The sequence below is a fragment of the Rutidosis leptorrhynchoides genome, chromosome 2 (assembly GCF_046630445.1).
Source record: "Rutidosis leptorrhynchoides isolate AG116_Rl617_1_P2 chromosome 2, CSIRO_AGI_Rlap_v1, whole genome shotgun sequence".
Classification (NCBI taxonomy): Eukaryota; Viridiplantae; Streptophyta; class Magnoliopsida; order Asterales; family Asteraceae; genus Rutidosis; species Rutidosis leptorrhynchoides.
Window position 1 is genome coordinate 542,910,558 of NC_092334.1, and position 72,089 is coordinate 542,982,646.

Consider the following 72,089-nt stretch of genomic DNA (forward strand, 5'->3'; position numbering starts at 1 on the left):
AACGTAATTCAATCTTTGAATAAACAGACGAGCCTTGTAGTTGATCAAATAAGTCGTCGATTCTCGGTAGTGGGTAGCGGTTCTTGATGGTAAGTTTGTTCAACTCTCGGTAGTCGATACACAACCTGAATGTACCATCTTTCTTCTTGACAAACAAAACGGTAATGTGCTTGGTCGAATGAAACCACGCTCTAAAAGTTCTTGTAATTGGCTTTGCAGTTCTTTCATCTCGCTGGGTGCGAGTCTGTAAGGAGCACGAGCTATTTGAAAGGACCTGTTCATATACATTATAAACGATTCACAATAGTTGATTACATTGCGAGGTATTTGACCTCTATATGATACATTTTACAAACATTGCATTCGTTTTTAAAAGACAAACTTTCTTTACATTGAAAATTGACAGGCATGCATACCATTTCATAATATCCACTATCCAACTATAAATTAATTTAATAATAATCTTTGATGAACTCAATGACTCGAATGCAACGTTCTTCGAAATATGCTATGAAGGACTCCAAGTAATATCTTTAAAATGAGCAAATGCACAGCGGAAGATTTCTTTAACACCTGAGAATAAACATGCTTTAAAGTGTCAACCAAAAGGTTGGTGAGTTCATTAGTTTATCATAATCATTTATTTCCATCATTTTAATAGACCACAAGAATTTCATTTCCAGTTCTCATAAATATACGTCCCATGCATAGAGACAAAAATAATCATTCATATGGTGAACACCTGGTAATCGACATTAACTTGATACATATAAGAATATCCCCTATCATTACGGGATCCTCCTTCGGACATGATATAAATTTCGAAGTACTAAAGCATCCGGTACTTTGGATGGGGTTTGTTAGGCCCAATAGATCTATCTTTAGGATTCGCGTCAATTAGGGTGTCTGTTCCCTAATTCTTAGATTACCAGACTTTAATAAAAAGGGGCATATTCAATTTCGATAATTCAACCATAGAATGTAGTTTCAATTACTTGTGTCTATTTCGTCAAACATTTATAAAAGCGCATGTATTCTCAGTCCCAAAAATATAAAGGGTAAAAAGGCAAATGAAACTCACCATACTGTATTTCGTAGTAAAAATACATATAACGTCATTGAACAAGTGCAAGGTTGGCCTCGGATTCACGAACCTAAATTAATTATATATAATTATGTGTTGGTCAATATTTGTCTAACAAATTAGGCCAAGTCATAGTGTACCACAATCCTAATGCTCGAGACTAATATGCAAAAGTCAACAAAAGTAAATTTGACTCAAAATAATTTCCAAAAATCTATACATGATTAATATATAGTTTAAATATCGTCGTTTTATATTTTTAAATATTTTTAAAAGATTTATTAGAGTAAATAATATAATTTATTTATTAATAAATAAAATTTTATATTAAATTTATATAATATAATATACTTTTATATATATTAAGTAATAAAATTTATAGGGTTCATTTAATATCATAAAGATAATATGATAGGTATTATTAAAGTAAGTTATTACACGTAGTAAAATATGTTTGTATCACATATTTATTTGATAAAATAATATCTATAATGATAGTAAGTAAAAGTTGTATTATTTTGTAATAATAATTATTATTATAAAAATATCAATATTTATAATTACTAAGATGACATTATGATAAAACGATAATTCTAATTATGATAACTTTAATATTTACGATAATTTTTAATATTATCTTTAAAATAATAATTCTATTTAAAATAATAATAATAATGATATTTTATAGTAACAATGACATTTCTATTAAAATGATAATTTTTGTTAAAATGATAGTTTTAATACTAACGATATTTTTAATAATAATAGTAATGATAAAAATAATAAGAACGATAATTTTATCTAAATCAATATCTTATAATATTTTAATTTCATCATGATACTATTACTCATTATTTCCTAATCGTTTCGTTTAATAGCTTTTAATCGTCTTTTATATCGTGTTCATAATAATGATAATAATAGTAATCAAAATAATTTGGTGTTACAAATATTTGTTTTAATTACACTAATATTAATAATGATAGTTACTATAACATTTTTAACGATAATACTAATAATTATCTTAATGATAATATAGTAATAATAATAATAACAATGACAATATCCATTTTTAAATAATGATATATATTAATAATGATAATAATAATAATAATACTAATAATAATAATAATAATAATAATAATAATTGGATAATAATTATAATAATACTAATTATAACTTTAACGATAATAACGATAGTAATAATAAAAAAAATAACAATTTTTAATGATAAATCCCTTTTATTGATAAAGATAATAATAATGATAATAATAAGATAAAACTAGAACGACGATAAAAATGACGATAATAATAATCATTTTTAATAAAAATATCGAAAATTCAATTGATTATAACTTCTAATCCGTTCATCGAAACCATTCGATATCTAAAGGAAAAGTCCTTAATTTTTCGCTAGCTTTCCAAGGACATGCATATCTTATACCTTATCTCAACCGCAAGTGTAACTAATTCAATATTCAACCTAACCTGTCTAAGGGCAATATCAAAAGTACAAGCATGCATAATCCTAAATACTCGAGCACTAGTCAGGGATACACTATTAGTATGTAAAAGTTAAATTACGAGTACTCACGTATCAATATTGAGATTCAATATTGCAGGAAAGGTACGTAAACGCAACGGAGATGATAAACACTATATTGACCTCACGAGCATACCCATGAACCATACTCAATCACCTCCATAGCTATAACCCATAATTTCCTTAATCCTATCCCACTCGAAAAAAACAACTTCAAAATCACTCGGACAACACTCCGTCGTAATATTTTATGTATACTAATAATATCTTGAGATAATACGGAGTAAATATGTATATGTAAATCGATTGAGAGAGTTTAGAGAAAAATATTTTCAAGTTTCTATGAAATAATGAAACCTATTGAATTCTATTTATAATAGATTTTTGAATTATTAAAGTGAATTATTAAAGTATGAATTATTAAAGTAAATTATTAAAGTTAAAGTAAAGTAAAAATAAAGTAAAGGTAAAGTTTAAGTATAGTAAAAGTATAAAACTATGTACGTATAATACGCGTATAAATATATATAATATTAATTTAAATCATTATATATATTTAATAAAATAAAATATAAATATCATTATCTTTATCTTTCTAGTTAAGTAATGAGTTGTCAGAAGTGGTTGTAGATATTTATAAAAGTTATATACGTTTTAATAATAAAGTTCTTTTTAAACTGAAAACGTTTTTGTACGTTTGAAACTAAATAGATCAATCGAGTCTTTATGAGATTCAATCTTCCACTATCCTATGTCTAGTTCTCAATAAATAACAATTTGTTCTTATTTATAAATCACTTTACCATTTTCCAAATATTGTTAAAATGGAAAGATTTCTCAAATCAACGTGGGCCTTTCAACAGAGACTTGTAATCATAATTCAATATATCTGATAATTCAATCATTTGATCTTATCTTCTAATTCCATTGATAAACATTTTGAAACAGATACAATCATGTAAAGTATTTAATCTAATATTTTGTTTACATTTCAAGTTATAATATATATACACATATACATATATAATCATGTTCGTTTAATGGTTCGTGAATCGTTGGAACTTGGTCGAGGTTGAATGAATGTATGAACATAGTTTAAAATTCTTGAAATTTAACTTAACAAATATTGCTTATCGTGTCGGAATCATATAAAGATTAAAGTTTAAATTTGGTTGGAAATTTCCGGGTTGTCACAGTACCTACCCGTTAAAGAAATTTCGTCCCGAAATTTGAGTGGAAAGGTCGTGAATGATAATAAGTATGTTTTCATGATGCATACGGGTTGAAAATTAGAGTTTTATCATCAGCGAATAATTTGGATAAACAATCCATTTATATGAAGAGTACGAATGAAGCTAACATAGAAGAGTGAAATGAGTAAGTGTAAATTCATCTTATCATTTGACGTAGATATGATTGATTCCCAGATTTAAAGGGATTTGAAGAAAATCTTCTTAATAAAATTTGACTCTCCGGTAATCAAGGGAATTAGGATCTGCTTTAAATGCGATCGTCCATTTTAATTATTCTGTCGGAGATTTTCTTATAAATTCACCTCCTTCGTTTCCTTACAACTCACACCTTCTGTTGATGCATTTTATGCAAGTCCTTAGACATCTACCCACGTCCATTGCAGGTACAACAGTTTACAGGCCACCATGATTGCTCGTTATTATCCTATCCGTGTTTGTATGTGGTTACAGGAACTGCAGGAACGAGATTTAGATGTTTGACTATGTTAGACTTAGTCAGACGTACGAGTGAAGCCTCACTAGTACGACTGACAGGCTCATACGCACGGTTGATGCTGAGCTAAGTCACAATTACAACCTAAATGAGAAGACACGAGTGAGTAATCACCCGTACGGCTGATGAAGCCAACTCGTACGTGTGATGAATGAATCGTATGGGTGAGCCAACATCAGGGGTATATAAAGTCTTATGTTCTTCATTTTAGGTTAAGCCTCTCATTTGTTACACACACTCAGATCTAGTGAGCTCCTCCGATTTTCTCTCAGTCCAAATCACCCAGGTGGTGAATAATAGCTCTAGGTATTGATCTAATCACACTTGATTTAGTTGTGGTTTGACTAAATTAATCAAAAAAAAAAACAAAACTTAACCTATTCACTAGAGGGTTTGATTCACTTATTCCACCATTGTGTGAGTTAAATCTGTTGATTTCTAAGTTCCTAGTCATGTTTCATCACCTTCTATTCTTTCCCCCTCAACTCATATTTTAAAGTATTCATCAATATGCTCCATCCAGTTCTGATTCTCGATATACTTCTAACTTTCATATCGGTCATTCTTCTTTTTCATCTACCGCCGGAAGAATCTATTTGCTTCTACTATACTCTTGGGTTTATAGTGTTTCTAGTTCTCCCGTGTCTTTATATTGCTATATGCATCGATATATATGGTTTATAATTTCTGGTTTGTCGTTGGGATTTATATGTTCCCTTATATTTCAAAGTCTCTGCTTCTATCTTCTATAATCATTATCATTCACAGTTAATGCTCTCTTTTATTTGCTGCAATTTGTACCCGAATTTCTATTTCGGAGTTTTGTCCTTTTGTTTCTTCTTCTTGTGATTAAGCATCGCTTGTAATGGTCCAGAATTCACAGATATGAATTTCGGAATGAACATTGTTAATGTTCTAGGAAGGAAATTGTGATGGCACGATCTTGACTTGTCAAATTACTAGAATACCTTGGAAAAGGCCGAATCATCAAGAAATATTTTCTTGATATTTTAGAGGTTAAATAGAATACAAGAGTCGTATAACATGGCACATGATGATGTTATGATCTGTGAATCATCACGTTCCATTTAGAAACTCAGCATGACTTACTGTAATATAATCACATTGATCAAGTGTCATTATATTATACTAATTCATGCTTCAGTTCCCAACATTACTTCAAAATATTCCTATTTTAAACTTGAATGTTTCAGAATTTTGAAACTAAAATAGTTTCTTTTATGATGTAATACAAATAGCGCGAAGAGGTAAATGATTTCAAATAAGAAAAATTAAGAAAATATCTTCAGAAATATGGAGAATATTTATAATGAAGGATATGATGATATTTTAGAATTTCTAATATCAGAGGATGATGAAGAATATTGTCCGCAGGGGTTTAGAGTCAGGAGCAAGGTATTCGTTAATGACTTTAGCAGGTACTGAATCATTTGGATCCTTTGAAGTCAGGTTCAGTCTTTGTAATTTGTCCACAGCCTACTTCCTACTTTGCTGAATCCATTTTCTAGTTCCAAAACTTCTCTTTTTCTGCGCTTTGCCAACACACTTCATCATTATCATCCAGCTTTTACCGTTTAAAGTCGTTTATAGTTTTTGCTGCTTCATCAGCATTTTTTTTTTCATTTTCGGAGAACCAATTCGTAGTTCAGAGTGTTTTTCAGAAACTTCACATTCAAATTAAGTCCAGAAGATAGACGTTATATATACACATATAACTGTTGGCGTAGACATCCTGCGAGATTTCAAAATACTGATTGCTAATTCCCAATGATTCGTATGGCAATTCTTATTACAAGATGCGAATGAGTAAATGATGGGGTTTCAATGAATAATTATAATGACTTTTTGGAGAGGCTAAAGTCAAAGGGTAATGAAGTTGTTGGTATATCTGCTAATAATGTGGTGGAATGTAAAAGGTTTCCCGGTAACGAAGGTGTATATCTCAAGGTTATAATAAGGTTAGTCTGACTGAAAAGTTGAAGTTGACTTGCTGGAGCTGTGACAAAACAGGCTACTTTGAATAGGAGTCGCAAAGTTATTTTTGCTATTAAATGCCAAAGAATCTGACGCGGATACGTTGTTTAAACTTTTACTTTGATTTCAAGAGTTTTTCGGGTACATAACTGTGGGTAACATGTGGTTGGATCATCATCTCGATTACTCATCATTCGAAGTGTCTTCAGAAATTTTTGAAGGGTTTGAACACAAATTGTAATCGTTAACATACATTTGATGTTCTAACACAGTTTTGAAGTCAAAATATAGCTTGTGAAAGATGTAAGGATCTAAGAGTGATGATTTTGGTCATATCTCAAGTTGAATTTTGTGATTTCAAAATCATAATATGTAATTAAATTTTGAATGAGTATGGTTGTTTTGATTTCTATAAAAGAATGTATATTGTTGTGAAAGTAGGGAGTATAATGGATGATTTGCTGAATCAGATTCGAAGAATGTAACATATTAATTGTGAATTTATATATCTCTCGGGTATTACCTACCCGTTAAAAAAAATTTCACAATTAATATTTTGTACAAAATAATTTTATTACAGTCTTTATGAAAATATATATATGTATATTTTCTTCAGATGTAACATAGATTTAATGAGTTAATGTTAAATTAAACTCATTAGATTTACGGTTGAAACTAGAATTGAATAATCCCTAAAGGCTTTAAAAAGTACATAACTTTTACGCAGTATTTCTTTAATGACATTGAAATTATGAATCAATACTTCGTTATTCGTTGATGTATGATGTTCGGTTCGTGGAATTCTTGTGAATTTCGCAAAGTACGAATGATGTTATCTGAAAAGTTTCGGGTACATCGATGATGAAAGTGTAAAATCAAATATATACTTGATTTATTATGAATTGGAATTTGTTGAATTGCGACAGAGATTGTAGTTAACGCTGGTTAAGTTGCGGCCGAAGGACGTACATTATTGCATATTTGTAATATGAATTAACCGAGTAGTTAAGATTCACACACAATAGCTTAGCACGGAAAGATTTATTTCAATATATATATATATATATATATATATATATATATATATATATATATATATATATATATATACATACATAATATACATATAATTTCTTCAGAGGGAATGAGTTAATTCTTCATAACTCGTGGCTAGCTTTGCTTGCTTCCCCTTCTATGGGACAGTAGACAGGCTAGCTACAGGTGAGAAGCGATCTATGGTTGCACCAAACGAGAGTGGAGGTTACGGCTTGCTTTCTTCGGTGATCCAATACCACTGCCGGAACAGAAGAAAGACCTAGCTATGCCCATATCTAAGAGACCTGTAGCTTCTCCTTCTTTCAGTACTAGCAATGATCCTTTTAGACGCAATCGTAAGGAACTGATGCGTACTCATCAACCGAAAGCCCTTCAAGTTCCTCCCAGATACATGGCTTACATACCCGGCTCAACATTCTTGGAAAACAATCGAATCGAGGGTCCGGAGGAGATTTGGCCATTCAATCTTGTGAACTAATAGAGACCGAAATTGGAGAAAGAGATACGAACGGAAAGGAATAACCAATCGATGAAAGAACATGAAACCATTCTGTTTCAATAGAGGTACGAGAAAGGGTTGGGGGCAATGAAGTAGGTGAAGTGGTTGGATTTTGCGAGCTGTTCCCACCACTGCTGGATGTGATTCCAAGAGCCGAACGAGAATGAATACCACACAGAAAAGTCAAGACCAGGCTCCCTAATAGAATGTTTAACCGAACCATTCCGGATCGACCGAATTGGTACGGAAGTTGTAACATGGGAAAACCACGGAAAACACGACTTATTTGAATAACCCGGTGACCTACCAATTGTAGAAGTAGGATTTTTGGCAAGCAATAAGCACTTAAATAATACAAATCAAGTGTACCATCTTCTTTCTCATTTCGAGGAAAAGGTGCGGAAGGAAAAGGAAACAACGGAGGGATCCGAATCGGACCTAAATGGGAATGACATGAAAAGTCTTTTTCAAAACCTAGCATTAAGGGTGTTACGACGATATATGAGAGGAATGGAGAAAAACTCGTGATTGGTGTGGAGGGGAAGGTCTGTTTATAATATAGTTCAAGAAAGAGTCGTCTCATTTCCTTACTTCTTCGTTCTTTCTAATTCATTCACTTCAAGACTGGTTCTGAACGCCGCGTAACATCATCTTCAACCAACCTCCATCGTACCGGTGCGACCACTAAAGAATTGCTTATACACTAAACAGCTGCTTATATACGCTTACTAAAAGACTGACTTTTATTCATATTCAATTCATTAGGCCAGCGTGAAACTAAGAAAGATAGATGTGCCTAAGGCATAAGCAAACTGTGCACGCTAAGAGAAGAGGAGAGATGTTCGCAATGACTACCACAAGAAAGCCGCCCCCTATCTCTAAAAGGGCCCGTCACTTCGTTCGTACCTTCTTGGCTTAGGCTTGCAACTTCACTTACTTTATGGCCTTGCCGCCTTTTTTTCTAGCAGAAGCTAAGCGCTTGAAAAGCGCGCTAAGAAAGGTTGCTTCTGTCGGCCTTTATGTGCAACAGTCCACCAGTAGCGGAAGATAGGGTTACCGTACATACAAGAGTCTTCCAATTCTTACGGAAGCTCTTTCTTACCAGTCAAGTAGTACAACAGCTATATCTTATCTTATAGCCCGGCGCGGTGGGTCGCCTTTTTAATTCAGTAGATAGAAGAAAGTATTAGATAAGGAGTAGGTGAGTGAGTCCTCGCTGACCTGAGCGATTTCGATCACCTAGCAGGCCTTTTATTTGGTAGGTAACATCGCCAAAGCGTATCATCAGATTTGACTACGAAGGAAGGAACTAGGCAGAAGATCGGTCTGCAAGAAAGGCCTACTTATCCACGGGTTCATTGACAAAACCGCCATAGGAACGGAGACCTTTCAATAGAGCGGAGGCGAACTGATCAACGAGAAAGAGGCCCTACTCACTACAAAGGAATACACCACAAGATCGAACTGCACTCATGCCTCTCCCGCATCAAGTTGACCGCCAGACTGGAGCTTCGTAACATGTTGACGAAGACTTCCGAACTGAGGGTTCGGTCAGTACAAGAGACTACTTTGTCTCCTCGGAAGAAGAATAGCCCCGCTCTCTAGCCGACTGATCCCGTTGATCAAACTGGGAGGGAACGTGTCACATTAGAGGTGAACGATCAGAGGTGTCCTCTAATCACTACGATGAGCTGGTCCCTCTTTTAGTAGACTCAGCTATGAATATTCATGAAAAAATGAATGCCGGGATCTTTCTTTCACAGCTAACCCCATTTTCTTAATGCCGAGACTTTCTCTTTCGTCGAGCCCCGAGCTTGTGGTCCTCCTTTGAGTTTGGGTTCAATTGGATGAATCTGTCAAGTCAAGGTCAACGTACGTAGCAGCAAGGATGGTGCATCGCCTATTTCTCGTTCTCGCTCGGGAGCCAAAACGAACACGCCTGCTACCTACTGTACTGGACCTTCGACCAGGCATTCTACCATTGTCGAATCGGAACCAATACCACTGCATTGCGCTCGAACAGTTGAGCAGCCGCCCGCCCTTCCGTGCACAGATATAGATTCATTCTTCGTGCCTGGTCCAGCCTCACAACCCTTCGCGGGTTGGTAAGAAGTCAGTCTTGTTTGGTAAGACGGAATTTTACAAAGAGAAGAGAGTGCTCGCCCCGGCCAACAAAGACCGTAATTACATAGATAACTGCTCCTCCCCTTCTTTAAGGCTTTAAGGCGAACCGTATGGCGAAATAAAGACGACCTCACCTTCTCATAGATGGTGTCAGTGAGAGCCATTTTAGTACCCCCCCTTGACCTTTTTTTGTAGATAGAATGTTCAATGAGTGGAAACAAGCAACCTTACTAAGCTAAGAAAGGTGCTTGTTGAGTAAGGCCGGCTTTCTTCCAATGCTTGAGCGCTTCTTTCTCATATCGATCATTCAATATCCTTGACTTTTCAATAAGGGGCGCGTTAGCTAGGCCGTTTTCTTGCAGGAGTGCTAGCGCGCGCCCTTACGTTTTCTTCGCTTGCTCTGCAGTACGAGCCTCATACAAAGCCGCACCCCTTTAATATGATGAAGAGGGGTATATATATATATATATATATATATATATATATATATATATATATATATATATATATATATATATATATATATAATATACATATAATTTCTTCAGAGGGAATGAGTTAATTCTTCATAACTCGTTGATACAATATACACGTTATTGATTCGTAATGATGTCCACAGTGATTCTTGAACTGATGGAGTTTGTGATGTTATCAGTGTTGTTGATTCGGATGTTGACTGTACTGACGATGCTGGTAACGCTGACGGTACTGTTGATGTTGTTGGTAAAGCAAGTTTTGCTTGTTAATCACATACCATTTTTGTCAGGGTTTCTACTCTTCCTTCTATCATTTTGGTTCGCTTAACTGATTTATGGTTAGGGCTAGATTAGATAATCTCTAAGACTTTAGAGATTACATAATCACCGCGGAAATGTTTCTCCATTGAAGTTATGAATTAATACTTCGTCAGTTATTGTTGTTGGTACTCCTTGGTATCTATGGTGCGTATGACGTTGATGCTTGTGGGACAGATTGTGAAGTTGAGATTTACGACGCGGTTGTGGTTGAAGGTGGTAATGGTACTGTTGGTATTGATGATGGTGGTACTGGTTATGCTGCTGATGCTGCTGCTGGTGTTTGTAATCTCTGCACCATATTCTCCAAAGCCACTACCCGAGCGCGAAGCTCGTTGACTTCTTCTATTTCACCGGGGTGATTGTCGGTTCGGACGAGCAGATAAATAAAATCTAAAATTTGATGTAATATATAATCGTGACGAGATACTCTGGAAATGAGCGAGAAAATGGTGTTTCGGACAGGTTCGCCGATAAGTGCTTCAGGTTCTTCGTCAAGAGGGCAATGTGGTGGATGGAAGGGATCACTTTCTTCTTGTCTTCGATGATTGAGGAGGCTACGAACCCATCTCCAATTCATCAAGAATAGGTGATGACTGATTGGTTGATCTATTCCAGTCACACTGCTTTCGGAGCTTGAATGGGATTCCATTTCGGAATCTGAGTGACTTGAACTGATGACGAATTCCATTTCGTACGATTGGATAAAGGATTTTTTTTTTTCGATATGAAATGATTTTGGCTAACGGATGGTATTCTAATTATATAGAGATCGAAAGATTTCGTAGATTACAGAGGACTTTGCGGGATATGTCAGGCAAAGTTTAAAGTAACAGATACGATAAGATATGATTTAGCAGATATGCTAAGATATGAATTTTTGTCTATACACTATTCATGCAATCAATGCAGCAAGACGTGTCTTAGACTAAAAATGATAAGCAGGTAATTTCCTGAGGATGATAAGTAGTTAATTTTCGACACAAAATGATAAGCAAAACTTTTGTCATGCAGACACGGTCGAAGTCCAGACTCACTAATGCATCCTATCGACTTATTAGTCAGACACACTAATGCAGACCTGGTTCGCTAAGACCACCGCTCTGATACCAACTGAAAGGACCCGTTCATATACATTATAAACGATTCACAATAGTTGATTACATTGCGAGGTATTTGACCTCTATATGATACATTTTACAAACATTGCATTCGTTTTTAAAAGACAAACTTTCTTTACATTGAAAATTGCCAGGCATGCATACCATTTTATAATATCCACTATCCAACTATAAATTAATTTAATAATAATCTTTGATGAACTCAATGACTCGAATGCAACGTTCTTCGAAATATGCTATGAAAGACTCCAAGTAATATCTTTAAAATGAGCAAATGCACAGAGGAAGATTTCTTTAACACCTGAGAATAAACATGCTTTAAAGTGTCAACCAAAAGGTTGGTGAGTTCATTAGTTTATCATAATCATTTATTTCCATCATTTTAATAGACCACAAGAATTTCATTTCCAGTTCTCATAAATATACGTCCCATGCATAGAGACAAAAATAATCATTCATATGGTGAACACCTGGTAACCGACATTAACTAGATACATATAAGAATATCCCCTATCATTCCGGGATCCTCCTTCGAACATGATATAAATTTCGAAGTACTAAAGCATCCGGTACTTTGGATGGGGTTTGTTAGGCCCAATAGATCTATCTTTAGGATTCGCGTCAATTAGGGTGTCTGTTCCCTAATTCTTAGATTACCAGACTTTAATAAAAAGGGGCATATTCGATTTCGATAATTCAACCATAGAATGTAGTTTCAATTACTTGTGTCTATTTCGTCAAACATTTATAAAAGCGCATGTATTCTCAGTCCCAAAAATATAAAGGGTAAAAAGGCAAATGAAACTCACCATACTGTATTTCGTAGTAAAAATACATATAACGTCATTGAACAAGTGCAAGGTTGGCCTCGGATTCATGAACCTAAATTAATTATATATAATTATGTGTTGGTCAATATTTGTCTAACAAATTAGGCCAAGTCATAGTGTACCACAATCCTAATGCTCGAGACTAATATGCAAAAGTCAACAAAAGTAAATTTGACTCAAAATAATTTCCAAAAATCTATACATGATTAATATATAGTTTAAATATCGTCGTTTTATATTTTTAAATATTTTTAAAAGATTTATTAGAGTAAATAATATAATTTATTTATTAATAAATAAAATTTTATATTAAATTTATATAATATAATATACTTTTATATATATTAAGTAATAAAATTTATAGGGTTCATTTAATATCATAAAGATAATATGATAGGTATTATTAAAGTAAGTTATTACACGTAGTAAAATATGTTTGTATCACATATTTATTTGATAAAATAATATCTATAATGATAGTAAATAAAAGTTGTATTATTTTGTAATAATAATTATTATTATAAAAATATCAATATTTATAATTACTAAGATGACATTATGATAAAACGATAATTCTAATTATGATAACTTTAATATTTACGATAATTTTTAATATTATCTTTAAAATAATAATTCTATTTAAAATAATAATAATAATGATATTTTATAGTAACAATGACATTTCTATTAAAATGATAATTTTTGTTAAAATGATAGTTTTAATACTAACGATATTTTTAATAATAATAGTAATGATAAAAATAATAAGAACGATAATTTTATCTAAATCAATATCTTATAATATTTTAATTTCATCATGATACTCTTACTCATTATTTCCTAATCGTTTCGTTTAATAGCTTTTAATCGTCTTTTATATCGTGTTCATAATATTGATAATAATAGTAATCAAAATAATTTGGTGTTACAAATATTTGTTTTAATTACACTAATATTAATAATGATAGTTACTATAACATTTTTAACGATAATACTAATAATTATCTTAATGATAATATAGTAATAATAATAATAACAATGACAATATCCATTTTTAAATAATGATATATATTAATAATGATAATAATAATAATAATAATAATACTAATAATAATAATAATAATAATAATAATAATAATAATTGGATAATAATTATAATAATACTAATTATAACTTTAACGATAATAACGATAGTAATAATAAAAAAAATAACAATTTTTAATGATAAATCCCTTTTATTGATAAAGATAATAATAAGATAAAACTAGAACGACGATAAAAACGACGATAATAATAATCATTTTTAATAAAAATATCGAAAATTCAATTGATTATAACTTCTAATCCGTTCATCGAAACCATTCGATATCTAAAGGAAAAGTCCTTAATTTTTCGCTAGCTTTCCAAGGACATGCATATCTTATACCTTATCTCAACCGCAAGTGTAACTAATTCAATATTCAACCTAACCTGTCTAAGGGCAATATCAAAAGTACAAGCATGCATAATCCTAAATACTCAAGCACTAGTCAGGGATACACTATTAGTATGTAAAAGTTAAATTATGAGTACTCACGTATCAATATTGAGATTCAATATTGCAGGAAAGGTACGTAAACGCAACGGAGATGATAAACACTATATTGACCTCACGAGCATACCCATGAACCATACTCAATCACCTCCATAGCTATAACCCATAATTTCCTTAATCCTATCCCACTCGAAAAAAACAACTTCGAAATCACTCGGACAGCACTCCGTCGTAATATTTTATGTATACTAATAATATCTTGAGATAATACGGAGTAAATATGTATATGTAAATCGATTGAGAGAGTTTAGAGAAAAATATTTTCAAGTTTCTATGAAATAATGAAACCTATTGAATTTCTATTTATAATAGATTTTTGAATTATTAAAGTGAATTATTAAAGTATGAATTATTAAAGTGAATTATTAAAGTTAAAGTAAAGTAAAAATAAAGTAAAGGTAAAATTTAAGTATAGTAAAAGTATAAAACTATGTACGTATAATACGCGTATAAATATATATAATATTAATTTAAATCGTTATATATATTTAATAAAATAAAATATAAATATCATTATCTTTATCATTCTAGTTAAGTAATGAGTTGTCAGAAGTGGTTCTAGATATTTATAAAAGTTATATACGTTTTAATAATAAAGTTCTTTTTAAACTGAAAACGTTTTTGTACGTTTGAAACTAAATAGATCAATCGAGTCTTTATGAGATTCAATCTTCCACTATCCTATGTCTAGTTCTCAATAAATGACAATTTGTTCTTATTTATAAATCACTTTACCATTTTCCAAATATTGTTAAAATGGAAAGATTTCTCAAATCAACGTGGGCCTTTCAACAGAGACTTGTAATCATAATTCAATATATCTGATAATTCAATCATTTGATCTTATCTTCTAATTCCATTGATAAACATTTTGAAACAGATACAATCATGTAAAGTATTTAATCTAATATTTTGTTTACATTTCAAGTTATAATATATATACACATATACATATATAATCATGTTCGTTTAATGGTTCGTGAATCGTTGGAACTTGGTCGAGGTTGAATGAATGTATGAACATAGTTTAAAATTCTTGAAATTTAACTTAACAAATATTGCTTATCGTGTCGGAATCATATAAAGATTAAAGTTTAAATTTGGTTGGAAATTTCCGGGTTGTCACACTATTGGTGCAGCTCCTGGTACAAGATCTATTTGAAATTCAACGGATCGATGTGGGGGTAATCCCGGTAATTCTTTCGGAAATACATCGGGAAATTCTTTTGCAATGGGAACATCATTGATGCTCTTTTCTTCAGTTTGTACTTTCTCGACGTGTGCTAGAACAGCATAGCAACCTTTTCATATTAGTTTTTGTGCCTTCAAATTACTAATAAGATATAGCTTCGTGTTGCCCTTTTCTCCGTACACCATTAAGGGTTTTCCTTTTTCTCGTATAATGCGAATTGCATTTTTGTAACAAACGATCTCTGCTTTCACTTCTTTCAACCAGTCCATACCGATTATCACATCAAAACTCCCTAACTCTACTGGTATCAAATCAATCTTAAATGTTTCGCTAACCAGTTTAATTTCTCGATTCCGACATATATTATCTGCTGAAATTAATTTACCATTTGCTAATTCGAGTAAAAATTTACTATCCAAAGGCGTCAATGGACAACTTAATTTAGCACAAAAATCTCTACTCATATAGCTTCTATCCGCACCCGAATCAAATAAAACGTAAGCAGATTTATTGTCAATAAGAAACATACCCGTAACAAGCTCCGGGTCTTCCTGTGCCTCTGCCGCATTAATATTGAAAACTCTTCCGCGGCCTTGTCCATTCGTGTTCTCCTGGTTCGGGCAATTTCTAATAATGTGGCCCGGTTTTCCACATTTATAACAAACTACATTGGCATAACTTGCTCCGACACTACTTGCTCCGCCATTACTCATTCCGACACCATTTGTTCCTTTCGTTCTATTAACCCCTGGTCCGTAGACCTCACACTTCGCCGCGCTATGACCATTTCTTTTACACTTGTTGCAAAATTTGGTGCAGAACCCCGAGTGATACTTTTCACACCTTTGGCATAGCTGCTTCTGATTGTTGTTGTTGTTGCGGTTATTATTGTTGTTGGGATGATTGTTGTAGTTGCTGTTGCTGCTGTTGTTGTTGTTGTTGTTGTTGTTGTTGGGCCGTTTGTTGTAGTTGCGATTGATGTTGCGATTGTTGGGATAATTGTTGCGATTATTGTTGTAATTGCTGTTGTTGTTGTATTGGTGATTCTTATCACCGTTTTTCTCCCACTTTCTTTTGACTTGCTTCACATTGGCCTCTTCAGCAGTCTGTTCTTTAATTCTTTCTTCAATCTGGTTCACTAGTTTGTGAGCCAATCTACATGCCTGTTGTATGGAGGCGAGCTCGTGTGAACTTATATCTTCTTGGATTCTTTCCGGTAATCCTTTCACAAACGCGTCGATCTTCTCTTCCTCATCTTCGAATGCTCCCGGACACAATAGGCACAATTCTGTGAATCGTCTTTCGTACGTGGTAATATCAAATCCTTGGGTTCGTAACCCTCTAAGTTCTGTCTTGAGCTTATTGACCTCGGTTCTGGGACGGTATTTCTCGTTCATCAAGTGCTTGAATGCTGACCACGGTAGTGCGTACGCATCGTCTTGTCCCACTTGCTCTAGATAGGTATTCCACCATGTTAACGCAGAACCTGTGAAGGTATGCGTAGCGTACTTCACTTTGTCCTCTTCAGTACACTTACTTATGGCAAACACCGATTCGACCTTCTCAGTCCACCGTTTCAATCCGATCGGTCCTTCGGTTCCATCAAATTCCAAAGTTTAGCAGGCAGTGAATTCTTTGTAGGTGCATCCTACACGATTTCCTGTACTGCTAGATCCAAGGTTATTGTTGGTATGTAGCGCAGCCTGTACTGCGGCTATGTTTGAAGCTAGAAAAGTACGGAATTCCTCTTCATTCATATTCACGGTGTGTTGAGTAGTCGGTGTCATTTCCTTCAAAATAGTCAAATGGAACAAGTTAATCATACAGAATATTAAGAGCAGTTAATAGTATTTTCGTAGCATAATATGAACTCATTTATAAAAGCTTTTTCTTCATATTAGTGTTTTATAAGTTTAAATTCGGGTAGTACCTACCCGTTAAGTTCATACTTAGTAGCTAATATACAATTCAACTACTACAATTCTATATGAAAAACTGATTATAATAAAATTTCGCGTTCAAACTTTTACACAATATTTTACAAACTTACAATACCGCTTATTTTACATATAGCATGAAATATAGCACACAATAAATTTGATACAAGATGCTTGTGAAGATAATTCTAGCTAGTACACAAGTCGTTCAGCAAAGGCAATAAAGACACGTAATTCATACGTCCAGAAACAAGTCATGCATTCTGGTTTTACTAGGATTACTTCCCATCCTTGGTTTTGTGGAACATAACCGTTATGGCCGTTGATAAGATAGCGTGTTGTAACGTCGTAAAAGGGATGAGGGTTACGTAAAGTCCAACAGTCCCGTAACAATCTAAAAACCTCATTTCTTACCCCAATTACCGACTCCGTCACTTGTGGGAACGTTTTGTTTAATAGTTGTAGCCCGATGTTCTTGTTCTCACTTTGGTGAGAAGCGAACATTACTAATCCGTAAGCATAACATGCTTCTTTATGTTTCATGTTAGCCGCTTTTTCTAAATCACGAAGTCCAATATTCGGATATATTGAGTTAAAATAATTTCTTAACCCATTGCGTAAAATAGCATTTGGGTTCCCCGCAATATATGCGTCAAAGTAAACACATCGTAACTTATGGATTTCCCAATGTGATATCCCCCATCTTTCGAACGAAAGCCTTTTATAAACCAAGGCATTCTTGGAACATTCTTCGAATGTCTTACAAACTGATCTCGCCTTAAATAGTTGTGCCGAAGAATTCTGACCGACTCTAGACAAGATCTCATCAATCATGTCTCCGGGTAGGTCTCTTAAAATATTGGGTTGTCTATCCATTTTGTGTTTTTATACTGTAAAATAGACAAGAGTTAGATTCATAAAAAAAATACTTATTAATACAAGCAATTTTTACATATATCATAAAGCATAAGCACACTATATTACATATATTACACCACACGAATACAACTATCTTATTCCGACTCGCTTGTTTCTTCTTCTTCGGTTTTGGTTCGTTTTGCCAAGTTTCTAGGGATATATGATGTTCCCCTAATACGAGCCGTCGTTTTCCACATTGGTTTAGAAAAACCTGGTGGTTTAGAGGTTCCTGGGTCATTGTTACAACTTAAGGACTTCGGGGGTTGACGATACATATAAAGTTCATCGGGGTTGGAATTAGATTTCTCTATTTTTATGCCCTTTCCCTTATTATTTTCTTTTGCCTTTTTAAATTCAGTTGGGGTAATTTCTATAACATCATCGGAATTCTCGTCGGAATCCGATTCATCGGAGAATTGGTAATCCTCCCAATATTTTGCTTCCTTGGCGGAAACACCATTGACCATAATTAACCTTGGTCGGTTGGTTGAGGATTTTCTTTTACTTAACCGTTTTATTATTTCCCCCACCGGTTCTATTTCTTCATCCGGTTCCGATTCTTCTTCCGGTTCCGATTCTTCTTCCGGTTCTGACTCTTCTTCCGGTTCCTCTTCGGGAACTTGTGAATCAGTCCACGAATCATTCCAATTTACATTTGACTCTTCATTATTATTAGGTGAGTCAATGGGACTTGTTCTAGAGGTAGACATCTATCACATAATATCAAACGCGTTAAGAGATTAATATATCACATAATATTCACATGTTAAAAATATATAGTTTCCAACAAAATTTGTTAAGTAATCATTTTTCAAGTAAACACGGTCGAAGTCCAAACTCACTAATGCATCCTAACAAACTCGATAAGACACACTAATGCAAAATTCTGGTTCTCTAAGACCAACGCTCGGATACCAACTGAAATGTCCCGTTCTTATTGATTAAAAACGTTCCATATTAATTGATTTCGTTGCGAGATTTTGACCTCTACATGAGACGTTTTTCAAAGACTGCATTCATTTTAAAACAAACCATAACCTTTATTTCATCAATAAAGGTTTAAAAAGATTTACGTAGATTATCAAATAATGATAATCTAAAATATCCTGTTTACACACGACCATTACATAATGGTTTACAATACAAATATGTTACAACAAAATAAGTTTCTTGAATGCAGTTTTTACACAATATCATAGAAGCATGGACTCCAAATCTCGTCCTTATTTAAGTATGCGACAGCGGAAGCTCTTAATAATCACCTGAGAATAAACATGCTTAAAACATCAACAAAAATGTTGGTGAGTTATAGGTTTAACCTATATATATCAAATCATAATAATAGACCACAAGATTTCATATTTCAATACACATCCCATACATAGAGATAAAAATCATTCATATGGTGAACACCTGGTAATCGACATTAACAAGATGCATATATAAGAATATCCCCATCATTCCGGGACACCCTTCGGATATGATATAAATTTCGAAGTACTAAAGCATCCGGTATTTTGGATGAGGTTTGTTAGGCCCAATAGATCTATCTTTAGGATTCGCGTCAATTAGGGTGTTTGTTCCCTAATTCTTAGATTACCAGACTTAATAAAAAGGGGCATATTCGATTTTGATAATTCAACCATAGAATGTAGTTTCACGTACTTGTGTCTATTTTGTAAATCATTTATAAAACCTGCATGTATTCTCATCCCAAAAATATTAGATTTTAAAAGTGGGACTATAACTCACTTTCACAGATTTTTACTTCGTCGGGAAGTAAGACTTGGCCACTGGTTGATTCACGAACCTATAACAATATATACATATATATCAAAGTATGTTCAAAATATATTTACAACACTTTTAATATATTTTGATGTTTTAAGTTTATTAAGTCAGATGTCCTCGTTAGTAACCTACAACTAGTTGTCCATAGTTAGATGTACAGAAATAAATCGATAAAAATTATCTTGAATCAATCCACGACCCAGTGTATAGGTATCTCAGTATTGATCACAACTCAAACTATATATATTTTGGAATCAACCTCAACCCTGTATAGCTAACTCCAACATTCACATATAGAGTGTCTATGGTTGTTCCGAAATATATATAGATGTGTCGACATGATAGGTCGAAACATTGTATACGTGTCTATGGTATCTCAAGATTACATAATATACAATACAAGTTGATTAAGTTATAGTTGGAATAGATTTGTTACCAATTTTCACGTAGCTAAAATGAGAAAAATTATCCAATCTTGTTTTACACATAACTTCTTCATTTTAAATCCGTTTTGAGTGAATCAAATTGCTATGGTTTCATATTGAACTCTATTTTATGAATCCAAACAGAAAAAGTATAGGTTTATAGTCGGAAAAATAAGTTACAAGTCATTTTTGTAAAGGTAGTCATTTCAGTCGAAAGAACGACGTCTAGATGACCATTTTAGAAAACATACATCCACTTTGAGTTTAACCATAATTTTTGGATATAGTTTCATGTTAATAATAAAAATCATTTTCTCAGAATAACAACTTTTAAATCAAAGTTTATCATAGTTTTTAATTAACTAACCCAAAACAGCCCGCGGTGTTACTACGACGGCGTAAATCCGGTTTTACGGTGTTTTTCGTGTTTCCAGATTTAAAATCATTAAGTTAGCATATCATATAGATATAGAACATGTGTTTAGTTGATTTTAAAAGTCAAGTTAGAAGGATTAACTTTTGTTTACGAACAAGTTTAGAATTAACTAAACTATGTTCTAGTGATTACAAGTTTAAACCTTCGAATAAGATCGCTTTATATATATGAATCGAATGATGTTATGAACATCATTACTACCTTAAGTTCCTTGGATAAACCTACTGGAAAAGAGAAAAATGGATCCAGCTTCAACGGATCCTCGGATGGCTCGAAGTTCTTGAAGCAGAATCATGACACGAAAACAAGTTCAAGTAAGATCATCACTTGAAATAAGATTGTTATAGTTATAGAAATTGAACCAAAGTTTGAATATGATTATTACCTTGTATTAGAATGATAACCTACTGTAAGAAACAAAGATTTCTTGAGGTTGGATGATCACCTTACAAGATTGGAAGTGAGCTAGCAAACTTGAAAGTATTCTTGATTTTATGTAACTAGAACTTGTAGAATTTATGAAGAACACTTAGAACTTGAAGATAGAACTTGAGAGAGATCAATTAGATGAAGAAAAATGAACAATGAAAATGTTTGTAGGTGTTTTTGGTCATTGTTGTATGGATTAGATATAAAGGATATGTAATTTTGTTTTCATGTAAATAAGTCATGAATGATTACTCATATTTTTGTAATTTTATGAGATATTTCATGCTAGTTGCCAAATGATGGTTCCCACATGTGTTAGGTGACTCACATGGGCTGCTAAGAGCTGATCATTGGAGTGTATATACCAATAGTACATACATCTAAAAGCTGTGTATTGTACGAGTACGAATACGGGTGCATACGAGTAGAATTGTTGATGAAACTGAACGAGGATGTAATTGTAAGCATTTTTGTTAAGTAGAAGTATTTTGATAAGTGTATTGAAGTCTTTCAAAAGTGTATAAATACATATTAAAACACTACATGTATATACATTTTAACTGAGTCGTTAAGTCATCGTTAGTCGTTACATGTAAGTGTTGTTTTGAAACCTTTAGGTTAACGATCTTGTTAAATGTTGTTAACCCAATGTTTATAATATCAAATGAGATTTTAAATTATTATATTATCATGATATTATCATGTATGAATATCTCTTAATATGATATATATACATTAAATGTCTTTACAACGATAATCGTTACATATATGTCTCGTTTAAAAATCATTAAGTTAGTAGTCTTGTTTTTACATATGTATTTCATTGTTAATATACTTAATGATATGTTTACTTATCATAGTATCATGTTAACTATATATATATCCATATAGATGTCATCATATAGTTTTTTCAAGTTTTAACGTTCGTGAATCACCGGTCAACTTGGGTGGTCAATTGTCTATATGAAACATATTTCAATTAATCAAGTCTTAACAAGTTTGATTGCTTAACATGTTGGAAACATTTAATCATGTAAATATCAATCTCAATTAATATATATAAACATGGAAAAGTTCGGGTCACTACATAATATAGGATTCAACTACTACAATTCTATCATGAAAAACTATGTACAATAATACTTCATATTTAAATCTTTGGTACAATATTTTACAATCGTACAATACTGCTATTTTACATACATCATGAAATATAGCACACGATAATTATAATACAAGGCAGCTGTTAAGACAATTCTAGTTAAACTCAAATCGTTCAATAAAAACACGTAATTCATAGGACCAAAAACAAATCATGCACTCTGGTTTAACCAATACTATTTCCCATCCCATGTCCAGTGGAAAATAACAGTTGTGGCCCTTGATCGTACAGCACGTTGCGATGTCGTCAAAAGGACGGGTTTTACATAATACCCAACATCGCTGTAACAAATCAAAAACCTTAGTCCTCAACTCAACCACTAAATCCGTTATTAGTGGAAATGTTCTATTAAGAAGTTCTAACCCGATGTTCTTTTTCTCAGTTTGATGAGAGGCGAACATAAGTAACCTATAAACGTAGCATGCTTCTTTAAGTTGCATGTTTGAAGCCTTCTCTAATGAACGAAGTCCTATATTGGGATATATGGAGTCAAAATAAGCCCTCAATCCATAGCGGAAAATTGCATTATGGTTCCCAGAATACATAGCCATAAAGAAAATATGGCCCAACTTAGGGTCTCCCCAATGTGAGATACACCACTTGTTGAAGGATAGCCTTTTATAAACTAAGGCATGCTCGGAGTGCCTTTTGAATGCCTTGCAAACCAACTTTATCATAAACAATTGAGCCGATAAATCTTGACCCACTCTAGACAAGATTTCAACAACCATTTCCGGTGGTAGGTCTTCTAAAATATTCAGTTGTCTATCCCTAACATCCATTTTGTATTTCGTTATAAACTGTAAAAGAGACGAAAATTATACTTAAGTCTGATAATGGAAATAACAAGACATTACAAGCAATTTTTTCATATAGCATAAAGGCACAAGCATGTTATCATACATATATTACAAGACATGGTAAAACTCATTACTACGAACTCTTCAATCAGACTCACTTGTTTCTTCCTCTTCTGATTTAGTTTGTTCCGCTAATTTCTTACCAATACCCATTCCGTCCCTAATACGAGCAGTCATTTTCACACCCTTTTCGGAAGGACCTAGTCTCTGAGATGATCCAGGTCGATAATTAAAGTTTAAGTGATACAGGTGTTTACGATAAGAACGGTCAGGATTATTTCTGATAACTAATGGTCCATCGGACTTGGGATCGGGTTTCTCTATCTTAATAGATGGAGATTTCCCCTTTTTCTTTTTATTAAACTGAGCCGATGTAATTTCTATCACTTCATCAGAATCCTCATCGGGATTCTCTTCTGGTTCCTCAGGGAATTGGGAGTCTTCCCAGTATTTTTCTTCCTCAGCTGAGACACCGTTGACCATTTTTAACTTTGGTACATTGGTTAAAGATTTTGACTCAATATCTAAGTTGCTTGAATGACTACTGTACTCGGAGTCATTTGATAGCCTAGCGTGATTGGATGAAGTCATCTAACACATAATAGCAAGCATGTTAAGAGATTAATATATCACATAATATTTACATGTTAAGCATATATAGTTTCCAACAAAAATTGTTAAGCAATTGTTTTTAAAACAGACACGGTCGAAGTCCAGACTCACTAATGTAGTGACCCAAACTTTTCCACGTTTATATATATTAATTGAGATTGATATTTACATGATTAAATGTTTCCAACATGTTAAGCAATCAAACTTGTTAAGACTTGATTAATTGAAATATGTTTCATATAGACAATTGACCACCCAAGTTGACCGGTGATTCACTTACGTTAAAACTTGTAAAAACTATACGATGACATATATATGGATATATATATAGTTAACATGATACTATGATAAGTAAACATATCATTAAGTATATTAACAATGAACTACATATGTAAAAACAAGACTACTAACTTAATGATTTTTAAACGAGACATATATGTAACGATTATCGTTGTAAAGACATTTAATGTATATATATCATATTAAGAGATATTCAAACATGACAATATCATGATAATATAATAATTTAAAATCTCATTTGATATTATAAACATTGGGTTAACAACATTTAACAAGATCGTTAACCTAAAGGTTTCAAAACAACACTTACATGTAACGACTAACGATGACTTAACGACTCAGTTAAAATGTATATACATGTAGTGTTTTAATATGTATTTATACACTTTTGAAAGACTTCAATACACTTATCAAAATACTTCTACTTAACAAAAATGCTTACAATTACATCCTCGTTCAGTTTCATCAACAATTCTACTCGTATGCACCCGTATTCGTACTCGTACAATACACAGCTTTTAGATGTATGTACTATTGGTATATACACTCCAATGATCAGCTATTAGTAGCCCATGTGAGTCACCTAACATATGTGGGAACCATCATTTGGAAACTAGCATGAAATATCTCATAAAATTACAAAAATATGAGTAATCATTCATGACTTATTTACATGAAAACAAAATTACATATCCTTTATATCTAATCCATACACCAACGACCAAAAACACCTACAAACACTTTCATTCTTCAATTTTATTCATCTAAATTCATTGACAAAACCGCCATAGGAACGGAGACCTTTCAATAGAGCGGAGGCGAACTGATCAACGAGAAAGAGGCCCTACTCACTACAAAGGAATACACCACAAGATCGAACTGCACTCATGCCTCTCCCGCATCAAGTTGACCGCCAGACTGGAGCTTCGTAACATGTTGACGAAGACTTCCGAACTGAGGGTTCGGTCAGTACAAGAGACTACTTTGTCTCCTCGGAAGAAGAATAGCCCCGCTCTCTAGCCGACTGATCCCGTTGATCAAACTGGGAGGGAACGTGTCACATTAGAGGTGAACGATCAGAGGTGTCCTCTAATCACTACGATGAGCTGGTCCCTCTTTTAGTAGACTCAGCTATGAATATTCATGAAAAAATGAATGCCGGGATCTTTCTTTCACAGCTAACCCCATTTTCTTAATGCCGAGACATTCTCTTTCGTCGAGCCCCGAGCTTGTGGTCCTCCTTTGAGTTTGGGTTCAATTGGATGAATCTGTCAAGTCAAGGTCAACGTACTTAGCAGCAAGGATGGTGCATCGCCTATTTCTCGTTCTCGCTCGGGAGCCAAAACGAACACGCCTGCTACCTACTGTACTGGACCTTCGACCAGGCATTCTACCTTTGTCGAATCGGAACCAATACCACTGCATTGCGCTCGAACAGTTGAGCGGCCGCCCGCCCTTCCGTGCACAGATATAGATTCATTCTTCGTGCCTGGTCCAGCCTCACAACCCTTCGCGGGTTGGTAAGAAGTCAGTCTTGTTTGGTAAGACGGAATTTTACAAAGAGAAGAGAGTGCTCGCCCCGGCCAACAAAGACCGTAATTACATAGATAACTGCTCCTCCCCTTCTTTAAGGCTTTAAGGCGAACCGTATGGCGAAATAAAGACGACCTCACCTTCTCATAGATGGTGTCAGTGAGAGCCATTTTAGTACCCCCCCCCCCCCCCTGACCTTTTTTTGTAGATAGAATGTTCAATGAGTGGAAACAAGCAACCTTACTAAGCTAAGAACGGTGCTTGTTGAGTAAGGCCGGCTTTCTTCCAATGCTTGAGCGCTTCTTTCTCATATCGATCATTCAATATCCTTGACTTTTCAATAAGGGGCGCGTTAGCTAGGCCGTTTTCTTGCAGGAGTGCTAGCGCGCGCCCTTACGTTTTCTTCGCTTGCTCTGCAGTACGAGCCTCATACAAAGCCGCACCCCTTTAATATGATGAAGAGGGGTATATATATATATATATATATATATATATATATATATATATATATATATATATATATATATATATATATATATATATATATATATATATATATATAATATACATATAATTTCTTCAGAGGGAATGAGTTAATTCTTCATAACTCGTTGATACAATATACACGTTATTGATTCGTAATGATGTCCACAGTGATTCTTGAACTGATGGAGTTTGTGATGTTATCGGTGTTGTTGATTCGGATGTTGACTGTACTGACGATGCTGGTAACGCTGACGGTACTGTTGATGTTGTTGGTAAAGCAAGTTTTGCTTGTTAATCACATACCATTTTTGTCAGGGTTTCTACTCTTCCTTCTATCATTTTGGTTCGCTTAACTGATTTATGGTTAGGGCTAGATTAGATAATCTCTAAGACTTTAGAGATTACATAATCACCGCGGAAATGTTTCTCCATTGAAGTTATGAATTAATACTTCGTCAGTTATTGTTGTTGGTACTCCTTGGTATCTATGGTGCGTATGACGTTGATGCTTGTGGGACAGATTGTGAAGTTGAGATTTACGACGCGGTTGTGGTTGAAGGTGGTAATGGTACTGTTGGTATTGATGATGGTGGTACTGGTTATGCTGCTGATGCTGCTGCTGGTGTTTGTAATCTCTGCACCATATTCTCCAAAGCCACTACCCGAGCGCGAAGCTCGTTGACTTCTTCTATTTCACCGCGGTGATTGTCGGTTCGGACGAGCAGATAAATAAAATCTAAAATTTGATGTAATATATAATCGTGACGAGATACTCTGGAAATGAGCGAGAAAATGGTGTTTCGGACAGGTTCGCCGATAAGTGCTTCAGGTTCTTCGTCAAGAGGGCAATGTGGTGGATGGAAGGGATCACTTTCTTCTTGTCTTCGATGATTGAGGAGGCTACGAACCCATATCCAATTCATCAAGAATAGGTGATGACTGATTGGTTGATCTATTCCAGTCACACTGCTTTCGGAGCTTGAATGGGATTCCATTTTGGAATCTGAGTGACTTGAACTGATGACGAATTCCATTTCGTACGATTGGATAAAGGATTTTTTTTTTCGATATGAAATGATTTTGGCTAACGGATGGTATTCTAATTATATAGAGATCGAAAGATTTCGTAGATTACAGAGGACTTTGCGGGATATGTCAGGCAAAGTTTAAAGTAACAGATACGATAAGATATGATTTAGCAGATATGCTAAGATATGAATTTTTGTCTATACACTATTCATGCAATCAATGCAGCAAGACGTGTCTTAGACTAAAAATGATAAGCAGGTAATTTCCTGAGGATGATAAGTAGTTAATTTTCGACACAAAATGATAAGCAAAACTTTTGTCATGCAGACACGGTCGAAGTCCAGACTCACTAATGCATCCTATCGACTTATCAGTCAGACACACTAATGCAGACCTGGTTCGCTAAGACCACCGCTCTGATACCAACTGAAAGGACCCGTTCATATACATTATAAACGATTCACAATAGTTGATTACATTGCGAGGTATTTGACCTCTATATGATACATTTTACAAACATTGCATTCGTTTTTAAAAGACAAACTTTCTTTACATTGAAAATTGCCAGGCATGCATACCATTTTATAATATCCACTATCCAACTATAAATTAATTTAATAATAATCTTTGATGAACTCAATGACTCGAATGCAACGTTCTTCGAAATATGCTATGAAAGACTCCAAGTAATATCTTTAAAATGAGCAAATGCACAGCGGAAGATTTCTTTAACACCTGAGAATAAACATGCTTTAAAGTGTCAACCAAAAGGTTGGTGAGTTCATTAGTTTATCATAATCATTTATTTCCATCATTTTAATAGACCACAAGAATTTCATTTCCAGTTCTCATAAATATACGTCCCATGCATAGAGACAAAAATAATCATTCATATGGTGAACACCTGGTAACCGACATTAACTAGATACATATAAGAATATCCCCTATCATTCCGGGATCCTCCTTCGAACATGATATAAATTTCGAAGTACTAAAGCATCCGGTACTTTGGATGGGGTTTGTTAGGCCCAATAGATCTATCTTTAGGATTCGCGTCAATTAGGGTGTCTGTTCCCTAATTCTTAGATTACCAGACTTTAATAAAAAGGGGCATATTCGATTTCGATAATTCAACCATAGAATGTAGTTTCAATTACTTGTGTCTATTTCGTCAAACATTTATAAAAGCGCATGTATTCTCAGTCCCAAAAATATAAAGGGTAAAAAGGCAAATGAAACTCACCATACTGTATTTCGTAGTAAAAATACATATAACGTCATTGAACAAGTGCAAGGTTGGCCTCGGATTCACGAACCTAAATTAATTATATATAATTATGTGTTGGTCAATATTTGTCTAACAAATTAGGCCAAGTCATAGTGTACCACAATCCTAATGCTCGAGACTAATATGCAAAAGTCAACAAAAGTAAATTTGACTCAAAATAATTTCCAAAAATCTATACATGATTAATATATAGTTTAAATATCGTCGTTTTATATTTTTAAATATTTTTAAAAGATTTATTAGAGTAAATAATATAATTTATTTATTAATAAATAAAATTTTATATTAAATTTATATAATATAATATACTTTTATATATATTAAGTAATAAAATTTATAGGGTTCATTTAATATCATAAAGATAATATGATAGGTATTATTAAAGTAAGTTATTACACGTAGTAAAATATGTTTGTATCACATATTTATTTGATAAAATAATATCTATAATGATAGTAAATAAAAGTTGTATTATTTTGTAATAATAATTATTATTATAAAAATATCAATATTTATAATTACTAAGATGACATTATGATAAAACGATAATTCTAATTATGATAACTTTAATATTTACGATAATTTTTAATATTATCTTTAAAATAATAATTCTATTTAAAATAATAATAATAATGATATTTTATAGTAACAATGACATTTCTATTAAAATGATAATTTTTGTTAAAATGATAGTTTTAATACTAACGATATTTTTAATAATAATAGTAATGATAAAAATAATAAGAACGATAATTTTATCTAAATCAATATCTTATAATATTTTAATTTCATCATGATACTCTTACTCATTATTTCCTAATCGTTTCGTTTAATAGCTTTTAATCGTCTTTTATATCGTGTTCATAATATTGATAATAATAGTAATCAAAATAATTTGGTGTTACAAATATTTGTTTTAATTACACTAATATTAATAATGATAGTTACTATAACATTTTTAACGATAATACTAATAATTATCTTAATGATAATATAGTAATAATAATAATAACAATGACAATATCCATTTTTAAATAATGATATATATTAATAATGATAATAATAATAATAATAATAATAATAATAATAATAATAATAATAATAATAATAATAATAATTGGATAATAATTATAATAATACTAATTATAACTTTAACGATAATAACGATAGTAATAATAAAAAAAATTACAATTTTTAATGATAAATCCCTTTTATTGATAAAGATAATAATAAGATAAAACTAGAACGACGATAAAAACGACGATAATAATAATCATTTTTAATAAAAATATCAAAAATTCAATTGATTATAACTTCTAATCCGTTCATCGAAACCATTCGATATCTAAAGGAAAAGTCCTTAATTTTTCGCTAGCTTTCCAAGGACATGCATATCTTATACCTTATCTCAACCGCAAGTGTAACTAATTCAATATTCAACCTAACCTGTCTAAGGGCAATATCAAAAGTACAAGCATGCATAATCCTAAATACTCAAGCACTAGTCAGGGATACACTATTAGTATGTAAAAGTTAAATTATGAGTACTCACGTATCAATATTGAGATTCAATATTGCAGGAAAGGTACGTAAACGCAACGGAGATGATAAACACTATATTGACCTCACGAGCATACCCATGAACCATACTCAATCACCTCCATAGCTATAACCCATAATTTCCTTAATCCTATCCCACTCGAAAAAAACAACTTCGAAATCACTCGGACAGCACTCCGTCGTAATATTTTATGTATACTAATAATATCTTGAGATAATACGGAGTAAATATGTATATGTAAATCGATTGAGAGAGTTTAGAGAAAAATATTTTCAAGTTTCTATGAAATAATGAAACCTATTGAATTTCTATTTATAATAGATTTTTGAATTATTAAAGTGAATTATTAAAGTATGAATTATTAAAGTGAATTATTAAAGTTAAAGTAAAGTAAAAATAAAGTAAAGGTAAAGTTTAAGTATAGTAAAAGTATAAAACTATGTACGTATAATACGCGTATAAATATATATAATATTAATTTAAATCGTTATATATATTTAATAAAATAAAATATAAATATCATTATCTTTATCATTCTAGTTAAGTAATGAGTTGTCAGAAGTGGTTCTAGATATTTATAAAAGTTATATACATTTTAATAATAAAGTTCTTTTTAAACTGAAAACGTTTTTGTACGTTTGAAACTAAATAGATCAATCGAGTCTTTATGAGATTCAATCTTCCACTATCCTATGTCTAGTTCTCAATAAATGACAATTTGTTCTTATTTATAAATCACTTTACCATTTTCCAAATATTGTTAAAATGGAAAGATTTCTCAAATCAACGTGGGCCTTTCAACAGAGACTTGTAATCATAATTCAATATATCTGATAATTCAATCATTTGATCTTATCTTCTAATTCCATTGATAAACATTTTGAAACAGATACAATCATGTAAAGTATTTAATCTAATATTTTGTTTACATTTCAAGTTATAATATATATACACATATACATATATAATCATGTTCGTTTAATGGTTCGTGAATCGTTGGAACTTGGTCGAGGTTGAATGAATGTATGAACATAGTTTAAAATTCTTGAAATTTAACTTAACAAATATTGCTTATCGTGTCGGAATCATATAAAGATTAAAGTTTAAATTTGGTTGGAAATTTCCGGGTTGTCACACTATTGGTGCAGCTCCTGGTACAAGATCTATTTGAAATTCAACGGATCGATGTGGGGGTAATCCCGGTAATTCTTTCGGAAATACATCGGGAAATTCTTTTGCAATGGGAACATCATTGATGCTCTTTTCTTCAGTTTGTACTTTCTCGACGTGTGCTAGAACAGCATAGCAACCTTTTCTTATTAGTTTTTGTGCCTTCAAATTACTAATAAGATGTAGCTTCGTGTTGCCCTTTTCTCCGTACACCATTAAGGGTTTTCCTTTTTCTCGTATAATGCGAATTGCATTTTTGTAACAAACGATCTCTGCTTTCACTTCTTTCAACCAGTCCATACCGATTATCACATCAAAACTCCCTAACTCTACTGGTATCAAATCAATCTTAAATGTTTCGCTAACCAGTTTAATTTCTCGATTCCGACATATATTATCTGCTGAAATTAATTTACCATTTGCTAATTCGAGTAAAAATTTACTATCCAAAGGCGTCAATGGACAACTTAATTTAGCACAAAAATCTCTACTCATATAGCTTCTATCCGCACCCGAATCAAATAAAACGTAAGCAGATTTATTGTCAATAAGAAACATACCCGTAACAAGCTCCGGGTCTTCCTGTGCCTCTGCCGCATTAATATTGAAAACTCTTCCGCGGCCTTGTCCATTCGTGTTCTCCTGGTTCAGGCAATTTCTAATAATGTGGCCCGGTTTTCCACATTTATAACAAACTACATTGGCATAACTTGCTCCGACACTACTTGCTCCGCCATTACTCATTCCGACACCATTTGTTCCTTTCGTTCTATTAACCCCTGGTCCGTAGACCTCACACTTCGCCGCGCTATGACCATTTCTTTTACACTTGTTGCAAAATTTAGTGCAGAACCCCGAGTGATACTTTTCACACCTTTGGCATAGCTGCTTCTGATTGTTGTTGTTGTTGCGGTTATTATTGTTGTTGGGATGATTGTTGTAGTTGCTGTTGCTGCTGCTGTTGTTGTTGTTGTTGTTGTTGTTGGGCCGTTTGTTGTAGTTGCGATTGATGTTGCGATTGTTGGGATAATTGTTGCGATTATTGTTGTAATTGCTGTTGTTGTTGTATTGGTGATTCTTATCACCGTTTTTCTCCCACTTTCTTTTGACTTGCTTCACATTGGCCTCTTCAGCAGTCTGTTCTTTAATTCTTTCTTCAATCTGGTTCACTAGTTTGTGAGCCAATCTACATGCCTGTTGTATGGAGGCGAGCTCGTGTGAACTTATATCTTCTTGGATTCTTTCCGGTAATCCTTTCACAAACGCGTCGATCTTCTCTTCCTCATCTTCGAATGCTCCCGGACACAATAGGCACAATTCTGTGAATCGTCTTTCGTACGTGGTAATATCAAATCCTTGGGTTCGTAACCCTCTAAGTTCTGTCTTGAGCTTATTGACCTCGGTTCTGGGACGGTATTTCTCGTTCATCAAGTGCTTGAATGCTGACCACGGTAGTGCGTACGCATCGTCTTGTCCCACTTGCTCTAGATAGGTATTCCACCATGTTAACGCAGAACCTGTGAAGGTATGCGTAGCGTACTTCACTTTGTCCTCTTCAGTACACTTACTTATGGCAAACACCGATTCGACCTTCTCAGTCCACCGTTTCAATCCGATCGGTCCTTCGGTTCCATCAAATTCCAAAGTTTAGCAGGCAGTGAATTCTTTGTAGGTGCATCCTACACGATTTCCTGTACTGCTAGATCCAAGGTTATTGTTGGTATGTAGCGCAGCCTGTACTGCGGCTATGTTTGAAGCTAGAAAAGTACGGAATTCCTCTTCATTCATATTCACGGTGTGTTGAGTAGTCGGTGTCATTTCCTTCAAAATAGTCAAATGGAACAAGTTAATCATACAGAATATTAAGAGCAGTTAATAGTATTTTCGTAGCATAATATGAACTCATTTATAAAAGCTTTTTCTTCATATTAGTGTTTTATAAGTTTAAATTCGGGTAGTACCTACCCGTTAAGTTCATACTTAGTAGCTAATATACAATTCAACTACTACAATTCTATATGAAAAACTGATTATAATAAAATTTCGCGTTCAAACTTTTACACAATATTTTACAAACTTACAATACCGCTTATTTTACATATAGCATGAAATATAGCACACAATAAATTTGATACAAGATGCTTGTGAAGATAATTCTAGCTAGTACACAAGTCGTTCAGCAAAGGCAATAAAGACACGTAATTCATACGTCCAGAAACAAGTCATGCATTCTGGTTTTACTAGGATTACTTCCCATCCTTGGTTTTGTGGAACATAACCATTATGGCCGTTGATAAGACAGCGTGTTGTAACGTCGTAAAAGGGACGAGGGTTACGTAAAGTCCAACAGTCCCGTAACAATCTAAAAACCTCATTTCTTACCCCAATTACCGACTCCGTCACTTGTGGGAACGTTTTGTTTAATAGTTGCAGCCCGATGTTCTTGTTCTCACTTTGGTGAGAAGCAAACATTACTAATCCGTAAGCATAACATGCTTCTTTATGTTGCATGTTAGCCGCTTTTTCTAAATCACGAAGTCCAATATTCGGATATATTGAGTTAAAATAATTTCTTAACCCATTGCGTAAAATAGCATTTGGGTTCCCCGCAATATATGCGTCAAAGTAAACACATCGTAACTTATGGATTTCCCAATGTGATATCCCCCATCTTTCGAACGAAAGCCTTTTATAAACCAAGGCATTCTTGGAACATTCTTCGAATGTCTTACAAACTGATCTCGCCTTAAATAGTTGTGCCGAAGAATTCTGACCGACTCTAGACAAGATCTCATCAATCATGTCTCCGGGTAGGTCTCTTAAAATATTGGGTTGTCTATCCATTTTGTGTTTTTATACTGTAAAATAGACAAGAGTTAGATTCATAAAAAAAATACTTATTAATACAAGCAATTTTTACATATATCATAAAGCATAAGCACACTATATTACATATATTACACCACACGAATACAACTATCTTATTCCGACTCGCTTGTTTCTTCTTCTTCGGTTTTGGTTCGTTTTGCCAAGTTTCTAGGGATATATGATGTTCCCCTAATACGAGCCGTCGTTTTCCACATTGGTTTAGAAAAACCTGGTGGTTTAGAGGTTCCTGGGTCATTGTTACAACTTAAGGACTTCGGGGGTTGACGATACATATAAAGTTCATCGGGGTTGGAATTAGATTTCTCTATTTTTATGCCCTTTCCCTTATTATTTTCTTTTGCCTTTTTAAATTCAGTTGGGGTAATTTCTATAACATCATCGGAATTCTCGTCGGAATCCGATTCATCGGAGAATTGGTAATCCTCCCAATATTTTGCTTCCTTGGCGGAAACACCATTGACCATAATTAACCTTGGTCGGTTGGTTGAGGATTTTCTTTTACTTAACCGTTTTATTATTTCCCCCACCGGTTCTATTTCTTCATCCGGTTCCGATTCTTCTTCCGGTTCCGATTCTTCTTCCGGTTCTGACTCTTCTTCCGGTTCCTCTTCGAGAACTTGTGAATCAGTCCACGAATCATTCCAATTTACATTTGACTCTTCATTATTATTAGGTGAGTCAATGGGACTTGTTCTAGAGGTAGACATCTATCACATAATATCAAACGCGTTAAGAGATTAATATATCACATAATATTCACATGTTAAAAATATATAGTTTCCAACAAAATTTGTTAAGTAATCATTTTTCAAGTAAACACGGTCGAAGTCCAAACTCACTAATGCATCCTAACAAACTCGATAAGACACACTAATGCAAAATTTTGGTTCTCTAAGACCAACGCTCGGATACCAACTGAAATGTCCCGTTCTTATTGATTAAAAACGTTCCATATTAAATGATTTCGTTGCGAGATTTTGACCTCTACATGAGACGTTTTTCAAAGACTGCATTCATTTTAAAACAAACCATAACCTTTATTTCATCAATAAAGGTTTAAAAAGATTTACGTAGATTATCAAATAATGATAATCTAAAATATCCTGTTTACACACGACCATTACATAATGGTTTACAATACAAATATGTTACAACAAAATAAGTTTCTTGAATGCAGTTTTTACACAATATCATACAAGCATGGACTCCAAATCTCGTCCTCATTTAAGTATGCGACAGCGGAAGCTCTTAATAATCACCTGAGAATAAACATGCTTAAAACATCAACAAAAATGTTGGTGAGTTATAGGTTTAACCTATATATATCAAATCATAATAATAGACCACAAGATTTCATATTTCAATACACATCCCATACATAGAGATAAAAATCATTCATATGGTGAACACCTGGTAATCGACATTAACAAGATGCATATATAAGAATATCCCCATCATTCCGGGAAACCCTTCGGATATGATATAAATTTCGAAGTACTAAAGCATCCGGTACTTTGGATGGGGTTTGTTAGGCCCAATAGATCTATCTTTAGGATTCGCGTCAATTAGGGTGTTTGTTCCCTAATTCTTAGATTACCAGACTTAATAAAAAGGGGCATATTCGATTTTGATAATTCAACCATAGAATGTAGTTTCACGTACTTGTGTCTATTTTGTAAATCATTTATAAAACCTGCATGTATTCTCATCCCAAAAATATTAGATTTTAAAAGTGGGACTATAACTCACTTTCACAGATTTTTACTTCGTCGGGAAGTAAGACTTGGCCACTGGTTGATTCACGAACCTATAACAATATATACATATATATCAAAGTATGTTCAAAATATATTTACAACACTTTTAATATATTTTGATGTTTTAAGTTTATTAAGTCAGATGTCCTCGTTAGTAACCTACAACTAGTTGTCCATAGTTAGATGTACAGAAATAAATCGATAAAAATTATCTTGAATCAATCCACGACCCAGTGTATACGTATCTCAGTATTGATCACAACTCAAACTATATATATTTTGGAATCAACCTCAACCCTGTATAGCTAACTCCAACATTCACATATAGAGTGTCTATGGTTGTTCCGAAATATATATAGATGTGTCGACATGATAGGTCGAAACATTGTATACGTGTCTATGGTATCTCAAGATTACATAATATACAATACAAGTTGATTAAGTTATAGTTGGAATAGATTTGTTACCAATTTTCACGTAGCTAAAATGAGAAAAATTATCCAATCTTGTTTTACACATAACTTCTTCATTTTAAATCCGTTTTGAGTGAATCAAATTGCTATGGTTTCATATTGAACTCTATTTTATGAATCCAAACAGAAAAAGTATAGGTTTATAGTCGGAAAAATAAGTTACAAGTCATTTTTGTAAAGGTAGTCATTTCAGTCGAAAGAACGACGTCTAGATGACCATTTTAGAAAACATACATCCACTTTGAGTTTAACCATAATTTTTGGATATAGTTTCATGTTAATAATAAAAATCATTTTCTCAGAATAACAACTTTTAAATCAAAGTTTATCATAGTTTTTAATTAACTAACCCAAAACAGCCCGCGGTGTTACTACGACGGCGTAAATCCGGTTTTACGGTGTTTTTCGTGTTTCCAGATTTAAAATCATTAAGTTAGCATATCATATAGATATAGAACATGTGTTTAGTTGATTTTAAAAGTCAAGTTAGAAGGATTAACTTTTGTTTACGAACAAGTTTAGAATTAACTAAACTATGTTCTAGTGATTACAAGTTTAAACCTTCGAATAAGATCGCTTTATATATATGAATCGAATGATGTTATGAACATCATTACTACCTTAAGTTCCTTGGATAAACCTACTGGAAAAGAGAAAAATGGATCCAGCTTCAACGGATCCTCGGATGGCTCGAAGTTCTTGAAGCAGAATCATGACACGAAAACAAGTTCAAGTAAGATCATCACTTGAAATAAGATTGTTATAGTTATAGAAATTGAACCAAAGTTTGAATATGATTATTACCTTGTATTAGAATGATAACCTACTGTAAGAAACAAAGATTTCTTGAGGTTGGATGATCACCTTACAAGATTGGAAGTGAGCTAGCAAACTTGAAATTATTCTTGATTTTATGTAACTAGAACTTGTAGAATTTATGAAGAACACTTAGAACTTGAAGATAGAACTTGAGAGAGATCAATTAGATGAAGAAAAATGAACATTGAAAATGTTTGTAGGTGTTTTTGGTCATTGTTGTATGGATTAGATATAAAGGATATGTAATTTTGTTTTCATGTAAATAAGTCATGAATGATTACTCATATTTTTGTAATTTTATGAGATATTTCATGCTAGTTGCCAAATGATGGTTCCCACATGTGTTAGGTGACTCACATGGGCTGCTAAGAGCTGATCATTGGAGTGTATATACCAATAGTACATACATCTAAAAGCTGTGTATTGTACGAGTACGAATACGGGTGCATACGAGTAGAATTGTTGATGAAACTGAACGAGGATGTAATTGTAAGCATTTTTATTAAGTAGAAGTATTTTGATAAGTGTATTGAAGTCTTTCAAAAGTGTATAAATACATATTAAAACACTACATGTATATACATTTTAACTGAGTCGTTAAGTCATCGTTAGTCGTTACATGTAAGTGTTGTTTTGAAACCTTTAGGTTAACGATCTTGTTAAATGTTGTTAACCCAATGTTTATAATATCAAATGAGATTTTAAATTATTATATTATCATGATATTATCATGTATGAATATCTCTTAATATGATATATATACATTAAATGTCTTTACAACGATAATCGTTACATATATGTCTCGTTTAAAAATCATTAAGTTAGTAGTCTTGTTTTTACATATGTATTTCATTGTTAATATACTTAATGATATGTTTACTTATCATAGTATCATGTTAACTATATATATATCAATATAGATGTCATCATATAGTTTTTACAAGTTTTAACGTTCGTGAATCACCGGTCAACTTGGGTGGTCAATTGTCTATATGAAACATATTTCAATTAATCAAGTCTTAACAAGTTTGATTGCTTAACATGTTGGAAACATTTAATCATGTAAATATCAATCTCAATTAATATATATAAACATGGAAAAGTTCGGGTCACTACATAATATAGGATTCAACTACTACAATTCTATCATGAAAAACTATGTACAATAATACTTCATATTTAAATCTTTGGTACAATATTTTACAATCGTACAATACTGCTATTTTACATACATTATGAAATATAGCACACGATAATTATAATACAAGGCAGCTGTTAAGACAATTCTAGTTAAACTCAAATCGTTCAATAAAAACACGTAATTCATAGGACCAAAAACAAATCATGCACTCTGGTTTAACCAATACTATTTCCCATCCCATGTCCAGTGGAAAATAACAGTTGTGGCCCTTGATCGTACATCACGTTGCGATGTCGTCAAAAGGACGGGTTTTACATAATACCCAACATCGCTGTAACAAATCAAAAACCTTAGTCCTCAACTCAACCACTAAATCCGTTATTAGTGGAAATGTTCTATTAAGAAGTTCTAACCCGATGTTCTTTTTCTCAGTTTGATGAGAGGCGAACATAAGTAACCTATAAACGTAGCATGCTTCTTTAAGTTGCATGTTTGAAGCCTTCTCTAATGAACGAAGTCCTATATTGGGATATATGGAGTCAAAATAAGCCCTCAATCCATAGCGGAAAATTGCATTATGGTTCCCAGAATACATAGCCATAAAGAAAATATGGCCCAACTTAGGGTCTCCCCAATGTGAGATACACCACTTGTTGAAGGATAGCCTTTTATAAACTAAGGCATGCTCGGAGTGCCTTTTGAATGCTTTGCAAACCAACTTTATCATAAACAATTGAGCCGATAAATCTTGACCCACTCTAGACAAGATTTCAACAACCATTTCCGGTGGTAGGTCTTCTAAAATATTCAGTTGTCTATCCCTAACATCCATTTTGTATTTCGTTATAAACTGTAAAAGAGACGAAAATTATACTTAAGTCTGATAATGGAAATAACAAGACATTACAAGCAATTTTTTCATATAGCATAAAAGCACAAGCATGTTATCATACATATATTACAAGACATGGTAAAACTCATTACTACGAACTCTTCAATCAGACTCACTTGTTTCTTCCTCTTCTGATTTAGTTTGTTCCGCTAATTTCTTACCAATACCCATTCCGTCCCTAATACGAGCAGTCATTTTCACACCCTTTTCAGAAGGACCTAGTCTCTGAGATGTTCCAGGTCGATAATTAAAGTTTAAGTGATACAGGTGTTTACGATAAGAACGGTCAGGATTATTTCTGATAACTAATGGTCCATCGGACTTGGGATCGGGTTTCTCTATCTTAATAGATGGAGATTTCCCCTTTTTCTTTTTATTAAACTGAGCCGATGTAATTTCTATCACTTCATCAGAATCCTCATCGGGATTCTCTTCTGGTTCCTCAGGGAATTGGGAGTCTTCCCAGTATTTTTCTTCCTCAGCTGAGACACCGTTGACCATTTTTAACTTTGGTACATTGGTTAAAGATTTTGACTCAATATCTAAGTTGCTTGAATGACTACTGTACTCGGAGTCATTTGATAGCCTAGCGTGATTGGATGAAGTCATCTAACACATAATAGCAAGCATGTTAAGAGATTAATATATCACATAATATTTACATGTTAAGCATATATAGTTTCCAACAAAAATTGTTAAGCAATTGTTTTTAAAACAGACACGGTCGAAGTCCAGACTCACTAATGTAGTGACCCAAACTTTTCCACGTTTATATATATTAATTGAGATTGATATTTACATGATTAAATGTTTCCAACATGTTAAGCAATCAAACTTGTTAAGACTTGATTAATTGAAATATGTTTCATATAGACAATTGACCACCCAAGTTGACCGGTGATTCACTTACGTTAAAACTTGTAAAAACTATACGATGACATATATATGGATATATATATAGTTAACATGATACTATGATAAGTAAACATATCATTAAGTATATTAACAATGAACTACATATGTAAAAACAAGACTACTAACTTAATGATTTTTAAACGAGACATATATGTAACGATTATCGTTGTAAAGACATTTAATGTATATATATCATATTAAGAGATATTCAAACATGACAATATCATGATAATATAATAATTTAAAATCTCATTTGATATTATAAACATTGGGTTAACAACATTTAACAAGATCGTTAACCTAAAGGTTTCAAAACAACACTTACATGTAACGACTAACGATGACTTAACGACTCAGTTAAAATGTATATACATGTAGTGTTTTAATATGTATTTATACACTTTTGAAAGACTTCAATACACTTATCAAAATACTTCTACTTAACAAAAATGCTTACAATTACATCCTCGTTCAGTTTCATCAACAATTCTACTCGTATGCACCCGTATTCGTACTCGTACAATACACAGCTTTTAGATGTATGTACTATTGGTATATACACTCCAATGATCAGCTCTTAGTAGCCCATGTGAGTCACCTAACATATGTGGGAACCATCATTTGGAAACTAGCATGAAATATCTCATAAAATTACAAAAATATGAGTAATCATTCATGACTTATTTACATGAAAACAAAATTACATATCCTTTATATCTAATCCATACACCAACGACCAAAAACACCTACAAACACTTTCATTCTTCAATTTTATTCATCTAATTGATCTCTCTCAAGTTCTATCTTCAAGTTCTAAGTGTTTTTCATAAATTCCAAAAGTTCTAGTTTCATAAAATCAAGAATACTTTCAAGTTTGCTAGCTCACTTCCAATCTTGTAAGGTGATCATCCAACCTCAAGAAATCTTTGTTTCTTACAGTAAGTTATCATTCTAATACAAGGTAATAATCATATTCAAACTTTGGTTCAATTTCTATAACTATAACAATCTTATTTCAAGTGATGATCTTACTTGAACTTGTTTTCGTGTCATGATTCTGCTTCAAGAACTTCGAGCCATCCAAGGATCCGTTGAAGCTAGATCCATTTTCCTCTTTTCCAGTAGGTTTATCCAAGGAACTTAAGGTAGTAATGATGTTCATAACATCATTCGATTCATATATATAAAGCTATCTTATTCGAAGGTTTAAACTTGTAATCACTAGAACATAGTTTAGTTAATTCTAAACTTGTTCGCAAACAAAAGTTAATCCTTCTAACTTGACTTTTAAAATCAACTAAACACATGTTCTATATCTATATGATATGCTAACTTAATGATTTAAAACCTGGAAACACGAAAAACACCGTAAAACCGGACTTACACCGTCGTAGTAACACCGCGGGCTATTTTGGGTTAGTTAATTAAAAACTATGATAAACTTTGATTTAAAAGTTGTTATTCTGAGAAAATGATTTTTATTATGAACATGAAACTATATCCAAAAATTATGGTTAAACTCAAAGTGGAAGTATGTTTTCTAAAATGGTCATCTAGACGTCGTTCTTTCGACTGAAATGACTACCTTTACAAAAATGACTTGTAACTTATTTTTTCGACTATAAACCTATACTTTTTCTGTTTAGATTCATAAAATAGAGTTCAATATGAAACCATAGCAATTTGATTCACTCAAAACGGATTTAAAATGAAGAAGTTATGGGTAAAACAAGATTGGATAATTTTTTTCATTTTAGCTACGTGAAAATTGGTAACAAATCTATTCCAACCATAACTTAATCAACTTGTATTGTATATTATGTAATCTTGAGATACCATAGACACGTATACAATGTTTCGACCTATCATGTCGACACATCTATATATATTTCGGAACAACCATAGACACTCTATATGTGAATGTTGGAGTTAGCTATACAGGGTTGAGGTTGATTCCAAAATATATATAGTTTGAGTTGTGATCAATACTGAGATACGTATACACTGGGTCGTGGATTGATTCAAGATAATATTTATCGATTTATTTCTGTACATCTAACTGTGGACAACTAGTTATAGGTTACTAACGAGGACAGCTGACTTAATAAACTTAAAACATCAAAATATATTAAAAGTGTTGTAAATATATTTTGAACATACTTTGATATATATGTATATATTGTTATAGGTTCGTGAATCAACCAGTGGCCAAGTCTTACTTCCCGACGAAGTAAAAATCTGTGAAGGTGAGTTATAGTCCCACTTTTAAAATCTAATATTTTTGGGATGAGAATACATGCAGGTTTTATAAATGATTTACAAAATAGACACAAGTACGTGAAACTACATTCTATGGTTGAATTATCGAAATCGAATATGCCCCTTTTTATTAAGTCTGGTAATCTAAGAATTAGGGAACAAACACCTTAATTGACGCGAATCCTAAAGATAGATCTATTGGGTCTAACAAACCCCATCCAAAGTACCAGATGCTTTAGTACTTCGAAATTTATATCATATCCGAAGGGTGTCCCGGAATGATGGGGATATTCTTATATATGCATCTTGTTAATGTCGGTTACCAGGTGTTCACCATATGAATGACTTTTATCTCTATGTATGGGATGTGTATTGAAATATGAAATCTCGTGGTCTATTATTATGATTTGATATATAGGTTAAACCTATAACTCACCAACATTTTTGTTGACGTTTTAAGCATGTTTATTCTCAGGTGATTATTAAGAGCTTCTGCTGTCGCATACTTAAATAAGGACGAGATTTGGAGTCCATGCTTGTATGATATTGTGTAAAAACTGCATTCAAGAAACTTATTTTGTTGTAACATATTTGTATTGTAAACCATTATGTAATGGTCGTGTGTAAACAGGATATTTTAGATTATCATTATTTGATAATCTACGTAAAGCTTTTTAAACCTTTATTGATGAAATAAAGGTTATGGTTTGTTTTAAAATGAATGCAGTCTTTGAAAAACGTCTCATATAGAGGTCAAAACCTCGCAACGAAATCAATTAATATGGAACGTTTTTAATCAATAAGAACGGGACATTTCAGTTGGTATCCGAGCGTTGGTCTTAGAGAACCAGAATTTTGCATTAGTGTGTCTTATCGAGTTTGTTAGGATGCATTAGTGAGTCTGGACTTCGACCTTGTTTACTTGAAAAATGATTGCTTAACAAATTTTGTTGGAAACAATATATTTTTAACATGTGAATATTATGTGATATATTAATCTCTTAACGCGTTTGATATTATGTGATAGATGTCTACCTCTAGAACAAGTCCCATTGACTCACCTAATAATAATGAAGAGTCAAATGTAAATTAGAATGATTCGTGGACTGTTTCACAAGTTCCCGAAGAGGAACCGGAAGAAGAGTCGGAACCGGAAGAAGAATCGGAACCGGAAGAAGAATCGGAACCGGATGAAGAAATAGAACCGGTGGGGGAAATAATAAAATGGTTAAGTAAAAGAAAATCCTCAACCAACCGACCAAGGTTAATTATGGTCAATGGTGTTTCCGCCAAGGAAGCAAAATATTGGGAGGATTACCAATTCTCCGATGAATCGGATTCCGACGAGAATTCCGATGATGTTATAGAAATTACCCCAACTGAATTTAAAAAGGCAAAAGAAAATAATAAGGGAAAGGGCATCAAAATAGAGAAATCTAATTCCAACCCCGATGAACTTTATATGTATCGTCAACCCCCGAAGTCCTTAAGTTGTAACAATGACCCGGGAACCTCTAAACCACCAGGTTTTTCTAAACCAATGTGGAAAACGACGGCTCGTATTAGGGGAACATCATATATCCCTAGAAACTTGGCAAAACGAACCAAACCCGAAGAAGAAGAAACAAGCGAGTCGGAATAAGATAGTTGTATTCGTGTGGTGTAATATATGTAATCTAGTGTGCTTATGCTTTATGATATATGTAAAAATTGCTTGTATTAATAAGTATTTTTTTTTATGAATCTAACTCTTGTCTATTTTACAGTATAAAAACACAAAATGGATAGACAACCCAATATTTTAAGAGACCTACCCGGAGACATGATTGATGAAATCTTGTCTAGAGTCGGTCAGAATTTTTCGGCACAACTATTTAAGGCGAGTTCAGTTTGTAAGACATTCGAAGAACGTTCCAAGAATGCCTTGATTTATAAAAGGCTTTCGTTCGAAAGATGGGGGATATCACATTGGGAAATCCATAAGTTACGATGTGTTTACTTTGACGCATTTATTGCGGGGAACCCAAATGCTATTTTACGCAATGGGTTAAGAAATTATTTTGACTCAATATATCCGAATATTGGACTTCGTGATTTAGAAAAAGCGGCTAACATGTAACATAAAGAAGCATGTTATGCTTACGGATTAGTAATGTTCGCTTCTCACCAAAGTGAGAACAAGAACATCGGGCTACAACTATTAAACAAAACGTTCCCACAAGTGACAGAGTCGGTAATTGGGGTAAGAAATGAGGTTTTTAGATTGTTACGGGACTGTTGGACATTACGTAACCCTCGTCCCTTTGACGACGTTACAACACGCTGTCTTATCAACGGCCATAACGGTTATGTTCCACAAGACCAAGGATGGGAAGTAATCCTAGTAAAACCAGAATGCATGACTTGTTTCTGGACGTATGAATTACGTGTCTTTATTACCTTTGCTGAACGACTTGTGTAGTAGCTAGAATTATCTTCACAACCATCTTGTATCAAATTTATTGTGTGCTATATTTCATGCTATATGTAAAATAAGCGGTATTGTAAGTTTGTAAAATATTGTGTAAAAGTTTGAACACGAAATATTATTATAATCAGTTTTTCATATAGAATTGTAGTAGTTGAATTGTATGTTAGCTACTAAGTATGAACTTAACGGGTAGGTACTACCCGAATTTAAACTTATAAAATACTAATATGAAGAAAAAGCTTTTATAAATGAGTTCATATTATGCTACGAAATACTATTAACTACTCTTAATATTCTGTATGATTAACTTGTTCCATTTGACTATTTTGAAGGAAATGGCACCGACTACTCGACACACCGTGAATATGAATGAAGAGGAATTCCGTACTTTTCTAGCTTCAAACATAGCCGCAGTACAGGCTGCGCTACATACCAACAATAACCTTGGATCTAGCAGTACAGGAAATCGTGTAGGATGCACCTACAAAGAATTCACTGCCTGCAAACCTTTAGAATTTGATGGAACCGAAGGACCGATCGGATTGAAACGGTGGACCGAGAAGGTCGAATCGGTGTTTGCCATAAGTAAGTGTACTGAAGAGGACAAAGTGAAGTACGCTACGCATACCTTCACAGGTTCTGCGTTAACATGGTGGAATACCTATCTAGAGCAAGTGGGACAAGACGATGCGTACGCACTACCGTGGTCAGCATTCAAGCACTTGATGAACGAGAAGTACCGTCCCAGAACTGAGGTCAATAAGCTCAAGACAGAACTTAGAGGGTTAAGAACCCAAGGATTTGATATTACCACGTACGAAAGACGATTCACAGAATTGTGCCTATTGTGTCCGGGAGCATTCGAAGATGAGGAAGAGAAGATCGACGCGTTTGTGAAAGGATTACCGGAAAGAATCCAAGAAGATATAAGTTCACACGAGCCCGCCTCCATACAACAGGCATGTAGAATGGCTCACAAACTAGTGAACCAGATTGAAGAAAGAATTAAAGAACAGACTGCTGAAGAGGTCAATGTGAAGCAAGTCAAAAGAAAGTGGGAGGAAAACGGTGATAAGAATCACCAATACAACAACAACAGCAATTACAACAATAATCGCAACAATTATCCCAACAATCGCAACATCAATCGCAACTACAACAAACGGCCCAACAACAACAACAACAACAACAACAACAACAACAACAACAACAACAACAACAACAACAACAACAACAACAACAACTACAACAATCATCCCAACAACAATAATAACCGCAACAACAACAACAACAATCAGAAGCAGCTATGCCAAAGGTGTGAAAAGTATCACTCGAGGTTCTGCACCAAATTTTGCAACAAGTGTAAAAGAAATGGTCATAGCGCGGCGAAGTGTGAGGTCTACGGACCAGGGGTTAATAGAACGAAAGGAACAAATGGTGTCGGAACGAGTAATGGCGGAGCAAGTAGTGTCGGAGCAAGTTATGCCAATGTAGTTTGTTATAAATGTGGAAAACCGGGCCACATTATTAGAAATTGCCCGAACCAGGAGAACACGAATGGACAAGGCCGCGGAAGAGTTTTCAATATTAATGCGGCAGAGGCACAGGAAGACCCGGAGCTTGTTACGGGTACGTTTCTTATTGACAATAAATCTGCTTACGTTTTATTTGATTCGGGTGCGGATAGAAGCTATATGAGTAGAGATTTTTGTGCTAAATTAAGTTGTCCATTGACGCCTTTGGATAGTAAATTTTTACTCGAATTAGCAAATGGTAAATTAATTTCAGCAGATAATATATGTCGGAATCGAGAAATTAAACTGGTTAGCGAAACATTTAAGATTGATTTGATACCAGTAGAGTTAGGGAGTTTTGATGTGATAATCGGTATGGACTGGTTGAAAGAAGTGAAAGCAGAGATCGTTTGTTACAAAAATGCAATTCGCATTATACGAGAAAAAGGAAAACCCTTAATGGTGTACGGAGAAAAGGGCAACACGAAGCTACATCTTATTAGTAATTTGAAGGCACAAAAACTAATAAGAAAAGGTTGCTATGCTGTTCTAGCACACGTCGAGAAAGTACAAACTGAAGAAAAGAGCATCAATGATGTTCCCATTGCAAAAGAATTTCCCGATGTATTTCTGAAAGAATTACCGGGATTACCCCCACATCGATCCGTTGAATTTCAAATAGATCTTGTACCAGGAGCTGCACCAATAGTGTAGTGACCCGAACTTTTCCATGTTTATATATATTAATTGAGATTGATATTTACATGATTAAATGTTTCCAACATGTTAAGCAATCAAATTTGTTAAGACTTGATTAATTGAAATATGTTTCATATAGACAATTGACCACCCAAGTTAACCGGTGATTCACGAACATTAAAACTTGTAAAAACTATATGATGACATATATATGGATATATATATAGTTAACATGATACTATGATAAGTAAACATATCATTAAGTATATTAACAATGAACTACATATGTAAAAACAAGACTACTAACTTAATGATTTTTAAACGAGACATATATGTAACGATTATCGTTGTAAAGACATTTAATGTATATATATCATATTAAGAGATATTCATACATGATAATATCATGATAATATAATAATTTAAAATCTCATTTGATATTATAAACATTGGGTTAACAACATTTAACAAGATCGTTAACCTAAAGGTTTCAAAACAACACTTACATGTAACGACTAACGATGACTTAACGACTCAGTTAAAATGTATATACATGTAGTGTTTTAATATATATTTATACACTTTTGAAAGACTTCAATACACTTATCAAAATACTTCTACTTAACAAAAATGCTTACAATTACATCCTCATTCAGTTTCATCAACAATTCTACTCGTATGCACCCGTATTCGTACTCGTACAATACACAGCTTTTAGATGTATGTACTATTGGTATATACATTCCAATGATCAGCTCTTAGCAGCCCATGTGAGTCACCTAACACATGTGGGAACCATCATTTGGCAACTAGCATGAAATATCTCATAAAATTACAAAAATATGAGTAATCATTCATGACTTATTTACATGAAAACAAAATTACATATCCTTTATATCTAATCCATACACCAACGACCAAAAACACCTACAAACACTTTCATTCTTCAATTTTCTTCATCTAATTGATCTCTCTCAAGTTCTATCTTCAAGTTCTAAGTGTTCTTCATATATTCTACAAGTTCTAGTTACATAAAATCAAGAATACTTTCAAGTTTGCTAGCTCACTTCCAATCTTGTAAGGTGATCATCCAACCTCAAGAAATCTTTGTTTCTTACAGTAGGTTATCATTCTAATACAAGGTAATAATCATATTCAAACTTTGGTTCAATTTCTATAACTATAACAGTCTTATTTCAAGTGATGATCTTACTTGAACTTGTTTTCGTGTCATGATTCTGCTTCAAGAACTTCGAGCCATCCAAGGATCCGTTGAAGCTAGATCCATTTTTCTCTTTTCCAGTAGGTTTATCCAAGGAACTTAAGGTAGTAATGATGTTCATAACATCATTCGATTCATACATATAAAGCTATCTTATTCGAAGGTTTAAACTTGTAATCACTAGAACATAGTTTAGTTAATTCTAAACTTGTTCGCAAACAAAAGTTAATCCTTCTAACTTGACTTTTAAAATCAACTAAACACATGTTCTATATCTATATGATATGCTAACTTAATGATTTAAAACCTGGAGACACGAAAAATACCGTAAAACCGGATTTACGCCGTCGTAGTAACACCGCGGGCTGTTTTGGGATAGTTAATTAAAAACTATGATAAACTTTGATTTAAAAGTTGTTATTCTGAGAAAATTATTTTTATTATGAACATGAAACTATATCCAAAAATTATAGTTAAACTCAAAGTGGAAGTATGTTTTCTAAAATGGTCATCTAGACGTCGTTCTTTCGACTGAAATGACTACCTTTACAAAAACGACTTGTAACTTATTTTTCTGACTATAAATCTATACTTTTTCTGTTTAGATTCATAAAATAGAGTTCAATATGAAACCATAGCAATTTGATTCACTCAAAACGGATTTAAAATGAAGAAGTTATGGGTAAAACAAGATTGGATAATTTTTCTCATTTTAGCTACGTGAAAATTGGTAACAAATCTATTCCAACCATAACTTAATCAACTTGTATTGTATATTATGTAATCTTGAGATACCATAGACACGTATACAATGTTTCGACCTATCATGTCGACACATCTATATATATTTCGGAACAACCATAGACACTCTATATGTGAATGTTGGAGTTAGCTATACAGGGTTGAGGTTGATTCCAAAATATATATAGTTTGAGTTGTGATCAATACTGAGATACGTATACACTGGGTCGTGGATTGATTCAAGATAATATTTATCGATTTATTTCTGTACATCTAACTGTGGACAACTAGTTGTAGGTTACTAACGAGGACAGCTGACTTAATAAACTTAAAACATCAAAATATATTAAAAGTGTTGTAAATATATTTTGAACATACTTTGATATATATGTATATATTGTTATAGGTTCGTGAATCAACCAGTGGCCAAGTCTTACTTCTCGACGAAGTAAAAATCTGTGAAAGTGAGTTATAGTCCCACTTTTAAAATCTAATATTTTTGGGATGAGAATACATGCAGGTTTTATAAATGATTTACAAAATAGACATAAGTACGTGAAACTACATTCTATGGTTGAATTATCGAAATCGAATATGCCCCTTTTTATTAAGTCTGGTAATCTAAGAATTAGGGAACAGACACCCTAATTGACGCGAATCCTAAAGATAGATCTATTGGGCCTAACAAACCCCATCCAAAGTACCGGATGCTTTAGTACTTCGAAATTTATATCATATCCGAAGGGTGTCCCGGAATGATGGGGATATTCTTATATATGCATCTTGTTAATGTCGGTTACTAGGTGTTCACCATATGAATGATTTTTATCTCTATGTATGGGATGTGTATTGAAATATGAAATCTTGTGGTCTATTATTATGATTTGATATATATAGGTTAAACCTATAACTCACCAACATTTTTGTTGACGTTTTAAGCATGTTTATTCTCAGGTGATTATTAAGAGCTTCCGCTGTCGCATACTTAAATAAGGACGAGATTTGGAGTCCATTCTTGTATGATATTGTGTAAAAACTGCATTCAAGAAACTTATTTTGTTGTAACATATTTGTATTGTAAACCATTATGTAATGGTTGTAACATCCCACCTTTTTCCGTTTACTTTTCCGTTATACTAATATAAAGTCCGTTATATGTTTATAACATCTCCCGTTGATACGCGTTTTAAATTATCTCGTTTAGGTAATTCCCGCACCCGAACGAAAGTTGAGGGACTAAACTTGACAAGGGATCAAACCCTTGACTAGGTCAAAGGGTCAAACCCCTTTCACCCATTCATTTCATCTTCATCTCTCTCTCTCTTTCTCTCTAGCAAGAACACACACACCCAAAACCATATTCATTCAATCATCATCTAAATTCGATCTAGGAGGCTTACAACAAAATAAATTACATATTCGTGATCCTCTCTTCATCCTCTTCGTTTTGGTACCAACTTCATCTCATTTGGGTAACTTTCTAAAATCACTAGATTTTGTGTTCTTGATGTTTTTAACTTATAAAAGTGTTAATTAGTGTCTATGGCTCAAGTCTAACATGAATATATGATTTATATGCTCGATCTCGTTGTTTTAGTGTAACTAGCATGAACTTGAATTTTGGTGTGTTGTTCTTGAATTTTGGATGATCATATGTGGTTAGATGTTAAAAGTTGATGTTTTAATTGTGTTACTAGTATCACTAGCTTCGTTTTGATGCGTAGGTTGATTAAGAAAACTTCAAACACATGATTATTGATTTTTGTGAATTTTGGTTAGGGTTTGATAGACTTTGAAATGAACTTTTGTTGCGTTGAATGCTTGTTAATGTTGTTAGTAAGTGTTTAGACACATTGTATGCTTAATTACCTTCGGAACGGCATATCGTATGTGTAAATTGGATTCCCGAATCATAAAATACGTTTTACGAACTTGAAACTTTGAAAATGGACTTTTATTGATCACTTGATGAGATTTCGGCTATTGTAAATGATGTTTGTGATTGATGAATTGTGTTTAGTTGTATTCCTTGTAAAAATACCTTTTCGATGATATAAGATACATGTTCTAATTGTTTGCGGATCATAAAATGTGATTGTTTGCATTTTGGTTCGTGACTTGGACCATTTTTCTGCAAACTGCATGTTTCCCAGGTATTGCGCGCCGCGCATATACCCGCGCGCCGCGCAAAACAGAAATCCCAGATAATTACCCCCTTTGGTTAAGTTCTGACCAGGATTTACACTTGGGTGCGCGCCGCGCAACCCATTGCGCGCCGCGCATATGCCCAGCTCATTTTTGTTTTTATTTTTCCTTTCACGAAATGTTTCCCGCTTAACCGTAACTCCGATTAACATGAAACTTGGCCATTCTGCTCATAAATGATTTCTCATCATGGGAAAATTGTCGGATACCCGACCCGACCCCGTTGACCTTGACTTTGACCAAGTTTGACTTTTAGTCAAACTTAACCAAACAATTATACGATCGTTCTAACATGCTTAGTTACTTGTATCGTGCATGAAACTTGACTAATTGATTCACATGCTATATTAATCGAGTCGTAACAAGCCATAGGACTAATTGAACATCTTTGACCGTTTGTGTTTACCGTTATTGATACAACCTATATGATTAGGTCAAGACTAGCTTTGTCTTTGCACGCGTCTACTTGTTGAAGTACTTTATTAACTCTTGCACTCAAGGTGAGATCATAGTCCCACTTTTACTCTTTTTGAACTTACATATGGGATGAGAAAACATAAACATTTCTTTACTAAGTGAACACAAGTACAGGAAAACAAACATTCTACATACGAGTTTAGAACAAAATCCTCAATTCGATTATCATTAGTTACACTTGCCGGGTGTAAGCGAGAACTTATGTTGTATGGATCCATATGGGTTTGACGAACCCTCATTCAAACGGTTCGCTACCGTTTACGAATGAAATATATTTTCGAGAAACAGTGTATGTTCTAGCACTAAGTGATGGGGTTCAATGGAAGGAAATGTTAAGCATTGATAATTGGGTGCTCGTGAAACAAACTTTTGGAATGTATTACTATTATTTCATTGATGCAAATCTTGTGGTTCACTTGTACTTACTTACTTAAACCTATGATTTCACCAACGTTTTCGTTGACAGATTTCTATGTTTTTCTCAGGTCCTTGAACGATACTTGATACATGCTTCCGCTCATTATTTTGATACTTGCATTGGATGTCGAGTATATATGCATACATGGAGCGTCTTTTGGATACTTTTAAATTGTGTCGCATAAGTTTCATTTGTACTTAAAACTTTGTATCGTAACTTGTGGTGGAACTATTCTTGTAAACTTGAACAACTTTTACATTTGAAATGAATGCGACATATCTTTTGGTCAAACGTTGTTTTAAAGACTTATGACCACGTAACGGGACCTAAGTAGACGGCGCCGTCAATGACGATTTGGTCGGGTCGCTACAGATGGTATCAGAGCGTTGGTTGTAGGGATTTAGAGTTCATTAGTGTCAACCCCGAGTCATAGGGTACATTGGTGAGTCTAGACTACAACCGGCATATAGACTTGAAGTAGGAATTACTTGACTACTTGTGCATTTATACTCGAACGCTTCTACTCATATCTACTCTTAGTTCATCTTAATCTCACGTTGTTTAATTTGATTGACGCGCCACCTTGACTATATGAAATGATGTCGAATGCACATATGAATCAGGGTAATATAATTTCCGGGATTATATTACGGTGACTCATATGAACGTTCCGACATTATGACATAAAGAATTTAAGGCGAGTCGAGGAAAAACTTCTCTTTATCTTTATTCTATATCACGGTTAGTATTATTGAGAATACTAATCAATGATATTCTTGTGTCTTGAAGGAACAATGGCTCCTCGTCGTGTACGCCGAAATGAAACTCCCGAACAAGCTCTCGAACGGATGATAGCCACCGCCGTAGATGCGGCCATGGCCGGTCACTCATCCAACAACAATAATAATAACAACCACAACAACAACAACAACAATGGAGCCGGAAACTCAAACGAGGGATGCTCCTATAAAGCTTTCATGGGGTGCAAACCTCACACTTTTGATGGAACCGGGGGACCGGTCGTGCTCACCCGATGGTTTGAGCAAACGGAAGCCGTCTTTAGCATAAGCGGTTGTCGGGACCAAGACAAGGTCAAATACTCCACTCACACCTTCGCCGGTGTCGCTCTTACATGGTGGAATACTTATGTACAATCGGTGGGTACCGATGAAGCTCATGCCCTCTCTTGGGCCGATCTAAAGGAAAAGATGATTATTAAATATTTTCCGCGCGAAGAAACCCGAAAGCTTGAGGAAGAACTAAGAGCTTTGAAAGCGGTCGGAAACGATCTTAAAGCTTATAATCAACGCTTCGCCGAACTATCCTTGATGTGTCCTAATCTTGTTAACCCCGAATCTCAAAGGATTGAGCTCTACATGCTCGGTCTTCCAAAAAGCATCAAACAAGGGGTGATGTCATCCAAACCCACTACTCATCAAGCCGCTATGAACATGGCTCGCCAACTAATTGAAACGGTTGACGAAATCGTAGTTTCGGCACCTAAGGCCGAGGATAAATCGGGCGGCAACAAAAGAAAGTGGGAACCCTCCCAATCAAGCAACAACAACTTTGCTAAGAAGCCTTACACCTCCGACGGCAAGAAAGGTTATGCCGGGAACCTACCTCTTTGCAACAAATGCAACAAACATCACTTTGGCGAATGTAGTAAGATAATTTGCCACCGGTGCCAAGGAGTTGGTCATAAGGCCAACGATTGTAAAAGTGCCACTCCCGTCGCTCGAAAGTGGCCCAATACACCAAAGACGGGCACTTGTTATGAATGTGGCCAAACGGGCCATTATAGAAATGCATGCCCGAAGAGGAAAGATAACCCCAATACGCGCGGCCGAGCTTTCAACATAAACACCGAGGAAGCCCGGGATGACACTGAACTAGTCACGGGTACGTTTCTTCTCAACAATTCTTATGTCTCTTGCTTATTCGATTCGGGTGCCGATAAATGCTTTGTATCCAAGACTTTGACTCATTCTTTTAGCACTCCACCTCTTCCATTAGATACCACTTATACCATTGAAGTGGCTAACGGGAAACTATTAAGTGCCAACACATATTACCGGGGGTGTACGTTAAACATTTTGGGTAAGGAATTTGAAATTGACTTGATACCCATGGAACTAGGAAGCTTTGATGTAATAATCGGTATGAATTGGTTAGTCAAAACGAAATCTCACATTCTTTGTGATCTTAACGCAATCTGAATTCCTATCGAGAATGGAGAACCTTTGATCGTCTATGGCGATAAGAGTTGCACCGGACTCAACCTCGTTTCGTGTGTTAAAGTTAGAAAACTACTCTGTAAGGGTTGTTTTGCGATCCTTGCTCACGTTAAGAAAGTCGAGTCCGATGAGAAGCCCATCGATGATGTGCCAATTGTTAGTGACTATTCCGATGTATTTCCCGACGAATTGCCGGGTCTTCCGCCTCATCGACCGGTTGAATTCCAAATCGATCTTATTCTGGGAGCCGCACCCGTAGCACGTGCACCATATAGACTCGCTCCATCTGAAATGCAAGAATTGCAAAGTCAAATCCAAGAACTACTTGATCGAGGTTTTATCCAACCTAGCCATTCACCTTGGGGCGCTCCGATTTTGTTTGTTAAAAAGAAAGACGGATCCCTACGAATGTGCATTGATTATCGTGAACTAAATAAATTGACGGTTAAGAACCGATATCCTCTTCCTCGCATCGATGACCTCTTTGATCAACTACAAGGGTCTTGTGTATATTCGAAAATCGATCTCCGCTCGGGTTATCATCAATTGAGAGTTAAGGGGGAAGATGTCTCCAAAACCGCTTTCCGAACTCGTTATGGTAGTTATGAATTCCTCGTCATGCCATTTGGTCTCACTAACGCACCGGCGGTGTTCATGGATCTTATGAACCGCGTGTGGAAACCGTATCTCGATAAATTCGTTATTGTGTTCATCGATGATATATTGATCTATTCTAAAAATGAAGAAGAGCACGAACAACATCTCCGACTTGTGCTTGAACTCTTGAGACAAGAACGACTTTATGCCAAATTCTCCAAGTGTGAATTTTGGTTGAAGGAAGTTCAATTTCTTGGTCATGTTGTAAGTGATCAAGGCATTAAAGTCGATCCCACAAAGATCGAAGCCATTAGTAAATGGGAGACTCCTACTACTCCTACTCACATTCGTCAATTTTTGGGTCTCGCCGGGTACTATCGTAGATTCATCGAAAATTTCTCTTTGGTTGCACGTCCTCTGACCGCATTGACTCACAAGGGAAAGAAATTCATCTGGGCGACCGAACATGAGTCCGCATTCCAAATCTTGAAAACGAAGCTAACCACCGCTCCTATCTTGTCACTTCCCGAAGGCAATGATGACTTTGTTGTATATTGTGATGCCTCGAAACATGGTTTTGGGTGTGTATTGATGCAACGAACGAAAGTCATTGCTTATGCTTCTCGACAACTCAAAATTCATGAACGAAACTATACGACACATGATCTCGAACTCGGAGCCGTTGTCTTTGCACTTAAAATGTGGAGACACTATCTTTATGGAACCAAGAGTACTATCTTCACCGATCACAAAAGTCTCCAACACATTTTCGATCAAAAGCAACTAAACATGAGACAACGAAGGTGGATTGAAACCTTAAACGATTACGATTGCGAGCTTCGTTACCATCCCGGGAAGGCAAATGTAGTAGCCGATGCGTTAAGTCGAAAAGAAAGAGTGGTGCCTCTTCGTGTCCGAGCCTTAAACATCACCATCCACACAAACCTTAATAGCCAAATTCGGGTAGCCCAAGATGAGGCTCTCAAGGATGAAAACATCTCTCTCGAACACTTGAACGTCCTCACCTCTCGATTCGAAGTTAAAGAAACCGGACTCCGATATTTCGCCGGAAGAATTTGGGTGCCTAGTTATGGGGATCTACGAAGCCTTATTTTAGATGAAGCCCATAAGTCACGATACTCGATTCACCCCGGTGCCAATAAGATGTACCACGACCTTAAACAAATATATTGGTGGCCGAACATCAAAAGGGACGTAGCTACATATGTTTCCAAGTGTTTGACATGTTCCAAAGTCAAAGCCGAACACCAAAGACCGTCTGGACTACTTCAACAACCCGAGATCCCGCAATGGAAGTGGGAAAGGATAACGATGGATTTTATCACCAAGCTACCAAAAACGACGGGCGGTTATGATACCATTTGGGTTATTGTTGACCGTCTCACCAAATCCGCACACTTCCTTGCCATGAAAGAAACGGACAAAATGGAGAAACTTGCACAACTTTACATTAAGGAGATCGTAGCCCGACACGGTGTACCTTTATCGATTATCTCCGACCGAGATGGCCGTTTCGTTTCTAGATTTTGGCGTACATTGCAAGAAGCGTTGGGAACGCGTTTAGACATGAGCACCGCATATCATCCTCAAACCGATGGACAAAGCGAACGTACAATTCAAACCTTAGAGGACATGTTGCGAGCTTGCGTGGTTGATTTCGGAAAAGCTTGGGACAAGCACTTACCTCTCGCCGAGTTCTCTTACAACAATAGTTATCACGCGAGTATTAAAGCCGCACCTTTTGAAGCGCTATATGGCCGCAAATGTCGTTCACCTCTTTGTTGGGCCGAGGTAGGCGACGTGCAAATCACCGGACCCGAACTCATTCACGAAACCACCGAGAAAATCGTTCAAATCCGAGATAGGCTTAGGACGGCCCGAAGTCGTCAAAAGAGCTATACCGACAAACGACGCAACGATCTTGAATTTCAAGTCGGTGACCGAGTAATGTTAAAAGTCGCACCTTGGAAGGGTGTAATCCGTTTTGGGAAACGCGGGAAGCTAAATCCGCGGTATATTGGTCCTTTCGAAATCTTGGAGCGTATTGGAACCGTTGCTTATCGTTTAGATCTTCCGCCTCAATTGAACTCCGTTCATCCTACCTTCCATGTATCTAACTTGAAAAAGTGTCTTGCCGAACCCGATATCGTCATCCCTCTCGAAGAACTTACTATTGATGACAAACTTCATTTTGTGGAGGAACCGGTTGAAATTGTGGACACCTCCGTCAAGACATTGAAACAAAGCTGGATCCCGATTGTCAAGGTTCGTTGGGATGCCAAAAGAGGACCCGAGTTTACTTGGGAAAGACAAGATCAAATGCAAAGGAAGTATCCTCATCTTTTTGTGAATTCAGAAACGCAAGATCTCGAGGAAGAAACAACGACTACTACGCCTACTTAAATTTCGGGACGAAATTTCTTTTAAGGAGTAGGTAATGTAACATCCCACCTTTTTCCGTTTACTTTTCCGTTATACTAATATAAAGTCCGTTATATGTTTATAACATCTCCCGTTGATACGCGTTTTAAATTATCTCGTTTAGGTAATTCCCGCACCCGAATGAAAGTTGAGGGACTAAACTTGACAAGGGATCAAACCCTTGACTAGGTCAAAGGGTCAAACCCCTTTCACCCATTCATTTCATCTTCATCTCTCTCTCTCTTTCTCTCTAGCAAGAACACACACACCCAAAACCATATTCATTCAATCATCATCTAAATTCGATCTAGGAGGCTTACAACAAAATAAATTACATATTCGTGATCCTCTCTTCATCCTCTTCGTTTTGGTACCAACTTCATCTCATTTGGGTAACTTTCTAAAATCACTAGATTTTGTGTTCTTGATGTTTTTAACTTATAAAAGTGTTAATTAGTGTCTATGGCTCAAGTCTAACATGAATATATGATTTATATGCTCGATCTCGTTGTTTTAGTGTAACTAGCATGAACTTGAATTTTGGTGTGTTGTTCTTGAATTTTGGATGATCATATGTGGTTAGATGTTAAAAGTTGATGTTTTAATTGTGTTACTAGTATCACTAGCTTCGTTTTGATGCGTAGGTTGATTAAGAAAACTTCAAACACATGATTATTGATTTTTGTGAATTTTGGTTAGGGTTTGATAGACTTTGAAATGAACTTTTGTTGCGTTGAATGCTTGTTAATGTTGTTAGTAAGTGTTTAGACACATTGTATGCTTAATTACCTTCGGAACGGCATATCGTATGTGTAAATTGGATTCCCGAATCATAAAATACGTTTTACGAACTTGAAACTTTGAAAATGGACTTTTATTGATCACTTGATGAGATTTCGGCTATTGTAAATGATGTTTGTGATTGATGAATTGTGTTTAGTTGTATTCCTTGTAAAAATACCTTTTCGATGATATAAGATACATGTTCTAATTGTTTGCGGATCATAAAATGTGATTGTTTGCATTTTGGTTCGTGACTTGGACCATTTTTCTGCAAACTGCATGTTTCCCAGGTATTGCGCGCCGCGCATATACCCGCGCGCCGCGCAAAACAGAAATCCCAGATAATTACCCCCTTTGGTTAAGTTCTGACCAGGATTTACACTTGGGTGCGCGCCGCGCAACCCATTGCGCGCCGCGCATATGCCCAGCTCATTTTTGTTTTTATTTTTCCTTTCACGAAATGTTTCCCGCTTAACCGTAACTCCGATTAACATGAAACTTGGCCATTCTGCTCATAAATGATTTCTCATCATGGGAAAATTGTCGGATACCCGACCCGACCCCGTTGACCTTGACTTTGACCAAGTTTGACTTTTAGTCAAACTTAACCAAACAATTATACGATCGTTCTAACATGCTTAGTTACTTGTATCGTGCATGAAACTTGACTAATTGATTCACATGCTATATTAATCGAGTCGTAACGAGCCATAGGACTAATTGAACATCTTTGACCGTTTGTGTTTACCGTTATTGATACAACCTATATGATTAGGTCAAGACTAGCTTTGTCTTTGCACGCGTCTACTTGTTGAAGTACTTTATTAACTCTTGCACTCAAGGTGAGATCATAGTCCCACTTTTACTCTTTTTGAACTTACATATGGGATGAGAAAACATAAACATTTCTTTACTAAGTGAACACAAGTACAGGAAAACAAACATTCTACATACGAGTTTAGAACAAAATCCTCAATTCGATTATCATTAGTTACACTTGCCGGGTGTAAGCGAGAACTTATGTTGTATGGATCCATATGGGTTTGACGAACCCTCATTCAAACGGTTCGCTACCGTTTACGAATGAAATATATTTTCGAGAAACAGTGTATGTTCTAGCACTAAGTGATGGGGTTCAATGGAAGGAAATGTTAAGCATTGATAATTGGGTGCTCGTGAAACAAACTTTTGGAATGTATTACTATTATTTCATTGATGCAAATCTTGTGGTTCACTTGTACTTACTTACTTAAACCTATGATTTCACCAACGTTTTCGTTGACAGATTTCTATGTTTTTCTCAGGTCCTTGAACGATACTTGATACATGCTTCCGCTCATTATTTTGATACTTGCATTGGATGTCGAGTATATATGCATACATGGAGCGTCTTTTGGATACTTTTAAATTGTGTCGCATAAGTTTCATTTGTACTTAAAACTTTGTATCGTAACTTGTGGTGGAACTATTCTTGTAAACTTGAACAACTTTTACATTTGAAATGAATGCGACATATCTTTTGGTCAAACGTTGTTTTAAAGACTTATGACCACGTAACGGGACCTAAGTAGACGGCGCCGTCAATGACGATTTGGTCGGGTCGCTACAATGGTCGTGTGTAAACAGGATATTTTAGATTATCATTATTTGATAATCTACGTAAAGCTTTTTAAACCTTTATTGATGAAATAAAGGTTATGGTTTGTTTTAAAATGAATGCAGTCTTTGAAAAACGTCTCATATAGAGGTCAAAACCTCGCAACGAAATCAATTAATATGGAACGTTTTTAATCAATAAGAACGGGACATTTCAGTTGGTATCCGAGCGTTGGTCTTAGAGAACCAGAATTTTGCATTAGTGTGTCTTATCGAGTTTGTTAGGATGCATTAGTGAGTCTGGACTTCGACCGTGTTTACTTGAAAAATGATTGCTTAACAAATTTTGTTGGAAACTATATATTTTTAACATGTGAATATTATGTGATATATTAATCTCTTAACGTGTTTGATATTATGTGATAGATGTCTACCTCTAGAACAAGTCCCATTGACTCACCTAATAATAATGAAGAGTCAAATGTAAATTGGAATGATTCGTGGACTGATTCACAAGTTCTCGAAGAGGAACCGGAAGAAGAGTCGGAACCGGAAGAAGAATCGGAACCAGAAGAAGAATCGGAACCGGATGAAGAAATAGAACCGGTGGGGGAAATAATAAAACGGTTAAGTAAAAGAAAATTCTCAACCAACCGACCAAGGTTAATTATGGTCAATGGTGTTTCCGCCAAGGAAGCAAAATATTGGGAGGATTACCAATTCTCCGATGAATCGGATTCCGACGAGAATTCCGATGATGTTATAGAAATTACCCCAACTGAATTTAAAAAGGCAAAAGAAAATAATAAGGGAAAGGGCATAAAAATAGAGAAATCTAATTCCAACCCCGATGAACTTTATATGTATCGTCAACCCCCGAAGTCCTTAAGTTGTAACAATGACCCGGGAACCTCTAAACCACCAGGTTTTTCTAAACCAATGTGGAAAACGACGGCTCGTATTAGGGGAACATCATATATCCCTAGAAACTTGGCAAAACGAACCAAAACCGAAGAAGAAGAAACAAGCGAGTCAGAATAAGATAGTTGTATTCGTGTGGTGTAATATATGTAATATAGTGTGCTTATGCTTTATGATATATGTAAAAATTGCTTGTATTAATAAGGATTTTTTTTTTTATGAATCTAACTCTTGTCTATTTTACAGTATAAAAACACAAAATGGATAGACAACCCAATATTTTAAGAGACCTACCCGGAGACATGATTGATGAAATCTTGTCTAGAGTCGGTCAGAATTCTTCGGCACAACTACTTAAGGCGAGATCAGTTTGTAAGACATTCGAAGAACGTTCCAAGAATGCCTTGGTTTATAAAAGGCTTTCGTTCGAAAGATGGGGGATATCACATTGGGAAATCCATAAGTTACAATGTGTTTACTTTGACGCATATATTGCGGGGAACCCAAATGCTATTTTACGCAATGGGTTAAGAAATTATTTTGACTCAATATATCCGAATATTGGACTTCGTGATTTAGAAAAAGCGGCTAACAATCTTCTCACCAAAGTGAGAACAAGAACATCGGGCTTCAACTATTAAACAAAACGTTCCCACAAGTGACGGAGTCGGTAATTGGGGTAAGAAATGAGGTTTTTAGATTGTTACGGGACTGTTGGACATTACTTAACCCTCATCCCTTTGACAACGTTACAACACGATGTCTTATCAACGGCCATAACGGTTATGTTCTACAAGACCAAGGATGGGAAGTAATCCTAGTAAAACCAGAATGCATGACTTGTTTCTGGACGTATGAATTACGTGTCTTTATTGCCTTTGCTGAACGACTTGTGTACTAGCTAGAATTATCTTCACAACCATCTTGTATCAAATTTATTGTGTGCTATATTTCATGCTATATGTAAAATAAGCGGTATTGTAAGTTTGTAAAATATTGTGTAAAAGTTTGAACGCGAAATATTATTATAATCAGTTTTTTATATAGAATTGTAGTAGTTGAATTGTATTATAGCTACTAAGTATGAACTTAACGGGTATGTACTACCCGAATTTAAACTTATAAAAAGCTAATATGAAGAAAAAACTTTTATAAATGAGTTCATATTATGCTACGAAATACTATTAACTACTCTTAATATTCTGTATGATTATCTTGTTCCATTTGACTATTTTGAAGGAAATGGCACCGACTACTCGACACACCGTGAATATGAATGAAGAGGAATTCCGTACTTTTCTAGCTTCAAACATAGCCGCAGTACAGGCTGCACTACATACCAACAATAACCTGGGATCTAGCAGTACAGGAAATCGTGTAGGATGCACCTACAAAGAATTCACTGCCTGCAAACCTTTGGAATTTGATGGAACCGAAGGACCGATCGGATTGAAACAGTGGACCGAGAAGGTCGAATCGGTGTTTGCCATAAGTAAGTGTACTGAAGAGGACAAAGTGAAGTACGCTACGCATACCTTCACAGGTTCTGCGTTAACATGGTGGAATACCTATCTAGAGCAAGTGGGACAAGACGATGCGTACGCACTACCGTGGTCAGCATTCAAGCACTTGATGAACGAGAAATACCGTCCCAGAACCGAGGTCAATAAGCTCAAGACAGAACTTAGAGGGTTACGAACCCAAGGATTTGATATTACCACGTACGAAAGACGATTCACAGAATTGTGCCTATTGTGTCCGGGAGCATTCGAAGATGAGGAAGAGAAGATCGACGCGTTTGTGAAAGGATTGCCGGAAAGAATCCAAGAAGATATAAGTTCACACGAGCCCGCCTCCATACAACAGGCATGTAGAATGGCTCACAAACTAGTGAACCAGATTGAAGAAAGAATTAAAGAACAGACTGCTGAAGAGGCCAATGTGAAGCAAGTCAAAAGATAGTGGGAGGAAAACGGTGATAAGAATCACCAATACAACAACAACAGCAATTACAACAATAATCGCAACAATTATCCCAACAATCGCAACATCAATCGCAACTACAACAAATGGCCCAACAACAACAACAACAACAACAACAGCAACTACAACAATCATCCCAACAACAATAATAACCGCAACAACAACAACAATCAGAAGCAGCTATGCCAAAGGTGTGAAAAGTATCACTCAGGGTTCTGCACTAAATTTTGCAACAAGTGTAAAAGAAATGGTCATAGCGCGGCGAAGTGTGAGGTCTACGGACCAGGGGTTAATAGAACGAAAGGAACAAATGGTGTCGGAACGAGTAATGGTGGAGCAAGTAGTGTTGGAGCAAGTTATACCAATGTAGTTTGTTATAAATGTGGAAAACCGGGCCACATTATTAGAAATTGCCCGAACCAGGAGAACACGAATGGACAAGGCCGCGGAAGAGTTTTCAATATTAATGCGGCAGAGGCACAGGAAGACCCAGAGCTTGTTACGGGTACGTTTCTTATTGACAATAAATCTGCTTACGTTTTATTTGATTCGGGTGCGGATAGAAGCTATATGAGTAGAGATTTTTGTGCTAAATTAAGTTATCCATTGACGCCTTTGGATAGTAAATTTTTACTCGAATTAGCAAATGGTAAATTAATTTCAGCAGATAATATATGTCGGAATTGAGAAATTAAACTGGTTAGCGAAACATTTAAGATTGATTTAATTCCAGTAGAGTTAGGGAGTTTTGATGTGATAATCGGTATGGACTGGTTGAAAGAAGTGAAAGCAGAGATCGTTTGTTACAAAAATGCAATTCGCATTATACGAGAAAAAGGAAAACCCTTAATAGTGTACGGAGAAAAGGGCAACACGAAGCTACATCTTATTAGTAATTTGAAGGCACAAAAACTAATAAGAAAAGGTTGCTATGCTGTTCTAGCACACGTCGAGAAAGTACAAACTGAAGAAAAGAGCATCAATGATGTTCCCATTGCAAAAGAATTTCCCGATGTATTTCCGAAAGAATTACCGGGATTACCCCCACATCGATCCGTTGAATTTCAAATAGATCTTATACCAGGAGCTGCACCAATAGCTCGTGCTCCTTACAAACTCGCACCCAGCGAGATGAAAGAACTGCAAAGCCAATTACAAGAACTTTTAGAGCGTGGTTTCATTCGACCAAGCACATCACCGTGGGGAGCTCCTGTTTTGTTTGTCAAGAAGAAAGATGGTACATTCAGGTTGTGTATCGACTACCGAGAGTTGAACAAAGTTACCCTCAAGAACCGCTACCCACTACCGAGAATCGACGACTTATTTGATCAACTACAAGGCTCGTCTGTTTATTCAAAGATTGACTTACGTTCCGGGTATCATCAAATGCGGGTGAAAGAAGATGATATTCCAAAGACTGCTTTCAGAACACGTTACGGTCATTACGAGTTTACGGTCATGCCGTTTGGTTTAACTAATGCACCAGCTGTGTTCATGGACCTTATGAACCGAGTGTGTGGACCATACCTTGACAAGTTTGTCATTGTTTTCATTGATGACATACTTATTTACTCAAAGAATGACCAAGAACACGGTGAACATTTGAGAAAGGTGTTAGAAGTATTGAGGAAGGAAGAATTGTACGCTAAGTTTTCAAAGTGTGCATTTTGGTTGGAAGAAGTTCAATTCCTCGGTCACATAGTGAACAAAGAAGGTATTAAGGTGGATCCGTCAAAGATAGAAACTGTTGAAAAGTGGGAAACCCCGAAAACTCCGAAACACATACGCCAGTTTTTAGGACTAGCTGGTTACTACAGAAGGTTCATCCAAGACTTTTCCAGAATAGCAAAACCCTTGACTGCATTAACGCATAAAGGGAAGAAATTTGAATGGAATGATGAACAAGAGAAAGCGTTTCAGTTATTGAAGAAAAATCTAACTACGGCACCTATATTGTCATTGCCTGAAGGGAATGATGATTTTGTGATTTATTGTGACGCATCAAAGCAAGGTCTCGGTTGTGTATTAATGCAACGAACGAAGGTGATTGCTTATGCGTCTAGACAATTGAAGATTCACGAACAAAATTATACGACGCATGATTTGGAATTAGGCGCGGTTGTTTTTGCATTAAAGACTTGGAGGCACTACTTATATGGGGTCAAAAGTATTATATATACCGACCACAAAAGTCTTCAACACATATTTAATCAGAAACAACTGAATATGAGGCAGCGTAGGTGGATTGAATTATTGAATGATTACGACTTTGAGATTCGTTACCACCCGGGGAAGGCAAATGTGGTAGCCGATGCCTTGAGCAGGAAGGACAGAGAACCCATTCGAGTAAAATCTATGAATATAATGATTCATAATAACCTTACTACTCAAATAAAGGAGGCGCAACAAGGAGTTTTAAAAGAGGGAAATTTAAAGGATGAAATACCCAAAGGATCAGAGAAGCATCTTAATATTCGGGAAGACGGAACCCGGTATAGGGCTGAAAGGATTTGGGTACCAAAATTTGGAGATATGAGAGAAATGGTACTTAGAGAAGCTCATAAAACCAGATACTCAATACATCCTGGAACGGGGAAGATGTACAAGGATCTCAAGAAACATTTTTGGTGGCCGGGTATGAAATCCGATGTTGCTAAATACGTAGGAGAATGTTTGACGTGTTCTAAGGTCAAAGCTGAACATCAGAAACCATCGGGTCTACTTCAACAACCCGAAATCTCGGAATGGAAATCGGAAAACATTACCATGGATTTCATCACTAAATTGCCAAGGACTGCAAGTGGTTTTGATACTATTTGGGTAATAGTTGATCGTCTCACCAAATCAGCACACTTCCTGCTAATAAGAGAATATGACAAGATGGAGAAGTTGGCACGACTGTATTTGAAGGAAGTCGTCTCCAGACATGGAATACCAATCTTTATTATCTCTGATAGGGATGGTAGATTTATTTCAAGATTCTGGCAGACATTACAGCAAGCATTAGGAACTCGTCTAGACATGAGTACTGCCTATCATCCACAAACTGATGGGCAGAGCGAAAGGACGATACAAACGCTTGAAGACATGCTACGAGCATGTGTTATTGATTTCGGAAACAGTTGGGATCGACATCTACCGTTAGCAGAATTTTCCTACAACAACAGTTACCATTCAAGCATTGAGATGGCGCCGTTTGAAGCACTTTATGGTAGAAAGTGCAGGTCTCCAATTTGTTGGAGTGAAGTGGGGGATAGACAGATTACGGGTCCGGAGATTATACAAGAAACTACCGAGAAGATCATCCAAATTCAACAACGGTTGAAAACCGCCCAAAGTCGACAAAAGAGCTACGCTGACATTAAAAGAAAAGATATAGAATTTGAAATTGGAGAGATGGTCATGCTTAAAGTTGCACCTTGGAAAGGCGTTGTTCGATTTGGTAAACGAGGGAAATTAAATCCAAGGTATATTGGACCATTCAAGATTATTGATCGTGTCGAACCAGTAGCTTACCGACTTGAGTTACCTCAACAACTCGCGGCTGTACATAACACTTTCCACGTCTCGAATTTGAAGAAATGTTTTTCTAAAGAAGATCTCACTATTCCGTTAGATGAAATCCAAATCAACGAAAAACTTCAATTCATCGAAGAACCCGTCGAAATAATGGATCGTGAGGTTAAAAGACTTAAGCAAAACAAGATACCAATTGTTAAGGTTCGATGGAATGCTCATAGAGGACCCGAGTTCACCTGGGAGCGTGAAGATCAGATGAAGAAGAAATACCCGCATCTATTTCCAGAAGATTCGTCAACACCTTCAACAGCTTAAAATTTCGGGACGAAATTTATTTAACGGGTAGGTACTGTAGTGACCCGAACTTTTCCATGTTTATATATATTAATTGAGATTGATATTTACATGATTAAATGTTTCCAACATGTTAAGCAATCAAATTTGTTAAGACTTGATTAATTAAAATATGTTTCATATAGACAATTGACCACCCAAGTTAACCGGTGATTCACGAACATTAAAACTTGTAAAAACTATATGATGACATATATATGGATATATATATATAGTTAACATGATACTATGATAAGTAAACATATCATTAAGTATATTAACAATGAACTACATATGTAAAAACAAGACTACTAACTTAATGATTTTTAAACGAGACATATATGTAACGATTATCGTTGTAAAGACATTTAATGTATATATATCATATTAAGAGATATTCATACATGATAATATCATGATAATATAATAATTTAAAATCTCATTTGATATTATAAACATTGGGTTAACAACATTTAACAAGATCGTTAACCTAAAGGTTTCAAAACAACACTTACATGTAACGACTAACGATGACTTAACGACTCAGTTAAAATGTATATACATGTAGTGTTTTAATATGTATTTATACACTTTTGAAAGACTTCAATACACTTATCAAAATACTTCTACTTAACAAAAATGATTACATTTACATCCTCGTTCAGTTTCATCAACAATTCTACTCGTATGCACCCGTATTCGTACTCGTACAATACACAGCTTTTAGATGTATGTACTATTAGTATATAAACTCCAATGATCAGCTCTTAGCAGCCCATGTGAGTCACCTAACACATGTGGGAACCATCATTTGGCAACTAGCATGAAATATCTCATAAAATTACAAAAATATGAGTAATCATTCATGACTTATTTACATGAAAACAAAATTACATATCCTTTATATCTAATCCATACACCAACGACCAAAAACACCTACAAACACTTTCATTCTTCAATTTTCTTCATCTAATTGATCTATCTCAAGTTCTATCTTCAAGTTCTAAGTGTTCTTCATATATTCTACAAGTTCTAGTTACATAAAATCAAGAATACTTTCAAGTTTGCTAGCTCACTTCCAATCTTGTAAGGTGATCATCCAACCTCAAGAAATCTTTGTTTCTTACAGTAGGTTATCATTCTAATACAAGGTAATAATCATATTCAAACTTTGGTTCAATTTCTATAACTATAACAATCTTATTTCAAGTGATGATCTTACTTGAACTTGTTTTCGTGTCATGATTCTGCTTCAAGAACTTCGAGCCATCCAAGGATCCGTTGAAGCTAGATCCATTTTTCTCTTTTCCAGTAGGTTTATCCAAGGAACTTAAGGTAGTAATGATGTTCATAACATCATTCGATTCATACATATAAAGCTATCTTATTCGAAGGTTTAAACTTGTAATCACTAGAACATAGTTTAGTTAATTCTAAACTTGTTCGCAAACAAAAGTTAATCCTTCTAACTTGACTTTTAAAATCAACTAAAAACATGTTCTATATCTATATGATATGCTAACTTAATGATTTAAAACCTGGAGACACGAAAAACACCGTAAAACCGGATTTACGCCGTCGTAGTAACACCGCGGGCTGTTTTGGGTTAGTTAATTAAAAACTATGATAAACTTTGATTTAAAAGTTGTTATTCTGAGAAAATGATTTTTATTATGAACATGAAACTATATCCAAAAATTATAGTTAAACTCAAAGTGGAAGTATGTTTTCTAAAATGGTCATCTAGACGTCGTTCTTTCGACTGAAATGACTACCTTTACAAAAACGACTTGTAACTTATTTTTCCGACTATAAACCTATACTTTTTATGTTTAGATTCATAAAATAGAGTTCAATATGAAACCATAGCAATTTGATTCACTCAAAACGGATTTAAAATGAAGAAGTTATGGGTAAAACAAGATTGGATAAATTTTCTCATTTTAGCTACGTGAAAATTGGTAACAAATCTATTCCAACCATAACTTAATCAACTTGTATTGTATATTATGTAATCTTGAGATACCATAGACACGTATACAATGTTTCGACCTATCATGTCGACACATCTATATATATTTCGGAACAACCATAGACACTCTATATGTGAATGTTGGAGTTAGCTATACAGGGTTGAGGTTGATTCCAAAATATATATAGTTTGAGTTGTGATCAATACTGAGATACGTATACACTGGGTCGTGGATTGATTCAAGATAATATTTATCGATTTATTTCTGTACATCTAACTGTGGACAACTAGTTGTAGGTTACTAACGAGGACAGCTGACTTAATAAACTTAAAACATCAAAATATATTAAAAGTGTTGTAAATATATTTTGAACATACTTTGATATATATGTATATATTGTTATAGGTTCGTGAATCAACCAGTGGAAAAGTCTTACTTCTCGACGAAGTAAAAATCTGTGAAAGTGAGTTATAGTCCCACTTTTAAAATCTAATATTTTTGGGATGAGAATACATGCAGGTTTTATAAATGATTTACAAAATAGACACAAGTACGTGAAACTACATTCTATGGTTGAATTATCGAAATCGAATATGCCCCTTTTTATTAAGTCTGGTAATCTAGGAATTAGGGAACAGACACCCTAATTGACGCGAATCCTAAAGATAGATCTATTGGGCCTAACAAACCCCATCCAAAGTACCGGATGCTTTAGTACTTCGAAATTTATATCATATCCGAAGGGTGTCCCGGAATGATGGGGATATTCTTATATATGCATCTTGTTAATGTCGGTTACCAGGTGTTCACCATATGAATGATTTTTATCTCTATGTATGGGATGTGTATTGAAATATGAAATCTTGTGGTCTATTATTATGATTTGATATATATAGGTTAAACCTATAACTCACCAACATTTTTGTTGACGTTTTAAGCATGTTTATTCTCAGGTGATTATTAAGAGCTTCTGCTGTCGCATACTTAAATAAGGACGAGATTTGGAGTCCATGCTTGTATGATATTGTGTAAAAACTGCATTCAAGAAACTTATTTTGTTGTAACATATTTGTATTGTAAACCATTATGTAATGGTTGTGTGTAAACAGGATATTTTAGATTATCATTATTTGATAATCTACGTACAGCTTTTTAAACCTTTATTGATGAAATAAAGGTTATGGTTTGTTTTAAAATGAATGCAGTCTTTGAAAAACGTCTCATATAGAGGTCAAAACCTCGCAACGAAATCAATTAATATGGAACGTTTTTAATCAATAAGAACGGGACATTTCAAATAGCTCGTGCTCCTTACAGACTCGCACCCAGTGAGATGAAAGAACTACAAAGCCAATTACAAGAACTTTTAGAGCGTGGTTTCATTCGACCAAGCACATCACCGTGGGGAGCTCCTGTTTTGTTTGTCAAGAAGAAAGATGGTACATTCAGGTTGTGTATCGACTACCGAGAGTTGAACAAACTTACCATCAAGAACCGCTACCCACTACCGAGAATCGACGACTTATTTGATCAACTACAAGGCTCGTCTATTTATTCAAAGATTGACTTACATTCCGGGTATCATCAAATGCGGGTGAAAGAAGATGATATTCCAAAGACTGCTTTCAGAACACGTTACGGTCATTACGAGTTTATGGTCATGCCGTTTGGTTTAACTAATGCACCAGCTGTGTTCATGGACCTTATGAACCGAGTGTGTGGACCATACCTTGACAAGTTTGTCATTGTTTTCATTGATGACATACTTATTTACTCAAAGAATGACCAAGAACACGGTGAACATTTGAGAAAGGTGTTAGAAGTATTGAGGAAGGAAGAATTGTACGCTAAGTTTTCAAAGTGTGCATTTTGGTTGGAAGAAGTTTAATTCCTTGGTCACATAGTGAACAAAGAAGGTATTAAGGTGGATCCGGCAAAGATAGAAACTGTTGAAAAGTGGGAAACCCCGAAAACTCCGAAACACATACGCCAGTTTTTAGGACTAGCTGGTTACTACAGAAGGTTCATCCAAGACTTTTCCAGAATAGCAAAACCCTTGATTGTATTAACGCATAAAGGGAAGAAATTTGAATGGAATGATGAACAAGAGAAAGCGTTTTAGTTATTGAAGAAAAAGCTAACTACGGCACCTATATTGTCATTGCCTGAAGGGAATGATGATTTTGTGATTTATTGTGACGCATCAAAGCAAGGTCTCGGTTGTGTATTAATGCAGCAAACGAAGGTGACTGCTTATGCGTCTAGACAATTGAAGATTCACGAACAAAATTATACGACGCATGATTTGGAATTAGGTGCGGTTGTTTTTGCATTAAAGACTTGGAGGCACTACTTATATGGGGTCAAAAGTATTATATATACCGACCACAAAAGTCTTCAGCATATATTTAATCAGAAACAACTGAATATGAGGTAGCGTAGGTGGATTGAATTGTTGAATGATTACGACTTTGAGATTCATTACCACCCGGGGAAGGCAAATGTGGTAGCCGATGCCTTGAGCAGGAAGGACAGAGAACCCATTCGAGTAAAATCTATGAATATAATGATTCATAATAACCTTACTACTCAAATAAAGGAGGCGCAACAAGGAGTTTTAAAAGAGGGAAATTTAAAGGATGAAATACCCAAAGGATCGGAGAAGCATCTTAATATTCGGGAAGACGGAACCCGGTATAGGGCTGAAAGGATTTGGGTACCAAAATTTGGAGATATGAGAGAAATGGTACTTAGAGAAGCTCATAAAACCAGATACTCAATACATCCTGGAACGGGGAAGATGTACAAGGATCTCAAGAAACATTTTTGGTGGCCGGGTATGAAAGCCGATGTTGCTAAATACGTAGGAGAATGTTTGACGTGTTCTAAGGTCAAAGCTGAGCATCAGAAACCATCAGGTCTACTTCAACAACCCGAAATCCCGGAATAGAAATGGGAAAACATTACCATGGATTTCATCACTAAATTGCCAAGGACTGCAAGTGGTTATGATACTATTTGGGTAATAGTTGATCATCTCACCAAGTCAGCACACTTCCTGCCTATAACAGAAGATGACAAGATGGAGAAGTTAGCACGACTGTATTTGAAGGAAGTCGTCTCCAGACATGGAATACCAATCTCTATTATCTCTGATAGGGATGGCAGATTTATTTCAAGATTCTGGCAGACATTACAGCAAGCATTAGGAACTCGTCTAGACATGAGTACTGCCTATCATCCACAAACTGATGGGCAGAGCGAAAGGACGATACAAACGCTTGAAGACATGCTACGAG

At 34.7% G+C, this 72,089-nt stretch overlaps 2 protein-coding genes across 2 annotated transcripts; both read right to left on the reverse strand.

Annotated features, from left to right (window-relative positions):
* Nucleotides 1-22,851: 22,851 nt before the first annotated feature.
* Nucleotides 22,852-23,458, reverse strand: LOC139889651 (putative F-box protein At1g67623). The gene is made up of 2 exons (XM_071872588.1): nt 23,040-23,458; nt 22,852-22,957 (listed from the first exon to the last, which is right to left on the reverse strand). Exons 1-2 carry the CDS (start codon nt 23,456-23,458, stop codon nt 22,852-22,854), a joined length of 525 nt encoding a protein of 174 aa, XP_071728689.1.
* Nucleotides 23,459-38,874: 15,416 nt separating this feature from the next.
* Nucleotides 38,875-39,426, reverse strand: LOC139889652 (putative F-box protein At1g67623). Its single transcript, XM_071872590.1, has one exon. The coding sequence runs from the start codon at nt 39,424-39,426 to the stop codon at nt 38,875-38,877; it is 552 nt and encodes a 183-aa protein (XP_071728691.1).
* Nucleotides 39,427-72,089: the final 32,663 nt, after the last annotated feature.

Coding starts and splice junctions, on each gene's coding strand:
- LOC139889652 (XM_071872590.1), bottom strand. CDS start 39,426: ATGGATGTTAGGGATAGACAACTGAATATTTTAGAAGACCTACCACCG.
- LOC139889651 (XM_071872588.1), bottom strand. CDS start 23,458: ATGGATGTTAGGGATAGACAACTGAATATTTTAGAAGACCTACCACCG. Junction 22,958..23,039: donor ACTGAGAAAAAGAACATCGG/GTTAGAACTTCT, acceptor GATTTGTTACAG/CGATGTTGGGTATTATGTAA.